Below are 54,206 nucleotides of genomic sequence, written 5' to 3'. Positions count from 1 at the left end.
TGTACTTAGAGAGATATTGGCATACTTTGACATTTTGGGGGGTATGAAATTTACCAAGATTTCTCTATGTTCCCGAAGGCCTAGAACTACAATTCCGGTATCAGAGTGTCTAACTCTGAAAGTTACATCGATTGCACGCAATAACTTTTCCCTGGCTATTGTACTTAGAGAGATATTGGCATACTTTGACATTTTGGGGGGTATGAAATTTACCAAGATTTCTCTATGTTCCCGAAGGCCTAGAACTACAATTCCGGTATCAGAGTGTCTAACTCTGAAAGTTACATCGATTGCACGCAATAACTTTTCCCTGGCTATTGTACTTAGAGAGATATTGGCATACTTTGACATTTTGGGGGGTATGAAATTTACCAAGATTTCTCTATGTTCCCGAAGGCCTAGAACTACAATTCCGGTATCAGAGTGTCTAACTCTGAAAGTTACATCGATTGCACGCAATAACTTTTCCCTGGCTATTGTACTTAGAGAGATATTGGCATACTTTGACATTTTGGGGGGTATGAAATTTACCAAGATTTCTCTATGTTCCCGAAGGCCTAGAACTACAATTCCGGTATCAGAGTGTCTAACTCTGAAAGTTACATCGATTGCACGCAATAACTTTTCCCTGGCTATTGTACTTAGAGAGATATTGGCATACTTTGACATTTTGGGGGGTATGAAATTTACCAAGATTTCTCTATGTTCCCGAAGGCCTAGAACTACAATTCCGGTATCAGAGTGTCTAACTCTGAAAGTTACATCGATTGCACGCAATAACTTTTCCCTGGCTATTGTACTTAGAGAGATATTGGCATACTTTGACATTTTGGGGGGTATGAAATTTACCAAGATTTCTCTATGTTCCCGAAGGCCTAGAACTACAATTCCGGTATCAGAGTGTCTAACTCTGAAAGTTACATCGATTGCACGCAATAACTTTTCCCTGGCTATTGTACTTAGAGAGATATTGGCATACTTTGACATTTTGGGGGGTATGAAATTTACCAAGATTTCTCTATGTTCCCGAAGGCCTAGAACTACAATTCCGGTATCAGAGTGTCTAACTCTGAAAGTTACATCGATTGCACGCAATAACTTTTCCCTGGCTATTGTACTTAGAGAGATATTGGCATACTTTGACATTTTGGGGGGTATGAAATTTACCAAGATTTCCCTATGTTCCCGAAGGCCTAGAACTACAATTCCGATATCAGAGTGTCTAACTCTGAAAGTTACATCGATTGCACGCAATAACTTTTCCCTGGCTATTGTACTTAGAGAGATATTGGCATACTTTGACATTTTGGGGGGTATGAAATTTACCAAGATTTCTCTATGTTCCCGAAGGCCTAGAACTACAATTCCGGATATCAGAGTGTCTAACTCTGAAAGTTACATCGATTGCACGCAATAACTTTTCCCTGGCTATTGTACTTAGAGAGATATTGGCATACTTTGACATTTTGGGGGGTATGAAATTTACCAAGATTTCTCTATGTTCCCGAAGGCCTAGAACTACAATTCCGGTATCAGAGTGTCTAACTCTGAAAGTTACATCGATTGCACGCAATAACTTTTCCCTGGCTATTGTACTTAGAGAGATATTGGCATACTTTGACATTTTGGGGGGTATGAAATTTACCAAGATTTCTCTATGTTCCCGAAGGCCTAGAACTACAATTCCGGTATCAGAGTGTCTAACTCTGAAAGTTACATCGATTGCACGCAATGACTTTTCCCTGGCTATTGTACTTAGAGAGATATTGGCATACTTTGACATTTTGGGGGGTATGAAATTTACCAAGATTTCTCTATGTTCCCGAAGGCCTAGAACTACAATTCCGGTATCAGAGTGTCTAACTCTGAAAGTTACATCGATTGCACGCAATAACTTTTCCCTGGCTATTGTACTTAGAGAGATATTGGCATACTTTGACATTTTGGGGGGTATGAAATTTACCAAGATTTCTCTATGTTCCCGAAGGCCTAGAACTACAATTCCGGTATCAGAGTGTCTAACTCTGAAAGTTACATCGATTGCACGCAATAACTTTTCCCTGGCTATTGTACTTAGAGAGATATTGGCATACTTTGACATTTTGGGGGGTATGAAATTTACCAAGATTTCTCTATGTTCCCGAAGGCCTAGAACTACAATTCCGGTATCAGAGTGTCTAACTCTGAAAGTTACATCGATTGCACGCAATAACTTCTCCCTGGCTATTGTACTTAGAGAGATATTGGCATACTTTGACATTTTGGGGGGTATGAAATTTACCAAGATTTCTCTATGTTCCCGAAGGCCTAGAACTACAATTCCGGTATCAGAGTGTCTAACTCTGAAAGTTACATCGATTGCACGCAATAACTTTTCCCTGGCAATTGTACTTAGAGAGATATTGGCATACTTTGACATTTTGGTGGGTATGAAATTTACCAAGATTTCTCTATGTTCCCGAAGGCCTAGAACTACAATTCCGGTATCAGAGTGTCTAACTCTGAAAGTTACATCGATTGCACGCAATAACTTTTCCCTGGCTATTGTACTTAGAGAGATATTGGCATACTTTGACATTTTGGGGGGTATGAAATTTACCAAGATTTCTCTATGTTCCCGAAGGCCTAGAACTACAATTCCGGTATCAGAGTGTCTAACTCTGAAAGTTACATCGATTGCACGCAATAACTTTTCCCTGGCTATTGTACTTAGAGAGATATTGGCATACTTTGACATTTTGGGGGGTATGAAATTTACCAAGATTTCTCTATGTTCCCGAAGGCCTAGAACTACAATTCCGGTATCAGAGTGTCTAACTCTGAAAGTTACATCGATTGCACGCAATGACTTTTCCCTGGCTATTGTACTTAGAGAGATATTGATTGGCATACTTTGACATTTTGGGGGGTATGAAATTTACCAAGATTTCTCTATGTTCCCGAAGGCCTAGAACTACAATTCCGGTATCAGAGTGTCTAACTCTGAAAGTTACATCGATTGCACGCAATAACTTTTCCCTGGCTATTGTACTTAGAGAGATATTGGCATACTTTGACATTTTGGGGGGTATGAAATTTACCAAGATTTCTCTATGTTCCCGAAGGCCTAGAACTACAATTCCGGTATCAGAGTGTCTAACTCTGAAAGTTACATCGATTGCACGCAATAACTTTTCCCTGGCTATTGTACTTAGAGAGATATTGGCATACTTTGACATTTTGGGGGGTATGAAATTTACCAAGATTTCTCTATGTTCCCGAAGGCCTAGAACTACAATTCCGGTATCAGAGTGTCTAACTCTGAAAGTTACATCGATTGCACGCAATAACTTTTCCCTGGCTATTGTACTTAGAGAGATATTGGCATACTTTGACATTTTGGGGGGTATGAAATTTACCAAGATTTCTCTATGTTCCCGAAGGCCTAGAACTACAATTCCGGTAAGTGTCTAACTCTGAAAGTTACATCGATTGCACGCAATAACTTTTCCCTGGCTATTGTACTTAGAGAGATATTGGCATACTTTGACATTTTGGGGGGTATGAAATTTACCAAGATTTCTCTATGTTCCCGAAGGCCTAGAACTACAATTCCGGTATCAGAGTGTCTAACTCTGAAAGTTACATCGATTGCACGCAATAACTTTTCCCTGGCTATTGTACTTAGAGAGATATTGGCATACTTTGACATTTTGGGGGGTATGAAATTTACCAAGATTTCTCTATGTTCCCGAAGGCCTAGAACTACAATTCCGGTATCAGAGTGTCTAACTCTGAAAGTTACATCGATTGCACGCAATAACTTTTCCCTGGCTATTGTACTTAGAGAGATATTGGCATACTTTGACATTTTGGGGGGTATGAAATTTACCAAGATTTCTCTATGTTCCCGAAGGCCTAGAACTACAATTCCGGTATCAGAGTGTCTAACTCTGAAAGTTACATCGATTGCACGCAATAACTTTTCCCTGGCTATTGTACTTAGAGAGATATTGGCATACTTTGACATTTTGGGGGGTATGAAATTTACCAAGATTTCTCTATGTTCCCGAAGGCCTAGAACTACAATTCCGGTATCAGAGTGTCTAACTCTGAAAGTTACATCGATTGCACGCAATAACTTTTCCCTGGCTATTGTACTTAGAGAGATATTGGCATACTTTGACATTTTGGGGGGTATGAAATTTACCAAGATTTCTCTATGTTCCCGAAGGCCTAGAACTACAATTCCGGTATCAGAGTGTCTAACTCTGAAAGTTACATCGATTGCACGCAATAACTTTTCCCTGGCTATTGTACTTAGAGAGATATTGGCATACTTTGACATTTTGGGGGGTATGAAATTTACCAAGATTTCTCTATGTTCCCGAAGGCCTAGAACTACAATTCCGGTATCAGAGTGTCTAACTCTGAAAGTTACATCGATTGCACGCAATAACTTTTCCCTGGCTATTGTACTTAGAGAGATATTGGCATACTTTGACATTTTGGGGGGTATGAAATTTACCAAGATTTCTCTATGTTCCCGAAGGCCTAGAACTACAATTCCGGTATCAGAGTGTCTAACTCTGAAAGTTACATCGATTGCACGCAATAACTTTTCCCTGGCTATTGTACTTAGAGAGATATTGGCATACTTTGACATTTTGGGGGGTATGAAATTTACCAAGATTTCTCTATGTTCCCGAAGGCCTAGAACTACAATTCCGGTATCAGAGTGTCTAACTCTGAAAGTTACATCGATTGCACGCAATAACTTTTCCCTGGCTATTGTACTTAGAGAGATATTGGCATACTTTGACATTTTGGGGGGTATGAAATTTACCAAGATTTCTCTATGTTCCCGAAGGCCTAGAACTACAATTCCGGTATCAGAGTGTCTAACTCTGAAAGTTACATCGATTGCACGCAATAACTTTTCCCTGGCTATTGTACTTAGAGAGATATTGGCATACTTTGACATTTTGGGGGGTATGAAATTTACCAAGATTTCTCTATGTTCCCGAAGGCCTAGAACTACAATTCCGGTATCAGAGTGTCTAACTCTGAAAGTTACATCGATTGCACGCAATAACTTTTCCCTGGCTATTGTACTTAGAGAGATATTGGCATACTTTGACATTTTGGGGGGTATGAAATTTACCAAGATTTCTCTATGTTCCCGAAGGCCTAGAACTACAATTCCGGTATCAGAGTGTCTAACTCTGAAAGTTACATCGATTGCACGCAATAACTTTTCCCTGGCTATTGTACTTAGAGAGATATTGGCATACTTTGACATTTTGGGGGGTATGAAATTTACCAAGATTTCTCTATGTTCCCGAAGGCCTAGAACTACAATTCCGGTATCAGAGTGTCTAACTCTGAAAGTTACATCGATTGCACGCAATAACTTTTCCCTGGCTATTGTACTTAGAGAGATATTGGCATACTTTGACATTTTGGGGGGTATGAAATTTACCAAGATTTCTCTATGTTCCCGAAGGCCTAGAACTACAATTCCGGTATCAGAGTGTCTAACTCTGAAAGTTACATCGATTGCACGCAATAACTTTTCCCTGGCTATTGTACTTAGAGAGATATTGGCATACTTTGACATTTTGGGGGGTATGAAATTTACCAAGATTTCTCTATGTTCCCGAAGGCCTAGAACTACAATTCCGGTATCAGAGTGTCTAACTCTGAAAGTTACATCGATTGCACGCAATAACTTTTCCCTGGCTATTGTACTTAGAGAGATATTGGCATACTTTGACATTTTGGGGGGTATGAAATTTACCAAGATTTCTCTATGTTCCCGAAGGCCTAGAACTACAATTCCGGTATCAGAGTGTCTAACTCTGAAAGTTACATCGATTGCACGCAATAACTTTTCCCTGGCTATTGTACTTAGAGAGATATTGGCATACTTTGACATTTTGGGGGGTATGAAATTTACCAAGATTTCTCTATGTTCCCGAAGGCCTAGAACTACAATTCCGGTATCAGAGTGTCTAACTCTGAAAGTTACATCGATTGCACGCAATAACTTTTCCCTGGCTATTGTACTTAGAGAGATATTGGCATACTTTGACATTTTGGGGGGTATGAAATTTACCAAGATTTCTCTATGTTCCCGAAGGCCTAGAACTACAATTCCGGTATCAGAGTGTCTAACTCTGAAAGTTACATCGATTGCACGCAATAACTTTTCCCTGGCTATTGTACTTAGAGAGATATTGGCATACTTTGACATTTTGGGGGGTATGAAATTTACCAAGATTTCTCTATGTTCCCGAAGGCCTAGAACTACAATTCCGGTATCAGAGTGTCTAACTCTGAAAGTTACATCGATTGCACGCAATAACTTTTCCCTGGCTATTGTACTTAGAGAGATATTGGCATACTTTGACATTTTGGGGGGTATGAAATTTACCAAGATTTCTCTATGTTCCCGAAGGCCTAGAACTACAATTCCGGTATCAGAGTGTCTAACTCTGAAAGTTACATCGATTGCACGCAATAACTTTTCCCTGGCTATTGTACTTAGAGAGATATTGGCATACTTTGACATTTTGGGGGGTATGAAATTTACCAAGATTTCTCTATGTTCCCGAAGGCCTAGAACTACAATTCCGGTATCAGAGTGTCTAACTCTGAAAGTTACATCGATTGCACGCAATAACTTTTCCCTGGCTATTGTACTTAGAGAGATATTGGCATACTTTGACATTTTGGGGGGTATGAAATTTACCAAGATTTCTCTATGTTCCCGAAGGCCTAGAACTACAATTCCGGTATCAGAGTGTCTAACTCTGAAAGTTACATCGATTGCACGCAATAACTTTTCCCTGGCTATTGTACTTAGAGAGATATTGGCATACTTTGACATTTTGGGGGGTATGAAATTTACCAAGATTTCTCTATGTTCCCGAAGGCCTAGAACTACAATTCCGGTATCAGAGTGTCTAACTCTGAAAGTTACATCGATTGCACGCAATAACTTTTCCCTGGCTATTGTACTTAGAGAGATATTGGCATACTTTGACATTTTGGGGGGTATGAAATTTACCAAGATTTCTCTATGTTCCCGAAGGCCTAGAACTACAATTCCGGTATCAGAGTGTCTAACTCTGAAAGTTACATCGATTGCACGCAATAACTTTTCCCTGGCTATTGTACTTAGAGAGATATTGGCATACTTTGACATTTTGGGGGGTATGAAATTTACCAAGATTTCTCTATGTTCCCGAAGGCCTAGAACTACAATTCCGGTATCAGAGTGTCTAACTCTGAAAGTTACATCGATTGCACGCAATAACTTTTCCCTGGCTATTGTACTTAGAGAGATATTGGCATACTTTGACATTTTGGGGGGTATGAAATTTACCAAGATTTCTCTATGTTCCCGAAGGCCTAGAACTACAATTCCGGTATCAGAGTGTCTAACTCTGAAAGTTACATCGATTGCACGCAATAACTTTTCCCTGGCTATTGTACTTAGAGAGATATTGGCATACTTTGACATTTTGGGGGGTATGAAATTTACCAAGATTTCTCTATGTTCCCGAAGGCCTAGAACTACAATTCCGGTATCAGAGTGTCTAACTCTGAAAGTTACATCGATTGCACGCAATAACTTTTCCCTGGCTATTGTACTTAGAGAGATATTGGCATACTTTGACATTTTGGGGGGTATGAAATTTACCAAGATTTCTCTATGTTCCCGAAGGCCTAGAACTACAATTCCGGTATCAGAGTGTCTAACTCTGAAAGTTACATCGATTGCACGCAATAACTTTTCCCTGGCTATTGTACTTAGAGAGATATTGGCATACTTTGACATTTTGGGGGGTATGAAATTTACCAAGATTTCTCTATGTTCCCGAAGGCCTAGAACTACAATTCCGGTATCAGAGTGTCTAACTCTGAAAGTTACATCGATTGCACGCAATAACTTTTCCCTGGCTATTGTACTTAGAGAGATATTGGCATACTTTGACATTTTGGGGGGTATGAAATTTACCAAGATTTCTCTATGTTCCCGAAGGCCTAGAACTACAATTCCGGTATCAGAGTGTCTAACTCTGAAAGTTACATCGATTGCACGCAATAACTTTTCCCTGGCTATTGTACTTAGAGAGATATTGGCATACTTTGACATTTTGGGGGGTATGAAATTTACCAAGATTTCTCTATGTTCCCGAAGGCCTAGAACTACAATTCCGGTATCAGAGTGTCTAACTCTGAAAGTTACATCGATTGCACGCAATAACTTTTCCCTGGCTATTGTACTTAGAGAGATATTGGCATACTTTGACATTTTGGGGGGTATGAAATTTACCAAGATTTCTCTATGTTCCCGAAGGCCTAGAACTACAATTCCGGTATCAGAGTGTCTAACTCTGAAAGTTACATCGATTGCACGCAATAACTTTTCCCTGGCTATTGTACTTAGAGAGATATTGGCATACTTTGACATTTTGGGGGGTATGAAATTTACCAAGATTTCTCTATGTTCCCGAAGGCCTAGAACTACAATTCCGGTATCAGAGTGTCTAACTCTGAAAGTTACATCGATTGCACGCAATAACTTTTCCCTGGCTATTGTACTTAGAGAGATATTGGCATACTTTGACATTTTGGGGGGTATGAAATTTACCAAGATTTCTCTATGTTCCCGAAGGCCTAGAACTACAATTCCGGTATCAGAGTGTCTAACTCTGAAAGTTACATCGATTGCACGCAATAACTTTTCCCTGGCTATTGTACTTAGAGAGATATTGGCATACTTTGACATTTTGGGGGGTATGAAATTTACCAAGATTTCTCTATGTTCCCGAAGGCCTAGAACTACAATTCCGGTATCAGAGTGTCTAACTCTGAAAGTTACATCGATTGCACGCAATAACTTTTCCCTGGCTATTGTACTTAGAGAGATATTGGCATACTTTGACATTTTGGGGGGTATGAAATTTACCAAGATTTCTCTATGTTCCCGAAGGCCTAGAACTACAATTCCGGTATCAGAGTGTCTAACTCTGAAAGTTACATCGATTGCACGCAATAACTTTTCCCTGGCTATTGTACTTAGAGAGATATTGGCATACTTTGACATTTTGGGGGGTATGAAATTTACCAAGATTTCTCTATGTTCCCGAAGGCCTAGAACTACAATTCCGGTATCAGAGTGTCTAACTCTGAAAGTTACATCGATTGCACGCAATAACTTTTCCCTGGCTATTGTACTTAGAGAGATATTGGCATACTTTGACATTTTGGGGGGTATGAAATTTACCAAGATTTCTCTATGTTCCCGAAGGCCTAGAACTACAATTCCGGTATCAGAGTGTCTAACTCTGAAAGTTACATCGATTGCACGCAATAACTTTTCCCTGGCTATTGTACTTAGAGAGATATTGGCATACTTTGACATTTTGGGGGGTATGAAATTTACCAAGATTTCTCTATGTTCCCGAAGGCCTAGAACTACAATTCCGGTATCAGAGTGTCTAACTCTGAAAGTTACATCGATTGCACGCAATAACTTTTCCCTGGCTATTGTACTTAGAGAGATATTGGCATACTTTGACATTTTGGGGGGTATGAAATTTACCAAGATTTCTCTATGTTCCCGAAGGCCTAGAACTACAATTCCGGTATCAGAGTGTCTAACTCTGAAAGTTACATCGATTGCACGCAATAACTTTTCCCTGGCTATTGTACTTAGAGAGATATTGGCATACTTTGACATTTTGGGGGGTATGAAATTTACCAAGATTTCTCTATGTTCCCGAAGGCCTAGAACTACAATTCCGGTATCAGAGTGTCTAACTCTGAAAGTTACATCGATTGCACGCAATAACTTTTCCCTGGCTATTGTACTTAGAGAGATATTGGCATACTTTGACATTTTGGGGGGTATGAAATTTACCAAGATTTCTCTATGTTCCCGAAGGCCTAGAACTACAATTCCGGTATCAGAGTGTCTAACTCTGAAAGTTACATCGATTGCACGCAATAACTTTTCCCTGGCTATTGTACTTAGAGAGATATTGGCATACTTTGACATTTTGGGGGGTATGAAATTTACCAAGATTTCTCTATGTTCCCGAAGGCCTAGAACTACAATTCCGGTATCAGAGTGTCTAACTCTGAAAGTTACATCGATTGCACGCAATAACTTTTCCCTGGCTATTGTACTTAGAGAGATATTGGCATACTTTGACATTTTGGGGGGTATGAAATTTACCAAGATTTCTCTATGTTCCCGAAGGCCTAGAACTACAATTCCGGTATCAGAGTGTCTAACTCTGAAAGTTACATCGATTGCACGCAATAACTTTTCCCTGGCTATTGTACTTAGAGAGATATTGGCATACTTTGACATTTTGGGGGGTATGAAATTTACCAAGATTTCTCTATGTTCCCGAAGGCCTAGAACTACAATTCCGGTATCAGAGTGTCTAACTCTGAAAGTTACATCGATTGCACGCAATAACTTTTCCCTGGCTATTGTACTTAGAGAGATATTGGCATACTTTGACATTTTGGGGGGTATGAAATTTACCAAGATTTCTCTATGTTCCCGAAGGCCTAGAACTACAATTCCGGTATCAGAGTGTCTAACTCTGAAAGTTACATCGATTGCACGCAATAACTTTTCCCTGGCTATTGTACTTAGAGAGATATTGGCATACTTTGACATTTTGGGGGGTATGAAATTTACCAAGATTTCTCTATGTTCCCGAAGGCCTAGAACTACAATTCCGGTATCAGAGTGTCTAACTCTGAAAGTTACATCGATTGCACGCAATAACTTTTCCCTGGCTATTGTACTTAGAGAGATATTGGCATACTTTGACATTTTGGGGGGTATGAAATTTACCAAGATTTCTCTATGTTCCCGAAGGCCTAGAACTACAATTCCGGTATCAGAGTGTCTAACTCTGAAAGTTACATCGATTGCACGCAATAACTTTTCCCTGGCTATTGTACTTAGAGAGATATTGGCATACTTTGACATTTTGGGGGGTATGAAATTTACCAAGATTTCTCTATGTTCCCGAAGGCCTAGAACTACAATTCCGGTATCAGAGTGTCTAACTCTGAAAGTTACATCGATTGCACGCAATAACTTTTCCCTGGCTATTGTACTTAGAGAGATATTGGCATACTTTGACATTTTGGGGGGTATGAAATTTACCAAGATTTCTCTATGTTCCCGAAGGCCTAGAACTACAATTCCGGTATCAGAGTGTCTAACTCTGAAAGTTACATCGATTGCACGCAATAACTTTTCCCTGGCTATTGTACTTAGAGAGATATTGGCATACTTTGACATTTTGGGGGGTATGAAATTTACCAAGATTTCTCTATGTTCCCGAAGGCCTAGAACTACAATTCCGGTATCAGAGTGTCTAACTCTGAAAGTTACATCGATTGCACGCAATAACTTTTCCCTGGCTATTGTACTTAGAGAGATATTGGCATACTTTGACATTTTGGGGGGTATGAAATTTACCAAGATTTCTCTATGTTCCCGAAGGCCTAGAACTACAATTCCGGTATCAGAGTGTCTAACTCTGAAAGTTACATCGATTGCACGCAATAACTTTTCCCTGGCTATTGTACTTAGAGAGATATTGGCATACTTTGACATTTTGGGGGGTATGAAATTTACCAAGATTTCTCTATGTTCCCGAAGGCCTAGAACTACAATTCCGGTATCAGAGTGTCTAACTCTGAAAGTTACATCGATTGCACGCAATAACTTTTCCCTGGCTATTGTACTTAGAGAGATATTGGCATACTTTGACATTTTGGGGGGTATGAAATTTACCAAGATTTCTCTATGTTCCCGAAGGCCTAGAACTACAATTCCGGTATCAGAGTGTCTAACTCTGAAAGTTACATCGATTGCACGCAATAACTTTTCCCTGGCTATTGTACTTAGAGAGATATTGGCATACTTTGACATTTTGGGGGGTATGAAATTTACCAAGATTTCTCTATGTTCCCGAAGGCCTAGAACTACAATTCCGGTATCAGAGTGTCTAACTCTGAAAGTTACATCGATTGCACGCAATAACTTTTCCCTGGCTATTGTACTTAGAGAGATATTGGCATACTTTGACATTTTGGGGGGTATGAAATTTACCAAGATTTCTCTATGTTCCCGAAGGCCTAGAACTACAATTCCGGTATCAGAGTGTCTAACTCTGAAAGTTACATCGATTGCACGCAATAACTTTTCCCTGGCTATTGTACTTAGAGAGATATTGGCATACTTTGACATTTTGGGGGGTATGAAATTTACCAAGATTTCTCTATGTTCCCGAAGGCCTAGAACTACAATTCCGGTATCAGAGTGTCTAACTCTGAAAGTTACATCGATTGCACGCAATAACTTTTCCCTGGCTATTGTACTTAGAGAGATATTGGCATACTTTGACATTTTGGGGGGTATGAAATTTACCAAGATTTCTCTATGTTCCCGAAGGCCTAGAACTACAATTCCGGTATCAGAGTGTCTAACTCTGAAAGTTACATCGATTGCACGCAATAACTTTTCCCTGGCTATTGTACTTAGAGAGATATTGGCATACTTTGACATTTTGGGGGGTATGAAATTTACCAAGATTTCTCTATGTTCCCGAAGGCCTAGAACTACAATTCCGGTATCAGAGTGTCTAACTCTGAAAGTTACATCGATTGCACGCAATAACTTTTCCCTGGCTATTGTACTTAGAGAGATATTGGCATACTTTGACATTTTGGGGGGTATGAAATTTACCAAGATTTCTCTATGTTCCCGAAGGCCTAGAACTACAATTCCGGTATCAGAGTGTCTAACTCTGAAAGTTACATCGATTGCACGCAATAACTTTTCCCTGGCTATTGTACTTAGAGAGATATTGGCATACTTTGACATTTTGGGGGGTATGAAATTTACCAAGATTTCTCTATGTTCCCGAAGGCCTAGAACTACAATTCCGGTATCAGAGTGTCTAACTCTGAAAGTTACATCGATTGCACGCAATAACTTTTCCCTGGCTATTGTACTTAGAGAGATATTGGCATACTTTGACATTTTGGGGGGTATGAAATTTACCAAGATTTCTCTATGTTCCCGAAGGCCTAGAACTACAATTCCGGTATCAGAGTGTCTAACTCTGAAAGTTACATCGATTGCACGCATATAACTTTTCCCTGGCTATTGTACTTAGAGAGATATTGGCATACTTTGACATTTTGGGGGGTATGAAATTTACCAAGATTTCTCTATGTTCCCGAAGGCCTAGAACTACAATTCCGGTATCAGAGTGTCTAACTCTGAAAGTTACATCGATTGCACGCAATAACTTTTCCCTGGCTATTGTACTTAGAGAGATATTGGCATACTTTGACATTTTGGGGGGTATGAAATTTACCAAGATTTCTCTATGTTCCCGAAGGCCTAGAACTACAATTCCGGTATCAGAGTGTCTAACTCTGAAAGTTACATCGATTGCACGCAATAACTTTTCCCTGGCTATTGTACTTAGAGAGATATTGGCATACTTTGACATTTTGGGGGGTATGAAATTTACCAAGATTTCTCTATGTTCCCGAAGGCCTAGAACTACAATTCCGGTATCAGAGTGTCTAACTCTGAAAGTTACATCGATTGCACGCAATAACTTTTCCCTGGCTATTGTACTTAGAGAGATATTGGCATACTTTGACATTTTGGGGGGTATGAAATTTACCAAGATTTCTCTAGTTCCCGAAGGCCTAGAACTACAATTCCGGTATCAGAGTGTCTAACTCTGAAAGTTACATCGATTGCACGCAATAACTTTTCCCTGGCTATTGTACTTAGAGAGATATTGGCATACTTTGACATTTTGGGGGGTATGAAATTTACCAAGATTTCTCTATGTTCCCGAAGGCCTAGAACTACAATTCCGGTATCAGAGTGTCTAACTCTGAAAGTTACATCGATTGCACGCAATAACTTTTCCCTGGCTATTGTACTTAGAGAGATATTGGCATACTTTGACATTTTGGGGGGTATGAAATTTACCAAGATTTCTCTATGTTCCCGAAGGCCTAGAACTACAATTCCGGTATCAGAGTGTCTAACTCTGAAAGTTACATCGATTGCACGCAATAACTTTTCCCTGGCTATTGTACTTAGAGAGATATTGGCATACTTTGACATTTTGGGGGGTATGAAATTTACCAAGATTTCTCTATGTTCCCGAAGGCCTAGAACTACAATTCCGGTATCAGAGTGTCTAACTCTGAAAGTTACATCGATTGCACGCAATAACTTTTCCCTGGCTATTGTACTTAGAGAGATATTGGCATACTTTGACATTTTGGGGGGTATGAAATTTACCAAGATTTCTCTATGTTCCCGAAGGCCTAGAACTACAATTCCGGTATCAGAGTGTCTAACTCTGAAAGTTACATCGATTGCACGCAATAACTTTTCCCTGGCTATTGTACTTAGAGAGATATTGGCATACTTTGACATTTTGGGGGGTATGAAATTTACCAAGATTTCTCTATGTTCCCGAAGGCCTAGAACTACAATTCCGGTATCAGAGTGTCTAACTCTGAAAGTTACATCGATTGCACGCAATAACTTTTCCCTGGCTATTGTACTTAGAGAGATATTGGCATACTTTGACATTTTGGGGGGTATGAAATTTACCAAGATTTCTCTATGTTCCCGAAGGCCTAGAACTACAATTCCGGTATCAGAGTGTCTAACTCTGAAAGTTACATCGATTGCACGCAATAACTTTTCCCTGGCTATTGTACTTAGAGAGATATTGGCATACTTTGACATTTTGGGGGGTATGAAATTTACCAAGATTTCTCTATGTTCCCGAAGGCCTAGAACTACAATTCCGGTATCAGAGTGTCTAACTCTGAAAGTTACATCGATTGCACGCAATAACTTTTCCCTGGCTATTGTACTTAGAGAGATATTGGCATACTTTGACATTTTGGGGGGTATGAAATTTACCAAGATTTCTCTATGTTCCCGAAGGCCTAGAACTACAATTCCGGTATCAGAGTGTCTAACTCTGAAAGTTACATCGATTGCACGCAATAACTTTTCCCTGGCTATTGTACTTAGAGAGATATTGGCATACTTTGACATTTTGGGGGGTATGAAATTTACCAAGATTTCTCTATGTTCCCGAAGGCCTAGAACTACAATTCCGGTATCAGAGTGTCTAACTCTGAAAGTTACATCGATTGCACGCAATAACTTTTCCCTGGCTATTGTACTTAGAGAGATATTGGCATACTTTGACATTTTGGGGGGTATGAAATTTACCAAGATTTCTCTATGTTCCCGAAGGCCTAGAACTACAATTCCGGTATCAGAGTGTCTAACTCTGAAAGTTACATCGATTGCACGCAATAACTTTTCCCTGGCTATTGTACTTAGAGAGATATTGGCATACTTTGACATTTTGGGGGGTATGAAATTTACCAAGATTTCTCTATGTTCCCGAAGGCCTAGAACTACAATTCCGGTATCAGAGTGTCTAACTCTGAAAGTTACATCGATTGCACGCAATAACTTTTCCCTGGCTATTGTACTTAGAGAGATATTGGCATACTTTGACATTTTGGGGGGTATGAAATTTACCAAGATTTCTCTATGTTCCCGAAGGCCTAGAACTACAATTCCGGTATCAGAGTGTCTAACTCTGAAAGTTACATCGATTGCACGCAATAACTTTTCCCTGGCTATTGTACTTAGAGAGATATTGGCATACTTTGACATTTTGGGGGGTATGAAATTTACCAAGATTTCTCTATGTTCCCGAAGGCCTAGAACTACAATTCCGGTATCAGAGTGTCTAACTCTGAAAGTTACATCGATTGCACGCAATAACTTTTCCCTGGCTATTGTACTTAGAGAGATATTGGCATACTTTGACATTTTGGGGGGTATGAAATTTACCAAGATTTCTCTATGTTCCCGAAGGCCTAGAACTACAATTCCGGTATCAGAGTGTCTAACTCTGAAAGTTACATCGATTGCACGCAATAACTTTTCCCTGGCTATTGTACTTAGAGAGATATTGGCATACTTTGACATTTTGGGGGGTATGAAATTTACCAAGATTTCTCTATGTTCCCGAAGGCCTAGAACTACAATTCCGGTATCAGAGTGTCTAACTCTGAAAGTTACATCGATTGCACGCAATAACTTTTCCCTGGCTATTGTACTTAGAGAGATATTGGCATACTTTGACATTTTGGGGGGTATGAAATTTACCAAGATTTCTCTATGTTCCCGAAGGCCTAGAACTACAATTCCGGTATCAGAGTGTCTAACTCTGAAAGTTACATCGATTGCACGCAATAACTTTTCCCTGGCTATTGTACTTAGAGAGATATTGGCATACTTTGACATTTTGGGGGGTATGAAATTTACCAAGATTTCTCTATGTTCCCGAAGGCCTAGAACTACAATTCCGGTATCAGAGTGTCTAACTCTGAAAGTTACATCGATTGCACGCAATAACTTTTCCCTGGCTATTGTACTTAGAGAGATATTGGCATACTTTGACATTTTGGGGGGTATGAAATTTACCAAGATTTCTCTATGTTCCCGAAGGCCTAGAACTACAATTCCGGTATCAGAGTGTCTAACTCTGAAAGTTACATCGATTGCACGCAATAACTTTTCCCTGGCTATTGTACTTAGAGAGATATTGGCATACTTTGACATTTTGGGGGGTATGAAATTTACCAAGATTTCTCTATGTTCCCGAAGGCCTAGAACTACAATTCCGGTATCAGAGTGTCTAACTCTGAAAGTTACATCGATTGCACGCAATAACTTTTCCCTGGCTATTGTACTTAGAGAGATATTGGCATACTTTGACATTTTGGGGGGTATGAAATCTACCAAGATTTCTCTATGTTCCCGAAGGCCTAGAACTACAATTCCGGTATCAGAGTGTCTAACTCTGAAAGTTACATCGATTGCACGCAATAACTTTTCCCTGGCTATTGTACTTAGAGAGATATTGGCATACTTTGACATTTTGGGGGGTATGAAATTTACCAAGATTTCTCTATGTTCCCGAAGGCCTAGAACTACAATTCCGGTATCAGAGTGTCTAACTCTGAAAGTTACATCGATTGCACGCAATAACTTTTCCCTGGCTATTGTACTTAGAGAGATATTGGCATACTTTGACATTTTGGGGGGTATGAAATTTACCAAGATTTCTCTATGTTCCCGAAGGCCTAGAACTACAATTCCGGTATCAGAGTGTCTAACTCTGAAAGTTACATCGATTGCACGCAATAACTTTTCCCTGGCTATTGTACTTAGAGAGATATTGGCATACTTTGACATTTTGGGGGGTATGAAATTTACCAAGATTTCTCTATGTTTCCGAAGGCCTAGAACTACAATTCCGGTATCAGAGTGTCTAACTCTGAAAGTTACATCGATTGCACGCAATAACTTTTCCCCTGGCTATTGCACTTAGAGAGATATTGGCATACTTTGAAATTTTTGGGGGGTATGAAATTTACCAAGATTTCTCTATGTTCCCGAAGGCCTAGAACTACAATTCCGGTATCAGAGTGTCTAACTCTGAAAGTTACATCGATTGCACGCAATAACTTTTCCCTGGCTATTGTACTTAGAGAGATATTGGCATACTTTGGACATTTTAGGGGGTATGAAATTTACCAAGATTTCTCTATGTTCCCGAAGGCCTAGAACTACAATTCCGGTATCAGAGTGTCTAACTCTGAAAGTTACTATCGATTGCACGCAATAACTTTTCCCTGGCTATTGTACTTAGAGAGATATTGTGCATACTTTGACATTTTTGGGGGGTATGAAATTTACCAAGATTTCTCTATGTTCCCGAAGGCCTAGAACTACAATTCCGGTATCAGAGTGTCTAACTCTGAAAGTTACATCGATTGCACGCAATAACTTTTCCCTGGCTATTGTACTTAGAGAGATATTGGCATACTTTGACATTTTGGGGGGTATGAAATTTACCAAGATTTCTCTATGTTCCCGAAGGCCTAGAACTACAATTCCGGTATCAGAGTGTCTAACTCTGAAAGTTACATCGATTGCACGCAATAACTTTTCCCTGGCTATTGTACTTAGAGAGATATTGGCATACTTTGACATTTTGGGGGGTATGAAATTTACCAAGATTTCTCTATGTTCCCGAAGGCCTAGAACTACAATTCCGGTAAAGTGTCTAACTCTGAAAGTTACATCGATTGCACGCAATAACTTTTCCCTGGCTATTGTACTTAGAGAGATATTGGCATACTTTGACATTTTGGGGGGTATGAAATTTACCAAGATTTCTCTATGTTCCCGAAGGCCTAGAACTACAATTCCGGTATCAGAGTGTCTAACTCTGAAAGTTATACATCGATTGCACGCAATAACTTTTCCCTGCTATTGTACTTAGAGAGATATTGGCATACTTTGACATTTTGGGGGTATGAAATTTACCAAGATTTCTCTATGTTCCCGAAGGCCTAGAACTACAATTCGGTATCAGAGTGTCTAACTCTGAAAGTTACATCGATTGCACGCAATAACTTTTCCCTGGCTATTGTACTTAGAGAGATATTGGCATACTTTGACATTTTGGGGGGTATGAAATTTACCAAGATTTCTCTATGTTCCCGAAGGCCTAGAACTACAATTCCGGTATCAGAGTGTCTAACTCTGAAAGTTACATCGATTGCACGCAATAACTTTTCCCTGGCTATTGTACTTAGAGAGATATTGGGCATACTTTGACATTTTGGGGGGTATGAAATTTACCAAGATTTCTCTATGTTCCCGAAGGCCTAGAACTACAATTCCGGTATCAGAGTGTCTAACTCTGAAAGTTACATCGATTGCACGCAATAACTTTTCCCTGGCTATTGTACTTAGAGAGATATTGGCATACTTTGACATTTTGGGGGGTATGAAATTTACCAAGATTTCTCTATGTTCCCGAAGGCCTAGAACTACAATTCCGGTATCAGAGTGTCTAACTCTGAAAGTTACATCGATTGCACGCAATAACTTTCCCTGGCTATTGTACTTAGAGAGATATTGGCATACTTTGACATTTTGGGGGGTATGAAATTTACCAAGATTTCTCTATGTTCCCGAAGGCCTAGAACTACAATTCCGGTATCAGAGTGTCTAACTCTGAAAGTTACATCGATTGCACGCAATAACTTTTCCCTGGCTATTGTACTTAGAGAGATATTGGCATACTTTGACATTTTGGGGGGGTATGAAATTTACCAAGATTTCTCTATGTTCCCGAAGGCCTAGAACTACAATTCCGGTATCAGAGTGTCTAACTCTGAAAGTTACATCGATTGCACGCAATAACTTTTCCCTGGCTATTGTACTTAGAGAGATATTGGCATACTTTGACATTTTGGGGGGTATGAAATTTACCAAGATTTCTCTATGTTCCCGAAGGCCTAGAAACTTACAATTCCGGTATCAGAGTGTCCTAACTCTGAAAGTTACATCGATTGCACGCAATAACTTTCCCAGGCTATTGTACTTAGAGAGATATTGGCATACTTTGACATTTTGGGGGGTATGAAATTTACCAAGATTTCTCTATGTTCCCGAAGGCCTAGAACTACAATTCCGGTATCAGAGTGTCTAACTCTGAAAGTTACATCGATTGCACGCAATAACTTTTCCTGGCTATTGTACTTAGAGAGATATTGGCATACTTTGACATTTTGGGGAGTATGAAATTTACCAAGATTTCTCTCTGTTCCCAGAAGGCCTAGAACTACAATTCCGGTATCAGAGTGTCTAACTCTGAAAGTTACATCGATTGCACGCAATAACTTTTCCCTGGCTATTGTACTTAGAGAGATATTGGCATACTTTGACATTTTGGGGGTATGAAATTTACCAAGATTTCTCTATGTTCCCGAAGGCCTAGAACTACAATAGACACTTACGTGACCTTTGACACGAACCAATCAGGTTGCAGCAGAATGTAAACAAAGAACAAGGCCGGGCAAGCTTACAATGAGCTCTTATGGGAAATGGTTGAAAAATGAATGTTTTAAGCAAATTTACGTTGAATTGGCGATGACTGGCCCTAATAAATAGTAAGAGCGTAGAGCTAGTATGTAGTTACAGATTTTTGTCTAGGATGAACATGAATGGTGGTAAGTACGCATCAGCGTGCTGTGTCCAAATGCATGGTTTTTTGACAACTTTTCGGATTAAGCGACGATTGTTGTATACTACACTATAGGGTTTTTGTAATGCATATTTTGACGATTTCATAGCCTGCCGGTCTCGAGTGAAATTTTCGAGCATATCTCATGTTCAGAAATATATGCTATAAAATACAGCTGCTGCCACATATCACAATTTTGGTATATTGATTATGAAACTTGAAAGCTATGGAGATTCTATCGAATTTCTGGATTTGAGTGGAACAGCATCTTCTTCTAACACCGCCGAGAAAGCTACGAAATATTTCATGGAGCGCTACGTACACGGCTGAGGGACAAAGATTGAGGAGACAATCCACTCTTTGTGGAAGCAATATTCTAGTGAACAGCCAATGTTATCGCAACTTGCGGAAAAGTGAGATATACTCAATGGAAATACACGTTCTCAGAAAATCCATTATTGATTCGTATTGCACTTGTAAGACAGGGTAAGGAAAGCAAAAGACATTTTTACAGAGATTCCTGCAATAGATGTTGTAACCATGATTTATTTTCACATTAGGTTCTGATATATGCTCTCATGCATATATGCATTGATTAAGACAATCCAGGACCTGAAGCTACAAGGACTACATTGTGATTTGCATCAGCCTCAGTGAGCTCGATCGTGATTGACAATCAATTTTTCGACCGTACTCGCAACCGATCAACTCCTGCCTCAAGGTAGATTTTGGTGTATCTGGTGTCTTCAGTTTTATAACATTCCACCAAACACAAATAATCCTAGTACATTTTCACCTGGAGAATTGTTCATTCAACAAATTGGGCCTCTAAATGAGCTTCAATGCACACCACTGGAGTATAGTATGAATAGACAAAGACATGCACTGTGGGTACACATTGACCATGGCACCGCGCAATTACGATCCGTAGCATGCTATTAGGCATTACGGTATTCACAATGGAACTGAATTTCCACAATTGCCGAATATGTTGCGTCGGTCATTTTTAATTTTCAATCTCGAATTAGAGTAAGCAATTAGTCCATATTTGGTTAGTTGATACACAATGCTGCATCCGATCAGCTGTTCAATATGAATACGTTGTCTCGCCATCTTTCTTGTTGTGGAACAGTCTGGCTCAGGCATTTGACGGTGTGCCAAATCATGTGCAGGAATATTTAAATGATTCAATTTCTTGATTTCAGACTCAATGTTGAATCCCTTTTCTGCCATGATAGCATTTTCTGGTTCACCATAGCTGAACTCCATCATTTTCTCACATTTCTTGTCGAATCCACATATTTCACTAATATTTCCCTGTGAACAGTTCCTGCACAAAAGTAAGTGCACCACAATTCATCAATCCTTTCAAAGTTGTATGTGATTTATTGACAGTCAATAATCATTCTAGTTTTGAGAAATCATGAATGAATGCAAATGGTGCCTTTTTAAGAACCACATATCAACATGGCCAAATCGAAATCTAATGAAGCAGTTATATACGGTTGACCCAATGGTTTAATACTATGCTTACAGCAATACTATAAATTTGACGTCAGTAGGATAAGTCGGGCAATTCAGAAAGAATTTAATGTAGTCTAGCATAAAATTTCAGCTTCTCCGCATCTTTTGACATTATGATGCTCCTCTGAGAACTAAACTTCACTAGCAATAATTGTCCGTCAATTTGTAATTTTCCTGGACGGGTTTCCTGTTTTGTGCTTCTACTTTGATTTTCCTGCGGTTTATCCATCAAATTCCTCTTTCTGCAGCTTCATATAAGATATCCATCAAGCCTGCACAAAATATATAATATGTTTATTTTACAGAGCATCACTGCTGTGCAGGCGCCTATCAAGGCGTACTCGTCCGACTCATGCAACGTATCAGTGCTACCAATTTCAACTATTCATCTCATTATTGAATATATTGCTCTCAGCAGTTTCAATCCATTACACACCATCAAGCAACAAAACTGGAGTGGAATAAAACGAGACACACTCCAAGTCGATTGTGGCATCAAGTGTGACTTCATTTCAGATTGGACTCATTTTGAAACACAGAATTGTTTCATCTAAATTATGTCACGATTCCATATATTTGATGCAATAATAGATATGTCATTTTATTAATAAAATGAGAATTCAGATGACTACAAGGAAGTCCACATGCCTTTATCCAGATTTTACATTCTTCCATGCATGTTATTGGCTCTGGGAAAGGTACAAGCGCACACCACGAACGGTCTGAGTAGCCATCTCCAAGTTACACAGGATATTAGCGCAGTGGTTATCCGGCATTTGTCCTGATTGATTCAATGCATGAGCTAGAACAAAAAATGACGATTTCAGCTGGGAACTGATCATGTTGCCTAACATATATCATATTAATATGATCAATTGATCATTGAATATGCAGACAAGTGTCCAGTGTAACAGTAATTTGCTGGATAGTGATGCAGACTGTGTAGACTGTAGGCTACTATACGATTTCATAAATAGAACACTTATAACGCCAAGCCCACATACTGAATACCCCACATACCCTGACTCAAGATTAATCTAATACATGCTTTCGGTACGACAATTCCATTGTGTACGACTAAGGACTAAGGATAATACAGCAATAGTTGCTTCATCCGAAAAGTTGTCAGAAATCCATTCATTTCGACGTACCATGCTGATGGGTGCTTGCCACCATTCGTGTTTATTGTAGGTTAGAACACTGCAAATACATACTAGCTCTACGTTATTACCATTCACCAAAGCCAGCTATTCCCAATTCAATGTAATTTTGCTAAAAACCTTCATTTTTCAACCCTTTTCCATAAGCGCTCATAGTGAGATTGCCCGGCCTTGTTCTTTGTTTACATCCTGCTGCAACCTGATTGGTTCGTGTCAAAGGTCACGTAAGTGTCTATTCCGGTATCAGAGTGTCTAACTCTGAAAGTTACATCGATTGCACGCAATAACTTTTCCCTGGCTATTGTACTTAGAGAGATATTGGCATACTTTGACATTTTGGGGGGTATGAAATTTACCAAGATTTCTCTATGTTCCCGAAGGCCTAGAACTACAATTCCGGTATCAGAGTGTCTAACTCTGAAAGTTACATCGATTGCACGCAATAACTTTTCCCTGGCTATTGTACTTAGAGAGATATTGGCATACTTTGACATTTTGGGGGGTATGAAATTTACCAAGATTTCTCTATGTTCCCGAAGGCCTAGAACTACAATTCCGGTATCAGAGTGTCTAACTCTGAAAGTTACATCGATTGCACGCAATAACTTTTCCCTGGCTATTGTACTTAGAGAGATATTGGCATACTTTGACATTTTGGGGGGTATGAAATTTACCAAGATTTCTCTATGTTCCCGAAGGCCTAGAACTACAATTCCGGTATCAGAGTGTCTAACTCTGAAAGTTACATCGATTGCACGCAATAACTTTTCCCTGGCTATTGTACTTAGAGAGATATTGGCATACTTTGATATTTTGGGGGGTATGAAATTTACCAAGATTTCTCTATGTTCCCGAAGGCCTAGAACTACAATTCCGGTATCAGAGTGTCTAACTCTGAAAGTTACATCGATTGCACGCAATAACTTTTCCCTGGCTATTGTACTTAGAGAGATATTGGCATACTTTGACATTTTGGGGGGTATGAAATTTACCAAGATTTCTCTATGTTCCCGAAGGCCTAGAACTACAATTCCGGTATCAGAGTGTCTAACTCTGAAAGTTACATCGATTGCACGCAATAACTTTTCCCTGGCTATTGTACTTAGAGAGATATTGGCATACTTTGACATTTTGGGGGGTATGAAATTTACCAAGATTTCTCTATGTTCCCGAAGGCCTAGAACTACAATTCCGGTATCAGAGTGTCTAACTCTGAAAGTTACATCGATTGCACGCAATAACTTTTCCCTGGCTATTGTACTTAGAGAGATATTGGCATACTTTGACATTTTGGGGGGTATGAAATTTACCAAGATTTCTCTATGTTCCCGAAGGCCTAGAACTACAATTCCGGTATCAGAGTGTCTAACTCTGAAAGTTACATCGATTGCACGCAATAACTTTTCCCTGGCTATTGTACTTAGAGAGATATTGGCATACTTTGACATTTTGGGGGGTATGAAATTTACCAAGATTTCTCTATGTTCCCGAAGGCCTAGAACTACAATTCCGGTATCAGAGTGTCTAACTCTGAAAGTTACATCGATTGCACGCAATAACTTTTCCCTGGCTATTGTACTTAGAGAGATATTGGCATACTTTGACATTTTGGGGGGTATGAAATTTACCAAGATTTCTCTATGTTCCCGAAGGCCTAGAACTACAATTCCGGTATCAGAGTGTCTAACTCTGAAAGTTACATCGATTGCACGCAATAACTTTTCCCTGGCTATTGTACTTAGAGAGATATTGGCATACTTTGACATTTTGGGGGGTATGAAATTTACCAAGATTTCTCTATGTTCCCGAAGGCCTAGAACTACAATTCCGGTATCAGAGTGTCTAACTCTGAAAGTTACATCGATTGCACGCAATAACTTTTCCCTGGCTATTGTACTTAGAGAGATATTGGCATACTTTGACATTTTGGGGGGTATGAAATTTACCAAGATTTCTCTATGTTCCCGAAGGCCTAGAACTACAATTCCGGTATCAGAGTGTCTAACTCTGAAAGTTACATCGATTGCACGCAATAACTTTTCCCTGGCTATTGTACTTAGAGAGATATTGGCATACTTTGACATTTTGGGGGGTATGAAATTTACCAAGATTTCTCTATGTTCCCGAAGGCCTAGAACTACAATTCCGGTATCAGAGTGTCTAACTCTGAAAGTTACATCGATTGCACGCAATAACTTTTCCCTGGCTATTGTACTTAGAGAGATATTGGCATACTTTGACATTTTGGGGGGTATGAAATTTACCAAGATTTCTCTATGTTCCCGAAGGCCTAGAACTACAATTCCGGTATCAGAGTGTCTAACTCTGAAAGTTACATCGATTGCACGCAATAACTTTTCCCTGGCTATTGTACTTAGAGAGATATTGGCATACTTTGACATTTTGGGGGGTATGAAATTTACCAAGATTTCTCTATGTTCCCGAAGGCCTAGAACTACAATTCCGGTATCAGAGTGTCTAACTCTGAAAGTTACATCGATTGCACGCAATAACTTTTCCCTGGCTATTGTACTTAGAGAGATATTGGCATACTTTGACATTTTGGGGGGTATGAAATTTACCAAGATTTCTCTATGTTCCCGAAGGCCTAGAACTACAATTCCGGTATCAGAGTGTCTAACTCTGAAAGTTACATCGATTGCACGCAATAACTTTTCCCTGGCTATTGTACTTAGAGAGATATTGGCATACTTTGACATTTTGGGGGGTATGAAATTTACCAAGATTTCTCTATGTTCCCGAAGGCCTAGAACTACAATTCCGGTATCAGAGTGTCTAACTCTGAAAGTTACATCGATTGCACGCAATAACTTTTCCCTGGCTATTGTACTTAGAGAGATATTGGCATACTTTGACATTTTGGGGGGTATGAAATTTACCAAGATTTCTCTATGTTCCCGAAGGCCTAGAACTACAATTCCGGTATCAGAGTGTCTAACTCTGAAAGTTACATCGATTGCACGCAATAACTTTTCCCTGGCTATTGTACTTAGAGAGATATTGGCATACTTTGACATTTTGGGGGGTATGAAATTTACCAAGATTTCTCTATGTTCCCGAAGGCCTAGAACTACAATTCCGGTATCAGAGTGTCTAACTCTGAAAGTTACATCGATTGCACGCAATAACTTTTCCCTGGCTATTGTACTTAGAGAGATATTGGCATACTTTGACATTTTGGGGGGTATGAAATTTACCAAGATTTCTCTATGTTCCCGAAGGCCTAGAACTACAATTCCGGTATCAGAGTGTCTAACTCTGAAAGTTACATCGATTGCACGCAATAACTTTTCCCTGGCTATTGTACTTAGAGAGATATTGGCATACTTTGACATTTTGGGGGGTATGAAATTTACCAAGATTTCTCTATGTTCCCGAAGGCCTAGAACTACAATTCCGGTATCAGAGTGTCTAACTCTGAAAGTTACATCGATTGCACGCAATAACTTTTCCCTGGCTATTGTACTTAGAGAGATATTGGCATACTTTGACATTTTGGGGGGTATGAAATTTACCAAGATTTCTCTATGTTCCCGAAGGCCTAGAACTACAATTCCGGTATCAGAGTGTCTAACTCTGAAAGTTACATCGATTGCACGCAATAACTTTTCCCTGGCTATTGTACTTAGAGAGATATTGGCATACTTTGACATTTTGGGGGGTATGAAATTTACCAAGATTTCTCTATGTTCCCGAAGGCCTAGAACTACAATTCCGGTATCAGAGTGTCTAACTCTGAAAGTTACATCGATTGCACGCAATAACTTTTCCCTGGCTATTGTACTTAGAGAGATATTGGCATACTTTGACATTTTGGGGGGTATGAAATTTACCAAGATTTCTCTATGTTCCCGAAGGCCTAGAACTACAATTCCGGTATCAGAGTGTCTAACTCTGAAAGTTACATCGATTGCACGCAATAACTTTTCCCTGGCTATTGTACTTAGAGAGATATTGGCATACTTTGACATTTTGGGGGGTATGAAATTTACCAAGATTTCTCTATGTTCCCGAAGGCCTAGAACTACAATTCCGGTATCAGAGTGTCTAACTCTGAAAGTTACATCGATTGCACGCAATAACTTTTCCCTGGCTATTGTACTTAGAGAGATATTGGCATACTTTGACATTTTGGGGGGTATGAAATTTACCAAGATTTCTCTATGTTCCCGAAGGCCTAGAACTACAATTCCGGTATCAGAGTGTCTAACTCTGAAAGTTACATCGATTGCACGCAATAACTTTTCCCTGGCTATTGTACTTAGAGAGATATTGGCATACTTTGACATTTTGGGGGGTATGAAATTTACCAAGATTTCTCTATGTTCCCGAAGGCCTAGAACTACAATTCCGGTATCAGAGTGTCTAACTCTGAAAGTTACATCGATTGCACGCAATAACTTTTCCCTGGCTATTGTACTTAGAGAGATATTGGCATACTTTGACATTTTGGGGGGTATGAAATTTACCAAGATTTCTCTATGTTCCCGAAGGCCTAGAACTACAATTCCGGTATCAGAGTGTCTAACTCTGAAAGTTACATCGATTGCACGCAATAACTTTTCCCTGGCTATTGTACTTAGAGAGATATTGGCATACTTTGACATTTTGGGGGGTATGAAATTTACCAAGATTTCTCTATGTTCCCGAAGGCCTAGAACTACAATTCCGGTATCAGAGTGTCTAACTCTGAAAGTTACATCGATTGCACGCAATAACTTTTCCCTGGCTATTGTACTTAGAGAGATATTGGCATACTTTGACATTTTGGGGGGTATGAAATTTACCAAGATTTCTCTATGTTCCCGAAGGCCTAGAACTACAATTCCGGTATCAGAGTGTCTAACTCTGAAAGTTACATCGATTGCACGCAATAACTTTTCCCTGGCTATTGTACTTAGAGAGATATTGGCATACTTTGACATTTTGGGGGGTATGAAATTTACCAAGATTTCTCTATGTTCCCGAAGGCCTAGAACTACAATTCCGGTATCAGAGTGTCTAACTCTGAAAGTTACATCGATTGCACGCAATAACTTTTCCCTGGCTATTGTACTTAGAGAGATATTGGCATACTTTGACATTTTGGGGGGTATGAAATTTACCAAGATTTCTCTATGTTCCCGAAGGCCTAGAACTACAATTCCGGTATCAGAGTGTCTAACTCTGAAAGTTACATCGATTGCACGCAATAACTTTTCCCTGGCTATTGTACTTAGAGAGATATTGGCATACTTTGACATTTTGGGGGGTATGAAATTTACCAAGATTTCTCTATGTTCCCGAAGGCCTAGAACTACAATTCCGGTATCAGAGTGTCTAACTCTGAAAGTTACATCGATTGCACGCAATAACTTTTCCCTGGCTATTGTACTTAGAGAGATATTGGCATACTTTGACATTTTGGGGGGTATGAAATTTACCAAGATTTCTCTATGTTCCCGAAGGCCTAGAACTACAATTCCGGTATCAGAGTGTCTAACTCTGAAAGTTACATCGATTGCACGCAATAACTTTTCCCTGGCTATTGTACTTAGAGAGATATTGGCATACTTTGACATTTTGGGGGGTATGAAATTTACCAAGATTTCTCTATGTTCCCGAAGGCCTAGAACTACAATTCCGGTATCAGAGTGTCTAACTCTGAAAGTTACATCGATTGCACGCAATAACTTTTCCCTGGCTATTGTACTTAGAGAGATATTGGCATACTTTGACATTTTGGGGGGTATGAAATTTACCAAGATTTCTCTATGTTCCCGAAGGCCTAGAACTACAATTCCGGTATCAGAGTGTCTAACTCTGAAAGTTACATCGATTGCACGCAATAACTTTTCCCTGGCTATTGTACTTAGAGAGATATTGGCATACTTTGACATTTTGGGGGGTATGAAATTTACCAAGATTTCTCTATGTTCCCGAAGGCCTAGAACTACAATTCCGGTATCAGAGTGTCTAACTCTGAAAGTTACATCGATTGCACGCAATAACTTTTCCCTGGCTATTGTACTTAGAGAGATATTGGCATACTTTGACATTTTGGGGGGTATGAAATTTACCAAGATTTCTCTATGTTCCCGAAGGCCTAGAACTACAATTCCGGTATCAGAGTGTCTAACTCTGAAAGTTACATCGATTGCACGCAATAACTTTTCCCTGGCTATTGTACTTAGAGAGATATTGGCATACTTTGACATTTTGGGGGGTATGAAATTTACCAAGATTTCTCTATGTTCCCGAAGGCCTAGAACTACAATTCCGGTATCAGAGTGTCTAACTCTGAAAGTTACATCGATTGCACGCAATAACTTTTCCCTGGCTATTGTACTTAGAGAGATATTGGCATACTTTGACATTTTGGGGGGTATGAAATTTACCAAGATTTCTCTATGTTCCCGAAGGCCTAGAACTACAATTCCGGTATCAGAGTGTCTAACTCTGAAAGTTACATCGATTGCACGCAATAACTTTTCCCTGGCTATTGTACTTAGAGAGATATTGGCATACTTTGACATTTTGGGGGGTATGAAATTTACCAAGATTTCTCTATGTTCCCGAAGGCCTAGAACTACAATTCCGGTATCAGAGTGTCTAACTCTGAAAGTTACATCGATTGCACGCAATAACTTTTCCCTGGCTATTGTACTTAGAGAGATATTGGCATACTTTGACATTTTGGGGGGTATGAAATTTACCAAGATTTCTCTATGTTCCCGAAGGCCTAGAACTACAATTCCAGGTATCAGAGTGTCTAACTCTGAAAGTTACATCGATTGCACGCAATAACTTTTCCCTGGCTATTGTACTTAGAGAGATATTGGCATACTTTGACATTTTGGGGGGTATGAAATTTACCAAGATTTCTCTATGTTCCCGAAGGCCTAGAACTACAATTCCGGTATCAGAGTGTCTAACTCTGAAAGTTACATCGATTGCACGCAATAACTTTTCCCTGGCTATTGTACTTAGAGAGATATTGGCATACTTTGACATTTTGGGGGGTATGAAATTTACCAAGATTTCTCTATGTTCCCGAAGGCCTAGAACTACAATTCCGGTATCAGAGTGTCTAACTCTGAAAGTTACATCGATTGCACGCAATAACTTTTCCCTGGCTATTGTACTTAGAGAGATATTGGCATACTTTGACATTTTGGGGGGTATGAAATTTACCAAGATTTCTCTATGTTCCCGAAGGCCTAGAACTACAATTCCGGTATCAGAGTGTCTAACTCTGAAAGTTACATCGATTGCACGCAATAACTTTTCCCTGGCTATTGTACTTAGAGAGATATTGGCATACTTTGACATTTTGGGGGGTATGAAATTTACCAAGATTTCTCTATGTTCCCGAAGGCCTAGAACTACAATTCCGGTATCAGAGTGTCTAACTCTGAAAGTTACATCGATTGCACGCAATAACTTTTCCCTGGCTATTGTACTTAGAGAGATATTGGCATACTTTGACATTTTGGGGGGTATGAAATTTACCAAGATTTCTCTATGTTCCCGAAGGCCTAGAACTACAATTCCGGTATCAGAGTGTCTAACTCTGAAAGTTACATCGATTGCACGCAATAACTTTTCCCTGGCTATTGTACTTAGAGAGATATTGGCATACTTTGACATTTTGGGGGGTATGAAATTTACCAAGATTTCTCTATGTTCCCGAAGGCCTAGAACTACAATTCCGGTATCAGAGTGTCTAACTCTGAAAGTTACATCGATTGCACGCAATAACTTTTCCCTGGCTATTGTACTTAGAGAGATATTGGCATACTTTGACATTTTGGGGGGTATGAAATTTACCAAGATTTCTCTATGTTCCCGAAGGCCTAGAACTACAATTCCGGTATCAGAGTGTCTAACTCTGAAAGTTACATCGATTGCACGCAATAACTTTTCCCTGGCTATTGTACTTAGAGAGATATTGGCATACTTTGACATTTTGGGGGGTATGAAATTTACCAAGATTTCTCTATGTTCCCGAAGGCCTAGAACTACAATTCCGGTATCAGAGTGTCTAACTCTGAAAGTTACATCGATTGCACGCAATAACTTTTCCCTGGCTATTGTACTTAGAGAGATATTGGCATACTTTGACATTTTGGGGGGTATGAAATTTACCAAGATTTCTCTATGTTCCCGAAGGCCTAGAACTACAATTCCGGTATCAGAGTGTCTAACTCTGAAAGTTACATCGATTGCACGCAATAACTTTTCCCTGGCTATTGTACTTAGAGAGATATTGGCATACTTTGACATTTTGGGGGGTATGAAATTTACCAAGATTTCTCTATGTTCCCGAAGGCCTAGAACTACAATTCCGGTATCAGAGTGTCTAACTCTGAAAGTTACATCGATTGCACGCAATAACTTTTCCCTGGCTATTGTACTTAGAGAGATATTGGCATACTTTGACATTTTGGGGGGTATGAAATTTACCAAGATTTCTCTATGTTCCCGAAGGCCTAGAACTACAATTCCGGTATCAGAGTGTCTAACTCTGAAAGTTACATCGATTGCACGCAATAACTTTTCCCTGGCTATTGTACTTAGAGAGATATTGGCATACTTTGACATTTTGGGGGGTATGAAATTTACCAAGATTTCTCTATGTTCCCGAAGGCCTAGAACTACAATTCCGGTATCAGAGTGTCTAACTCTGAAAGTTACATCGATTGCACGCAATAACTTTTCCCTGGCTATTGTACTTAGAGAGATATTGGCATACTTTGACATTTTGGGGGGTATGAAATTTACCAAGATTTCTCTATGTTCCCGAAGGCCTAGAACTACAATTCCGGTATCAGAGTGTCTAACTCTGAAAGTTACATCGATTGCACGCAATAACTTTTCCCTGGCTATTGTACTTAGAGAGATATTGGCATACTTTGACATTTTGGGGGGTATGAAATTTACCAAGATTTCTCTATGTTCCCGAAGGCCTAGAACTACAATTCCGGTATCAGAGTGTCTAACTCTGAAAGTTACATCGATTGCACGCAATAACTTTTCCCTGGCTATTGTACTTAGAGAGATATTGGCATACTTTGACATTTTGGGGGGTATGAAATTTACCAAGATTTCTCTATGTTCCCGAAGGCCTAGAACTACAATTCCGGTATCAGAGTGTCTAACTCTGAAAGTTACATCGATTGCACGCAATAACTTTTCCCTGGCTATTGTACTTAGAGAGATATTGGCATACTTTGACATTTTGGGGGGTATGAAATTTACCAAGATTTCTCTATGTTCCCGAAGGCCTAGAACTACAATTCCGGTATCAGAGTGTCTAACTCTGAAAGTTACATCGATTGCACGCAATAACTTTTCCCTGGCTATTGTACTTAGAGAGATATTGGCATACTTTGACATTTTGGGGGGTATGAAATTTACCAAGATTTCTCTATGTTCCCGAAGGCCTAGAACTACAATTCCGGTATCAGAGTGTCTAACTCTGAAAGTTACATCGATTGCACGCAATAACTTTTCCCTGGCTATTGTACTTAGAGAGATATTGGCATACTTTGACATTTTGGGGGGTATGAAATTTACCAAGATTTCTCTATGTTCCCGAAGGCCTAGAACTACAATTCCGGTATCAGAGTGTCTAACTCTGAAAGTTACATCGATTGCACGCAATAACTTTTCCCTGGCTATTGTACTTAGAGAGATATTGGCATACTTTGACATTTTGGGGGGTATGAAATTTACCAAGATTTCTCTATGTTCCCGAAGGCCTAGAACTACAATTCCGGATCAGAGTGTCTAACTCTGAAAGTTACATCGATTGCACGCAATAACTTTTCCCTGGCTATTGTACTTAGAGAGATATTGGCATACTTTGACATTTTGGGGGGTATGAAATTTACCAAGATTTCTCTATGTTCCCGAAGGCCTAGAACTACAATTCCGGTATCAGAGTGTCTAACTCTGAAAGTTACATCGATTGCACGCAATAACTTTTCCCTGGCTATTGTACTTAGAGAGATATTGGCATACTTTGACATTTTGGGGGGTATGAAATTTACCAAGATTTCTCTATGTTCCCGAAGGCCTAGAACTACAATTCCGGTATCAGAGTGTCTAACTCTGAAAGTTACATCGATTGCACGCAATAACTTTTCCCTGGCTATTGTACTTAGAGAGATATTGGCATACTTTGACATTTTGGGGGGTATGAAATTTACCAAGATTTCTCTATGTTCCCGAAGGCCTAGAACTACAATTCCGGTATCAGAGTGTCTAACTCTGAAAGTTACATCGATTGCACGCAATAACTTTTCCCTGGCTATTGTACTTAGAGAGATATTGGCATACTTTGACATTTTGGGGGGTATGAAATTTACCAAGATTTCTCTATGTTCCCGAAGGCCTAGAACTACAATTCCGGTATCAGAGTGTCTAACTCTGAAAGTTACATCGATTGCACGCAATAACTTTTCCCTGGCTATTGTACTTAGAGAGATATTGGCATACTTTGACATTTTGGGGGGTATGAAATTTACCAAGATTTCTCTATGTTCCCGAAGGCCTAGAACTACAATTCCGGTATCAGAGTGTCTAACTCTGAAAGTTACATCGATTGCACGCAATAACTTTTCCCTGGCTATTGTACTTAGAGAGATATTGGCATACTTTGACATTTTGGGGGGTATGAAATTTACCAAGATTTCTCTATGTTCCCGAAGGCCTAGAACTACAATTCCGGTATCAGAGTGTCTAACTCTGAAAGTTACATCGATTGCACGCAATAACTTTTCCCTGGCTATTGTACTTAGAGAGATATTGGCATACTTTGACATTTTGGGGGGTATGAAATTTACCAAGATTTCTCTATGTTCCCGAAGGCCTAGAACTACAATTCCGGTATCAGAGTGTCTAACTCTGAAAGTTACATCGATTGCACGCAATAACTTTTCCCTGGCTATTGTACTTAGAGAGATATTGGCATACTTTGACATTTTGGGGGGTATGAAATTTACCAAGATTTCTCTATGTTCCCGAAGGCCTAGAACTACAATTCCGGTATCAGAGTGTCTAACTCTGAAAGTTACATCGATTGCACGCAATAACTTTTCCCTGGCTATTGTACTTAGAGAGATATTGGCATACTTTGACATTTTGGGGGGTATGAAATTTACCAAGATTTCTCTATGTTCCCGAAGGCCTAGAACTACAATTCCGGTATCAGAGTGTCTAACTCTGAAAGTTACATCGATTGCACGCAATAACTTTTCCCTGGCTATTGTACTTAGAGAGATATTGGCATACTTTGACATTTTGGGGGGTATGAAATTTACCAAGATTTCTCTATGTTCCCGAAGGCCTAGAACTACAATTCCGGTATCAGAGTGTCTAACTCTGAAAGTTACATCGATTGCACGCAATAACTTTTCCCTGGCTATTGTACTTAGAGAGATATTGGCATACTTTGACATTTTGGGGGGTATGAAATTTACCAAGATTTCTCTATGTTCCCGAAGGCCTAGAACTACAATTCCGGTATCAGAGTGTCTAACTCTGAAAGTTACATCGATTGCACGCAATAACTTTTCCCTGGCTATTGTACTTAGAGAGATATTGGCATACTTTGACATTTTGGGGGGTATGAAATTTACCAAGATTTCTCTATGTTCCCGAAGGCCTAGAACTACAATTCCGGTATCAGAGTGTCTAACTCTGAAAGTTACATCGATTGCACGCAATAACTTTTCCCTGGCTATTGTACTTAGAGAGATATTGGCATACTTTGACATTTTGGGGGGTATGAAATTTACCAAGATTTCTCTATGTTCCCGAAGGCCTAGAACTACAATTCCGGTATCAGAGTGTCTAACTCTGAAAGTTACATCGATTGCACGCAATAACTTTTCCCTGGCTATTGTACTTAGAGAGATATTGGCATACTTTGACATTTTGGGGGGTATGAAATTTACCAAGATTTCTCTATGTTCCCGAAGGCCTAGAACTACAATTCCGGTATCAGAGTGTCTAACTCTGAAAGTTACATCGATTGCACGCAATAACTTTTCCCTGGCTATTGTACTTAGAGAGATATTGGCATACTTTGACATTTTGGGGGGTATGAAATTTACCAAGATTTCTCTATGTTCCCGAAGGCCTAGAACTACAATTCCGGTATCAGAGTGTCTAACTCTGAAAGTTACATCGATTGCACGCAATAACTTTTCCCTGGCTATTGTACTTAGAGAGATATTGGCATACTTTGACATTTTGGGGGGTATGAAATTTACCAAGATTTCTCTATGTTCCCGAAGGCCTAGAACTACAATTCCGGTATCAGAGTGTCTAACTCTGAAAGTTACATCGATTGCACGCAATAACTTTTCCCTGGCTATTGTACTTAGAGAGATATTGGCATACTTTGACATTTTGGGGGGTATGAAATTTACCAAGATTTCTCTATGTTCCCGAAGGCCTAGAACTACAATTCCGGTATCAGAGTGTCTAACTCTGAAAGTTACATCGATTGCACGCAATAACTTTTCCCTGGCTATTGTACTTAGAGAGATATTGGCATACTTTGACATTTTGGGGGGTATGAAATTTACCAAGATTTCTCTATGTTCCCGAAGGCCTAGAACTACAATTCCGGTATCAGAGTGTCTAACTCTGAAAGTTACATCGATTGCACGCAATAACTTTTCCCTGGCTATTGTACTTAGAGAGATATTGGCATACTTTGACATTTTGGGGGGTATGAAATTTACCAAGATTTCTCTATGTTCCCGAAGGCCTAGAACTACAATTCCGGTATCAGAGTGTCTAACTCTGAAAGTTACATCGATTGCACGCAATAACTTTTCCCTGGCTATTGTACTTAGAGAGATATTGGCATACTTTGACATTTTGGGGGGTATGAAATTTACCAAGATTTCTCTATGTTCCCGAAGGCCTAGAACTACAATTCCGGTATCAGAGTGTCTAACTCTGAAAGTTACATCGATTGCACGCAATAACTTTTCCCTGGCTATTGTACTTAGAGAGATATTGGCATACTTTGACATTTTGGGGGGTATGAAATTTACCAAGATTTCTCTATGTTCCCGAAGGCCTAGAACTACAATTCCGGTATCAGAGTGTCTAACTCTGAAAGTTACATCGATTGCACGCAATAACTTTTCCCTGGCTATTGTACTTAGAGAGATATTGGCATACTTTGACATTTTGGGGGGTATGAAATTTACCAAGATTTCTCTATGTTCCCGAAGGCCTAGAACTACAATTCCGGTATCAGAGTGTCTAACTCTGAAAGTTACATCGATTGCACGCAATAACTTTTCCCTGGCTATTGTACTTAGAGAGATATTGGCATACTTTGACATTTTGGGGGGTATGAAATTTACCAAGATTTCTCTATGTTCCCGAAGGCCTAGAACTACAATTCCGGTATCAGAGTGTCTAACTCTGAAAGTTACATCGATTGCACGCAATAACTTTTCCCTGGCTATTGTACTTAGAGAGATATTGGCATACTTTGACATTTTGGGGGGAATGAAATTTACCAAGATTTCTCTATGTTCCCGAAGGCCTAGAACTACAATTCCGGTATCAGAGTGTCTAACTCTGAAAGTTACATCGATTGCACGCAATAACTTTTCCCTGGCTATTGTACTTAGAGAGATATTGGCATACTTTGACATTTTGGGGGGTATGAAATTTACCAAGATTTCTCTATGTTCCCGAAGGCCTAAAACTACAATTCCGGTATCAGAGTGTCTAACTCTGAAAGTTACATCGATTGCACGCAATAACTTTTCCCTGGCTATTGTACTTAGAGAGATATTGGCATACTTTGACATTTTGGAGGGTATGAAATTTACCAAGATTTCTTTATGTTCCCGAAGGCCTAGAACTACAATTCCGGTATCAGAGTGTCTAACTCTGAAAGTTACATTGATTGCACGCAATAACTTTTCCCTGGCTATTGTACTTAGAGAGATATTGGCATACTTTGACATTTTGGGGGGAATGAAATTTACCAAGATTTCTCTATGTTCCCGAAGGCCTAGAACTACAATTCCGGTATCAGAGTGTCTAACTCTGAAAGTTACATCGATTGCACGCAATAACTTTTCCCTGGCTATTGTACTTAGAGAGATATTGGCATACTTTGACATTTTGGGGGGTATGAAATTTACCAAGATTTCTCTATGTTCCCGAAGGCCTAGAACTACAATTCCGGTATCAGAGTGTCTAACTCTGAAAGTTACATCGATTGCACGCAATAACTTTTCCCTGGCTATTGTACTTAGAGAGATATTGGCATACTTTGACATTTTGGGGGGAATGAAATTTACCAAGATTTCTCTATGTTCCCGAAGGCCTAGAACTACAATTCCGGTATCAGAGTGTCTAACTCTGAAAGTTACATCGATTGCACGCAATAACTTTTCCCTGGCTATTGTACTTAGAGAGATATTGGCATACTTTGACATTTTGGGGGGTATGAAATTTACCAAGATTTCTCTATGTTCCCGAAGGCCTAAAACTACAATTCCGGTATCAGAGTGTCTAACTCTGAAAGTTACATCGATTGCACGCAATAACTTTTCCCTGGCTATTGTACTTAGAGAGATATTGGCATACTTTGACATTTTGGAGGGTATGAAATTTACCAAGATTTCTCCATGTTCCCGAAGGGCCTAGAACTACAATTCCGGTATCAGAGTGTCTAACTCTGAAAGTTACATTGATTGCACGCAATAACTTTTCCCTGGCTATTGTACTTAGAGAGATATTGGCATACTTTGACATTTTGGGGGGTATGAAATTTACCAAGATTTCTCTATGTTCCCGAAGGCCTAGAACTACAATTCCGGTATCAGAGTGTCTAACTCTGAAAGTTACATCGATTGCACGCAATAACTTTTCCCTGGCTATTGTACTTAGAGAGATATTGGCATACTTTGACATTTTGGGGGGGTATGAAATTTACCAAGATTTCTCTATGTTTCCGAAGGCCTATAACTACAATTCCGGTATCAGAGTGTCTAACTCTGAAAGTTACATCGATTGCACGCAATAACTTTTCCCTGGCTATTGTACTTAGAGAGATATTGGCATACTTTGACATTTTGGGGGGTATGAAATTTACCAAGATTTCTCTATGTTCCCGAAGGCCTAGAACTACAATTCCGGTATCAGAGTGTCTAACTCTGAAAGTTACATCGATTGCACGCAATAACTTTTCCCTGGCTATTGTACTTAGAGAGATATTGGCATACTTTGACATTTTGGGGGGTATGAAATTTACCAAGATTTCTCTATGTTCCCGAAGGCCTAGAACTACAATTCCGGTATCAGAGTGTCCTAACTCTGAAAGTTACATCGATTGCACGCAATAACTTTTCCCTGGCTATTGTACTTGGAGAGATATTGGCATACTTTGACATTTTGGGGGGTATGAAATTTACCAAGATTTCTCTATGTTCCCGAAGGCCTAGAACTACAATTCCGGTATCAGAGTGTCTAACTCTGAAAGTTACATCGATTGCACGCAATAACTTTTCCCTGGCTATTGTACTTAGAGAGATATTGGCATACTTTGACATTTCGGGGGGTATGAAATTTACCAAGATTTCTCTATGTTCCCGAAGGCCTAGAACTACAATTCCGGTATCAGAGTGTCTAACTCTGAAAGTTACATCGATTGCACGCAATAACTTTTCCCTGGCTATTGTACTTAGAGAGATATTGGCATACTTTGACATTTTGGGGGGTATGAAATTTACCAAGATTTCTCTATGTTCCCGAAGGCCTAGAACTACAATTCCGGTATCAGAGTGTCTAACTCTGAAAGTTACATCGATTGCACGCAATAACTTTTCCCTGGCTATTGTACTTAGAGAGATATTGGCATACTTTGACATTTTGGGGGGTATGAAATTTACCAAGATTTCTCTATGTTCCCGAAGGCCTAGAACTACAATTCCGGTATCAGAGTGTCTAACTCTGAAAGTTACATCGATTGCACGCAATAACTTTTCCCTGGCTATTGTACTTAGAGAGATATTGGCATACTTTGGCATTTTGGGGGGTATGAAATTTACCAAGATTTCTCTATGTTCCCGAAGGCCTAGAACTACAATTCCGGTATCAGAGTGTCTAACTCTGAAAGTTACATCGATTGCACGCAATAACTTTTCCCTGGCTATTGTACTTAGAGAGATATTGGCATACTTTGACATTTTTGGGGGGTATGAAATTTACCAAGATTTCTCTATGTTCCCGAAGGCCTAGAACTACAATTCCGGTATCAGAGTGTCTAACTCTGAAAGTTACATCGATTGCACGCAATAACTTTTCCCTGGCTATTGTACTTAGAGAGATATTGGCATACTTTGACATTTTGGGGGGTATGAAATTTACCAAGATTTCTCTATGTTCCCGAAGGCCTAGAACTACAATTCCGGTATCAGAGTGTCTAACTCTGAAAGTTACATCGATTGCACGCAATAACTTTTCCCTGGCTATTGTACTTAGAGAGATATTGGCATACTTTGACATTTTGGGGGGTATGAAATTTACCAAGATTTCTCTATGTTCCCGAAGGCCTAGAACTACAATTCCGGTATCAGAGTGTCTAACTCTGAAAGTTACATCGATTGCACGCAATAACTTTTCCCTGGCTATTGTACTTAGAGAGATATTGGCATACTTTGACATTTTGGGGGGTATGAAATTTACCAAGATTTCTCTATGTTCCCGAAGGCCTAGAACTACAATTCCGGTATCAGAGTGTCTAACTCTGAAAGTTACATCGATTGCACGCAATAACTTTTCCCTGGCTATTGTACTTAGAGAGATATTGGCATACTTTGACATTTTGGGGGCTATGAAATTTACCAAGATTTCTCTATGTTCCCGAAGGCCTAGAACTACAATTCCGGTATCAGAGTGTCTAACTCTGAAAGTTACATCGATTGCACGCAATAGCTTTTCCCTGGCTATTGTACTTAGAGAGATATTGGCATACTTTGACATTTTGGGGGGTATGAAATTTACCAAGATTTCTCTATGTTCCCGAAGGCCTAGAACTACAATTCCGGTATCAGAGTGTCTAACTCTGAAAGTTACATCGATTGCACGCAATAACTTTTCCCTGGCTATTGTACTTAGAGAGATATTGGCATACTTTGACATTTTGGGGGGTATGAAATTTACCAAGATTTCTCTATGTTCCCGAAGGCCTAGAACTACAATTCCGGTATCAGAGTGTCTAACTCTGAAAGTTACATCGATTGCACGCAATAACTTTTCCCTGGCTATTGTACTTAGAGAGATATTGGCATACTTTGACATTTTGGGGGGTATGAAATTTACCAAGATTTCTCTATGTTCCCGAAGGCCTAGAACTACAATTCCGGTATCAGAGTGTCTAACTCTGAAAGTTACATCGATTGCACGCAATAACTTTTCCCTGGCTATTGTACTTAGAGAGATATTGGCATACTTTGACATTTTGGGGGGTATGAAATTTACCAAGATTTCTCTATGTTCCCGAAGGCCTAGAACTACAATTCCGGTATCAGAGTGTCTAACTCTGAAAGTTACATCGATTGCACGCAATAACTTTTCCCTGGCTATTGTACTTAGAGAGATATTGGCATACTTTGACATTTTGGGGGGTATGAAATTTACCAAGATTTCTCTATGTTCCCGAAGGCCTAGAACTACAATTCCGGTATCAGAGTGTCTAACTCTGAAAGTTACATCGATTGCACGCAATAACTTTTCCCTGGCTATTGTACTTAGAGAGATATTGGCATACTTTGACATTTTGGGGGGTATGAAATTTACCAAGATTTCTCTATGTTCCCGAAGGCCTAGAACTACAATTCCGGTATCAGAGTGTCTAACTCTGAAAGTTACATCGATTGCACGCAATAACTTTTCCCTGGCTATTGTACTTAGAGAGATATTGGCATACTTTGACATTTTGGGGGGTATGAAATTTACCAAGATTTCTCTATGTTCCCCGAAGGCCTAGAACTACAATTCCGGTATCAGAGTGTCTAACTCTGAAAGTTACATCGATTGCACGCAATAACTTTTCCCTGGCTATTGTACTTAGAGAGATATTGGCATACTTTGACATTTTGGGGGGTATGAAATTTACCAAGATTTCTCTATGTTCCCGAAGGCCTAGAACTACAATTCCGGTATCAGAGTGTCTAACTCTGAAAGTTACATCGATTGCACGCAATAACTTTTCCCTGGCTATTGTACTTAGAGAGATATTGGCATACTTTGACATTTTGGGGGGTATGAAATTTACCAAGATTTCTCTATGTTCCCGAAGGCCTAGAACTACAATTCCGGTATCAGAGTGTCTAACTCTGAAAGTTACATCGATTGCACGCAATAACTTTTCCCTGGCTATTGTACTTAGAGAGATATTGGCATACTTTGACATTTTGGGGGGTATGAAATTTACCAAGATTTCTCTATGTTCCCGAAGGCCTAGAACTACAATTCCGGTATCAGAGTGTCTAACTCTGAAAGTTACATCGATTGCACGCAATAACTTTTCCCTGGCTATTGTACTTAGAGAGATATTGGCATACTTTGACATTTTGGGGGGTATGAAATTTACCAAGATTTCTCTATGTTCCCGAAGGCCTAGAACTACAATTCCGGTATCAGAGTGTCTAACTCTGAAAGTTACATCGATTGCACGCAATAACTTTCTCCCTGGCTATTGTACTTAGAGAGATATTGGCATACTTTGACATTTTGGGGGGTATGAAATTTACCAAGATTTCTCTATGTTCCCGAAGGCCTAGAACTACAATTCCGGTATCAGAGTGTCTAACTCTGAAAGTTACATCGATTGCACGCAATAACTTTTCCCTGGCTATTGTACTTAGAGAGATATTGGCATACTTTGACATTTTGGGGGGTATGAAATTTACCAAGATTTCTCTATGTTCCCGAAGGCCTAGAACTACAATTCCGGTATCAGAGTGTCTAACTCTGAAAGTTACATCGATTGCACGCAATAACTTTTCCCTGGCTATTGTACTTAGAGAGATATTGGCATACTTTGACATTTTGGGGGGTATGAAATTTACCAAGATTTCTCTATGTTCCCGAAGGCCTAGAACTACAATTCCGGTATCAGAGTGTCTAACTCTGAAAGTTACATCGATTGCACGCAATAACTTTTCCCTGGCTATTGTACTTAGAGAGATATTGGCATACTTTGACATTTTGGGGGGTATGAAATTTACCAAGATTTCTCTATGTTCCCGAAGGCCTAGAACTACAATTCCGGTATCAGAGTGTCTAACTCTGAAAGTTACATCGATTGCACGCAATAACTTTTCCCTGGCTATTGTACTTAGAGAGATATTGGCATACTTTGACATTTTGGGGGGTATGAAATTTACCAAGATTTCTCTATGTTCCCGAAGGCCTAGAACTACAATTCCGGTATCAGAGTGTCTAACTCTGAAAGTTACATCGATTGCACGCAATAACTTTTCCCTGGCTATTGTACTTAGAGAGATATTGGCATACTTTGACATTTTGGGGGGTATGAAATTTACCAAGATTTCTCTATGTTCCCGAAGGCCTAGAACTACAATTCCGGTATCAGAGTGTCTAACTCTGAAAGTTACATCGATTGCACGCAATAACTTTTCCCTGGCTATTGTACTTAGAGAGATATTGGCATACTTTGACATTTTGGGGGGTATGAAATTTACCAAGATTTCTCTATGTTCCCGAAGGCCTAGAACTACAATTCCGGTATCAGAGTGTCTAACTCTGAAAGTTACATCGATTGCACGCAATAACTTTTCCCTGGCTATTGTACTTAGAGAGATATTGGCATACTTTGACATTTTGGGGGGTATGAAATTTACCAAGATTTCTCTATGTTCCCGAAGGCCTAGAACTACAATTCCGGTATCAGAGTGTCTAACTCTGAAAGTTACATCGATTGCACGCAATAACTTTTCCCTGGCTATTGTACTTAGAGAGATATTGGCATACTTTGACATTTTGGGGGGTATGAAATTTACCAAGATTTCTCTATGTTCCCGAAGGCCTAGAACTACAATTCCGGTATCAGAGTGTCTAACTCTGAAAGTTACATCGATTGCACGCAATAACTTTTCCCTGGCTATTGTACTTAGAGAGATATTGGCATACTTTGACATTTTGGGGGGTATGAAATTTACCAAGATATCTCTATGTTCCCGAAGGCCTAGAACTACAATTCCGGTATCAGAGTGTCTAACTCTGAAAGTTACATCGATTGCACGCAATAACTTTTCCCTGGCTATTGTACTTAGAGAGATATTGGCATACTTTGACATTTTGGGGGGTATGAAATTTACCAAGATTTCTCTATGTTCCCGAAGGCCTAGAACTACAATTCCGGTATCAGAGTGTCTAACTCTGAAAGTTACATCGATTGCACGCAATAACTTTTCCCTGGCTATTGTACTTAGAGAGATATTGGCATACTTTGACATTTTGGGGGGTATGAAATTTACCAAGATTTCTCTATGTTCCCGAAGGCCTAGAACTACAATTCCGGTATCAGAGTGTCTAACTCTGAAAGTTACATCGATTGCACGCAATAACTTTTCCCTGGCTATTGTACTTAGAGAGATATTGGCATACTTTGACATTTTGGGGGGTATGAAATTTACCAAGATTTCTCTATGTTCCCGAAGGCCTAGAACTACAATTCCGGTATCAGAGTGTCTAACTCTGAAAGTTACATCGATTGCACGCAATAACTTTTCCCTGGCTATTGTACTTAGAGAGATATTGGCATACTTTGACATTTTGGGGGGTATGAAATTTACCAAGATTTCTCTATGTTCCCGAAGGCCTAGAACTACAATTCCGGTATCAGAGTGTCTAACTCTGAAAGTTACATCGATTGCACGCAATAACTTTTCCCTGGCTATTGTACTTAGAGAGATATTGGCATACTTTGACATTTTGGGGGGTATGAAATTTACCAAGATTTCTCTATGTTCCCGAAGGCCTAGAACTACAATTCCGGTATCAGAGTGTCTAACTCTGAAAGTTACATCGATTGCACGCAATAACTTTTCCCTGGCTATTGTACTTAGAGAGATATTGGCATACTTTGACATTTTGGGGGGTATGAAATTTACCAAGATTTCTCTATGTTCCCGAAGGCCTAGAACTACAATTCCGGTATCAGAGTGTCTAACTCTGAAAGTTACATCGATTGCACGCAATAACTTTTCCCTGGCTATTGTACTTAGAGAGATATTGGCATACTTTGACATTTTGGGGGGTATGAAATTTACCAAGATTTCTCTATGTTCCCGAAGGCCTAGAACTACAATTCCGGTATCAGAGTGTCTAACTCTGAAAGTTACATCGATTGCACGCAATAACTTTTCCCTGGCTATTGTACTTAGAGAGATATTGGCATACTTTGACATTTTGGGGGGTATGAAATTTACCAAGATTTCTCTATGTTCCCGAAGGCCTAGAACTACAATTCCGGTATCAGAGTGTCTAACTCTGAAAGTTACATCGATTGCACGCAATAACTTTTCCCTGGCTATTGTACTTAGAGAGATATTGGCATACTTTGACATTTTGGGGGGTATGAAATTTACCAAGATTTCTCTATGTTCCCGAAGGCCTAGAACTACAATTCCGGTATCAGAGTGTCTAACTCTGAAAGTTACATCGATTGCACGCAATAACTTTTCCCTGGCTATTGTACTTAGAGAGATATTGGCATACTTTGACATTTTGGGGGGTATGAAATTTACCAAGATTTCTCTATGTTCCCGAAGGCCTAGAACTACAATTCCGGTATCAGAGTGTCTAACTCTGAAAGTTACATCGATTGCACGCAATAACTTTTCCCTGGCTATTGTACTTAGAGAGATATTGGCATACTTTGACATTTTGGGGGGTATGAAATTTACCAAGATTTCTCTATGTTCCCGAAGGCCTAGAACTACAATTCCGGTATCAGAGTGTCTAACTCTGAAAGTTACATCGATTGCACGCAATAACTTTTCCCTGGCTATTGTACTTAGAGAGATATTGGCATACTTTGACATTTTGGGGGGTATGAAATTTACCAAGATTTCTCTATGTTCCCGAAGGCCTAGAACTACAATTCCGGTATCAGAGTGTCTAACTCTGAAAGTTACATCGATTGCACGCAATAACTTTTCCCTGGCTATTGTACTTAGAGAGATATTGGCATACTTTGACATTTTGGGGGGTATGAAATTTACCAAGATTTCTCTATGTTCCCGAAGGCCTAGAACTACAATTCCGGTATAGAGTGTCTAACTCTGAAAGTTACATCGATTGCACGCAATAACTTTTCCCTGGCTATTGTACTTAGAGAGATATTGGCATACTTTGACATTTTGGGGGGTATGAAATTTACCAAGATTTCTCTATGTTCCCGAAGGCCTAGAACTACAATTCCGGTATCAGAGTGTCTAACTCTGAAAGTTACATCGATTGCACGCAATAACTTTTCCCTGGCTATTGTACTTAGAGAGATATTGGCATACTTTGACATTTTGGGGGGTATGAAATTTACCAAGATTTCTCTATGTTCCCGAAGGCCTAGAACTACAATTCCGGTATCAGAGTGTCTAACTCTGAAAGTTACATCGATTGCACGCAATAACTTTTCCCTGGCTATTGTACTTAGAGAGATATTGGCATACTTTGACATTTTGGGGGGTATGAAATTTACCAAGATTTCTCTATGTTCCCGAAGGCCTAGAACTACAATTCCGGTATCAGAGTGTCTAACTCTGAAAGTTACATCGATTGCACGCAATAACTTTTCCCTGGCTATTGTACTTAGAGAGATATTGGCATACTTTGACATTTTGGGGGGTATGAAATTTACCAAGATTTCTCTATGTTCCCGAAGGCCTAGAACTACAATTCCGGTATCAGAGTGTCTAACTCTGAAAGTTACATCGATTGCACGCAATAACTTTTCCCTGGCTATTGTACTTAGAGAGATATTGGCATACTTTGACATTTTGGGGGGTATGAAATTTACCAAGATTTCTCTATGTTCCCGAAGGCCTAGAACTACAATTCCGGTATCAGAGTGTCTAACTCTGAAAGTTACATCGATTGCACGCAATAACTTTTCCCTGGCTATTGTACTTAGAGAGATATTGGCATACTTTGACATTTTGGGGGGTATGAAATTTACCAAGATTTCTCTATGTTCCCGAAGGCCTAGAACTACAATTCCGGTATCAGAGTGTCTAACTCTGAAAGTTACATCGATTGCACGCAATAACTTTTCCCTGGCTATTGTACTTAGAGAGATATTGGCATACTTTGACATTTTGGGGGGTATGAAATTTACCAAGATTTCTCTATGTTCCCGAAGGCCTAGAACTACAATTCCGGTATCAGAGTGTCTAACTCTGAAAGTTACATCGATTGCACGCAATAACTTTTCCCTGGCTATTGTACTTAGAGAGATATTGGCATACTTTGACATTTTGGGGGGTATGAAATTTACCAAGATTTCTCTATGTTCCCGAAGGCCTAGAACTACAATTCCGGTATCAGAGTGTCTAACTCTGAAAGTTACATCGATTGCACGCAATAACTTTTCCCTGGCTATTGTACTTAGAGAGATATTGGCATACTTTGACATTTTGGGGGGTATGAAATTTACCAAGATTTCTCTATGTTCCCGAAGGCCTAGAACTACAATTCCGGTATCAGAGTGTCTAACTCTGAAAGTTACATCGATTGCACGCAATAACTTTTCCCTGGCTATTGTACTTAGAGAGATATTGGCATACTTTGACATTTTGGGGGGTATGAAATTTACCAAGATTTCTCTATGTTCCCGAAGGCCTAGAACTACAATTCCGGTATCAGAGTGTCTAACTCTGAAAGTTACATCGATTGCACGCAATAACTTTTCCCTGGCTATTGTACTTAGAGAGATATTGGCATACTTTGACATTTTGGGGGGTATGAAATTTACCAAGATTTCTCTATGTTCCCGAAGGCCTAGAACTACAATTCCGGTATCAGAGTGTCTAACTCTGAAAGTTACATCGATTGCACGCAATAACTTTTCCCTGGCTATTGTACTTAGAGAGATATTGGCATACTTTGACATTTTGGGGGGTATGAAATTTACCAAGATTTCTCTATGTTCCCGAAGGCCTAGAACTACAATTCCGGTATCAGAGTGTCTAACTCTGAAAGTTACATCGATTGCACGCAATAACTTTTCCCTGGCTATTGTACTTAGAGAGATATTGGCATACTTTGACATTTTGGGGGGTATGAAATTTACCAAGATTTCTCTATGTTCCCGAAGGCCTAGAACTACAATTCCGGTATCAGAGTGTCTAACTCTGAAAGTTACATCGATTGCACGCAATAACTTTTCCCTGGCTATTGTACTTAGAGAGATATTGGCATACTTTGACATTTTGGGGGGTATGAAATTTACCAAGATTTCTCTATGTTCCCGAAGGCCTAGAACTACAATTCCGGTATCAGAGTGTCTAACTCTGAAAGTTACATCGATTGCACGCAATAACTTTTCCCTGGCTATTGTACTTAGAGAGATATTGGCATACTTTGACATTTTGGGGGGTATGAAATTTACCAAGATTTCTCTATGTTCCCGAAGGCCTAGAACTACAATTCCGGTATCAGAGTGTCTAACTCTGAAAGTTACATCGATTGCACGCAATAACTTTTCCCTGGCTATTGTACTTAGAGAGATATTGGCATACTTTGACATTTTGGGGGGTATGAAATTTACCAAGATTTCTCTATGTTCCCGAAGGCCTAGAACTACAATTCCGGTATCAGAGTGTCTAACTCTGAAAGTTACATCGATTGCACGCAATAACTTTTCCCTGGCTATTGTACTTAGAGAGATATTGGCATACTTTGACATTTTGGGGGGTATGAAATTTACCAAGATTTCTCTATGTTCCCGAAGGCCTAGAACTACAATTCCGGTATCAGAGTGTCTAACTCTGAAAGTTACATCGATTGCACGCAATAACTTTTCCCTGGCTATTGTACTTAGAGAGATATTGGCATACTTTGACATTTTGGGGGGTATGAAATTTACCAAGATTTCTCTATGTTCCCGAAGGCCTAGAACTACAATTCCGGTATCAGAGTGTCTAACTCTGAAAGTTACATCGATTGCACGCAATAACTTTTCCCTGGCTATTGTACTTAGAGAGATATTGGCATACTTTGACATTTTGGGGGGTATGAAATTTACCAAGATTTCTCTATGTTCCCGAAGGCCTAGAACTACAATTCCGGTATCAGAGTGTCTAACTCTGAAAGTTACATCGATTGCACGCAATAACTTTTCCCTGGCTATTGTACTTAGAGAGATATTGGCATACTTTGACATTTTGGGGGGTATGAAATTTACCAAGATTTCTCTATGTTCCCGAAGGCCTAGAACTACAATTCCGGTATCAGAGTGTCTAACTCTGAAAGTTACATCGATTGCACGCAATAACTTTTCCCTGGCTATTGTACTTAGAGAGATATTGGCATACTTTGACATTTTGGGGGGTATGAAATTTACCAAGATTTCTCTATGTTCCCGAAGGCCTAGAACTACAATTCCGGTATCAGAGTGTCTAACTCTGAAAGTTACATCGATTGCACGCAATAACTTTTCCCTGGCTATTGTACTTAGAGAGATATTGGCATACTTTGACATTTTGGGGGGTATGAAATTTACCAAGATTTCTCTATGTTCCCGAAGGCCTAGAACTACAATTCCGGTATCAGAGTGTCTAACTCTGAAAGTTACATCGATTGCACGCAATAACTTTTCCCTGGCTATTGTACTTAGAGAGATATTGGCATACTTTGACATTTTGGGGGGTATGAAATTTACCAAGATTTCTCTATGTTCCCGAAGGCCTAGAACTACAATTCCGGTATCAGAGTGTCTAACTCTGAAAGTTACATCGATTGCACGCAATAACTTTTCCCTGGCTATTGTACTTAGAGAGATATTGGCATACTTTGACATTTTGGGGGGTATGAAATTTACCAAGATTTCTCTATGTTCCCGAAGGCCTAGAACTACAATTCCGGTATCAGAGTGTCTAACTCTGAAAGTTACATCGATTGCACGCAATAACTTTTCCCTGGCTATTGTACTTAGAGAGATATTGGCATACTTTGACATTTTGGGGGGTATGAAATTTACCAAGATTTCTCTATGTTCCCGAAGGCCTAGAACTACAATTCCGGTATCAGAGTGTCTAACTCTGAAAGTTACATCGATTGCACGCAATAACTTTTCCCTGGCTATTGTACTTAGAGAGATATTGGCATACTTTGACATTTTGGGGGGTATGAAATTTACCAAGATTTCTCTATGTTCCCGAAGGCCTAGAACTACAATTCCGGTATCAGAGTGTCTAACTCTGAAAGTTACATCGATTGCACGCAATAACTTTTCCCTGGCTATTGTACTTAGAGAGATATTGGCATACTTTGACATTTTGGGGGGTATGAAATTTACCAAGATTTCTCTATGTTCCCGAAGGCCTAGAACTACAATTCCGGTATCAGAGTGTCTAACTCTGAAAGTTACATCGATTGCACGCAATAACTTTTCCCTGGCTATTGTACTTAGAGAGATATTGGCATACTTTGACATTTTGGGGGGTATGAAATTTACCAAGATTTCTCTATGTTCCCGAAGGCCTAGAACTACAATTCCGGTATCAGAGTGTCTAACTCTGAAAGTTACATCGATTGCACGCAATAACTTTTCCCTGGCTATTGTACTTAGAGAGATATTGGCATACTTTGACATTTTGGGGGGTATGAAATTTACCAAGATTTCTCTATGTTCCCGAAGGCCTAGAACTACAATTCCGGTATCAGAGTGTCTAACTCTGAAAGTTACATCGATTGCACGCAATAACTTTTCCCTGGCTATTGTACTTAGAGAGATATTGGCATACTTTGACATTTTGGGGGGTATGAAATTTACCAAGATTTCTCTATGTTCCCGAAGGCCTAGAACTACAATTCCGGTATCAGAGTGTCTAACTCTGAAAGTTACATCGATTGCACGCAATAACTTTTCCCTGGCTATTGTACTTAGAGAGATATTGGCATACTTTGACATTTTGGGGGGTATGAAATTTACCAAGATTTCTCTATGTTCCCGAAGGCCTAGAACTACAATTCCGGTATCAGAGTGTCTAACTCTGAAAGTTACATCGATTGCACGCAATAACTTTTCCCTGGCTATTGTACTTAGAGAGATATTGGCATACTTTGACATTTTGGGGGGTATGAAATTTACCAAGATTTCTCTATGTTCCCGAAGGCCTAGAACTACAATTCCGGTATCAGAGTGTCTAACTCTGAAAGTTACATCGATTGCACGCAATAACTTTTCCCTGGCTATTGTACTTAGAGAGATATTGGCATACTTTGACATTTTGGGGGGTATGAAATTTACCAAGATTTCTCTATGTTCCCGAAGGCCTAGAACTACAATTCCGGTATCAGAGTGTCTAACTCTGAAAGTTACATCGATTGCACGCAATAACTTTTCCCTGGCTATTGTACTTAGAGAGATATTGGCATACTTTGACATTTTGGGGGGTATGAAATTTACCAAGATTTCTCTATGTTCCCGAAGGCCTAGAACTACAATTCCGGTATCAGAGTGTCTAACTCTGAAAGTTACATCGATTGCACGCAATAACTTTTCCCTGGCTATTGTACTTAGAGAGATATTGGCATACTTTGACATTTTGGGGGGTATGAAATTTACCAAGATTTCTCTATGTTCCCGAAGGCCTAGAACTACAATTCCGGTATCAGAGTGTCTAACTCTGAAAGTTACATCGATTGCACGCAATAACTTTTCCCTGGCTATTGTACTTAGAGAGATATTGGCATACTTTGACATTTTGGGGGGTATGAAATTTACCAAGATTTCTCTATGTTCCCGAAGGCCTAGAACTACAATTCCGGTATCAGAGTGTCTAACTCTGAAAGTTACATCGATTGCACGCAATAACTTTTCCCTGGCTATTGTACTTAGAGAGATATTGGCATACTTTGACATTTTGGGGGGTATGAAATTTACCAAGATTTCTCTATGTTCCCGAAGGCCTAGAACTACAATTCCGGTATCAGAGTGTCTAACTCTGAAAGTTACATCGATTGCACGCAATAACTTTTCCCTGGCTATTGTACTTAGAGAGATATTGGCATACTTTGACATTTTGGGGGGTATGAAATTTACCAAGATTTCTCTATGTTCCCGAAGGCCTAGAACTACAATTCCGGTATCAGAGTGTCTAACTCTGAAAGTTACATCGATTGCACGCAATAACTTTTCCCTGGCTATTGTACTTAGAGAGATATTGGCATACTTTGACATTTTGGGGGGTATGAAATTTACCAAGATTTCTCTATGTTCCCGAAGGCCTAGAACTACAATTCCGGTATCAGAGTGTCTAACTCTGAAAGTTACATCGATTGCACGCAATAACTTTTCCCTGGCTATTGTACTTAGAGAGATATTGGCATACTTTGACATTTTGGGGGGTATGAAATTTACCAAGATTTCTCTATGTTCCCGAAGGCCTAGAACTACAATTCCGGTATCAGAGTGTCTAACTCTGAAAGTTACATCGATTGCACGCAATAACTTTTCCCTGGCTATTGTACTTAGAGAGATATTGGCATACTTTGACATTTTGGGGGGTATGAAATTTACCAAGATTTCTCTATGTTCCCGAAGGCCTAGAACTACAATTCCGGTATCAGAGTGTCTAACTCTGAAAGTTACATCGATTGCACGCAATAACTTTTCCCTGGCTATTGTACTTAGAGAGATATTGGCATACTTTGACATTTTGGGGGGTATGAAATTTACCAAGATTTCTCTATGTTCCCGAAGGCCTAGAACTACAATTCCGGTATCAGAGTGTCTAACTCTGAAAGTTACATCGATTGCACGCAATAACTTTTCCCTGGCTATTGTACTTAGAGAGATATTGGCATACTTTGACATTTTGGGGGGTATGAAATTTACCAAGATTTCTCTATGTTCCCGAAGGCCTAGAACTACAATTCCGGTATCAGAGTGTCTAACTCTGAAAGTTACATCGATTGCACGCAATAACTTTTCCCTGGCTATTGTACTTAGAGAGATATTGGCATACTTTGACATTTTGGGGGGTATGAAATTTACCAAGATTTCTCTATGTTCCCGAAGGCCTAGAACTACAATTCCGGTATCAGAGTGTCTAACTCTGAAAGTTACATCGATTGCACGCAATAACTTTTCCCTGGCTATTGTACTTAGAGAGATATTGGCATACTTTGACATTTTGGGGGGTATGAAATTTACCAAGATTTCTCTATGTTCCCGAAGGCCTAGAACTACAATTCCGGTATCAGAGTGTCTAACTCTGAAAGTTACATCGATTGCACGCAATAACTTTTCCCTGGCTATTGTACTTAGAGAGATATTGGCATACTTTGACATTTTGGGGGGTATGAAATTTACCAAGATTTCTCTATGTTCCCGAAGGCCTAGAACTACAATTCCGGTATCAGAGTGTCTAACTCTGAAAGTTACATCGATTGCACGCAATAACTTTTCCCTGGCTATTGTACTTAGAGAGATATTGGCATACTTTGACATTTTGGGGGGTATGAAATTTACCAAGATTTCTCTATGTTCCCGAAGGCCTAGAACTACAATTCCGGTATCAGAGTGTCTAACTCTGAAAGTTACATCGATTGCACGCAATAACTTTTCCCTGGCTATTGTACTTAGAGAGATATTGGCATACTTTGACATTTTGGGGGGTATGAAATTTACCAAGATTTCTCTATGTTCCCGAAGGCCTAGAACTACAATTCCGGTATCAGAGTGTCTAACTCTGAAAGTTACATCGATTGCACGCAATAACTTTTCCCTGGCTATTGTACTTAGAGAGATATTGGCATACTTTGACATTTTGGGGGGTATGAAATTTACCAAGATTTCTCTATGTTCCCGAAGGCCTAGAACTACAATTCCGGTATCAGAGTGTCTAACTCTGAAAGTTACATCGATTGCACGCAATAACTTTTCCCTGGCTATTGTACTTAGAGAGATATTGGCATACTTTGACATTTTGGGGGGTATGAAATTTACCAAGATTTCTCTATGTTCCCGAAGGCCTAGAACTACAATTCCGGTATCAGAGTGTCTAACTCTGAAAGTTACATCGATTGCACGCAATAACTTTTCCCTGGCTATTGTACTTAGAGAGATATTGGCATACTTTGACATTTTGGGGGGTATGAAATTTACCAAGATTTCTCTATGTTCCCGAAGGCCTAGAACTACAATTCCGGTATCAGAGTGTCTAACTCTGAAAGTTACATCGATTGCACGCAATAACTTTTCCCTGGCTATTGTACTTAGAGAGATATTGGCATACTTTGACATTTTGGGGGGTATGAAATTTACCAAGATTTCTCTATGTTCCCGAAGGCCTAGAACTACAATTCCGGTATCAGAGTGTCTAACTCTGAAAGTTACATCGATTGCACGCAATAACTTTTCCCTGGCTATTGTACTTAGAGAGATATTGGCATACTTTGACATTTTGGGGGGTATGAAATTTACCAAGATTTCTCTATGTTCCCGAAGGCCTAGAACTACAATTCCGGTATCAGAGTGTCTAACTCTGAAAGTTACATCGATTGCACGCAATAACTTTTCCCTGGCTATTGTACTTAGAGAGATATTGGCATACTTTGACATTTTGGGGGGTATGAAATTTACCAAGATTTCTCTATGTTCCCGAAGGCCTAGAACTACAATTCCGGTATCAGAGTGTCTAACTCTGAAAGTTACATCGATTGCACGCAATAACTTTTCCCTGGCTATTGTACTTAGAGAGATATTGGCATACTTTGACATTTTGGGGGGTATGAAATTTACCAAGATTTCTCTATGTTCCCGAAGGCCTAGAACTACAATTCCGGTATCAGAGTGTCTAACTCTGAAAGTTACATCGATTGCACGCAATAACTTTTCCCTGGCTATTGTACTTAGAGAGATATTGGCATACTTTGACATTTTGGGGGGTATGAAATTTACCAAGATTTCTCTATGTTCCCGAAGGCCTAGAACTACAATTCCGGTATCAGAGTGTCTAACTCTGAAAGTTACATCGATTGCACGCAATAACTTTTCCCTGGCTAT

The 54,206-nt window shown here is 39.5% G+C and overlaps 1 long non-coding RNA gene across 1 annotated transcript; it reads left to right on the top strand.

Moving 5' to 3' along the window:
• The first annotated feature begins 20,359 nt into the window (after nt 1-20,359).
• LOC145432681 (uncharacterized) lies at nt 20,360-22,466 on the top strand. The gene is made up of 3 exons (XR_013912923.1): nt 20,360-20,696; nt 20,771-20,931; nt 22,040-22,466. It is a non-coding gene; the product is annotated as an uncharacterized LOC145432681 (long non-coding RNA).
• The last annotated feature ends 31,740 nt before the right edge of the window (nt 22,467-54,206 follow it).

Source organism: Botryllus schlosseri, unplaced genomic scaffold (assembly GCF_051294905.1).
Source record: "Botryllus schlosseri isolate E-star unplaced genomic scaffold, Bs_hap1 Bs82a, whole genome shotgun sequence".
Classification (NCBI taxonomy): domain Eukaryota; kingdom Metazoa; phylum Chordata; class Ascidiacea; order Stolidobranchia; family Styelidae; genus Botryllus; species Botryllus schlosseri.
This window is presented reverse-complemented; position numbering and strand designations above follow the sequence as displayed.